The 72,089-nt window shown below is 40.1% G+C and overlaps 1 protein-coding gene across 6 annotated transcripts; it reads left to right on the top strand.

Annotated features, from left to right (window-relative positions):
• The first annotated feature begins 18,555 nt into the window (after window positions 1-18,555).
• Window positions 18,556-55,217, top strand: fam120b (family with sequence similarity 120 member B). Of its 6 annotated transcripts, none has more exons than XR_010004503.1 (11): window positions 18,648-19,020; window positions 26,467-27,523; window positions 28,805-28,985; window positions 31,804-31,899; window positions 36,755-36,927; window positions 38,293-38,385; window positions 47,801-48,007; window positions 49,248-49,356; window positions 49,860-52,435; window positions 53,149-53,209; window positions 54,162-55,217. XR_010004503.1 is itself a non-coding variant. In XM_008124543.3 (11 exons), exons 2-11 carry the CDS (start codon window positions 26,504-26,506, stop codon window positions 54,172-54,174), a joined length of 2,082 nt encoding a protein of 693 aa, XP_008122750.2. In that variant the 5' UTR covers window positions 18,649-19,020; window positions 26,467-26,503; the 3' UTR covers window positions 54,175-55,217. The 6 variants fall into 6 exon arrangements, 2 of the variants coding, with proteins under 2 accessions (XP_062831936.1, XP_008122750.2); XM_008124543.3 differs by having other exon boundaries at window positions 18,649-19,020; window positions 49,860-49,988; XR_010004502.1 differs by lacking the exon at window positions 18,648-19,020 and adding an exon at window positions 18,556-18,627 and having other exon boundaries at window positions 49,860-53,209.
• The last annotated feature ends 16,872 nt before the right edge of the window (window positions 55,218-72,089 follow it).

Below are 72,089 nucleotides of genomic sequence, written 5' to 3'. Positions count from 1 at the left end.
GAACAGAACTGGGCCCAGGATGGAACCCTGCGGCACTCCACTTGTCACTTCTTTCCAGGATGAAGCGAAAGCATTGGTGAGCACTCTTTGGGTTCAATCGTTTAACCAATCAGATTCACCTAACCAGAGTTTTGCCTAGCTCACATTTGACTAGTTTGTTTGCCAGGTGGTCATGGGGGACCTTGTTGAAGGCCTTACTGAAACCAGGTATGCTACCTCCACAGCGTTCCCTGCATCAACCCAGCTTGTAACTCTATCGAAAAAAGTGATCAGATTTGTCTGGCATGATTTGTTTTTGATAAATCTATGTTGACTATTAGCAATGACCATGTTCACAAACCACTTCCTTAATGATTTTTTCCAGAATCATGCCTGGTATTGACGTAAGGTATCAGTGCACAACCTCAAATCTTCATGGGATTCTGGGAACCACAATCCCAAGCAAAGACATGTCCAAAGATCTACTGTAGTCCAGCAACCCTGGTTGCTCAAGTTGATGTTTCCTGGAGAGAGAGGCACTCACAAAAGGACAACAGGCTATGACCCTTGTCTCTCTTATCCCCTTCCCCTGACATTAAATCTTGTCATGTCTGACTCTGGGTGTTGGTGCTCATCTCAATTTCAAAGCCGAAGAGCTGGCGTTGTCTGTAGACACCTCCAAGGTCATGTGGCTAGCATGACTGCATGGAGCGCCATTACTTTCCCACCGTAGGGGTACCTGTAAATGTGATCTGCTCACAGTTGCATGTTTTCAACTGCTAGGTTGGCTTCCTCTAAATATCTGCTACAGTCAGCCAAAATACCCCTTAAGGCAGGAGACATCAACTTTTTAAAGCTGAGGGCTGGTTCACAGTCCATGAGACTCTTGGGGGCCCAGGCTATAGTTTGCAACAAAAAAGCATAAACAAATTCCTATGCACACTGCAGTTATTTTATTAGTAGTGCAAAAAAACCCCCCACAATATTTTAAATGAAAAGCAATTTTAACCAACATAAACATACCAGTATTTCAATGGGAAATGTGGGCTTGCTTTTGGCTGAGGAGATTGTCAAGTTAATTAAGTCAGTGGCAAAACTGGGTGGCATTCTATTGGGATTTCCAAACTGTTTCATTCATTGTGTTGTTGAAGTCTTTCATGGCCAGTGTCATTGGCTTTCTGTGAGTTTTCCGGGCTGTGTAGCCATGTTCCAGAAGCATTCTCTCCTGATGTTTCACCCCCATCTATGGAAGGCATCCTCAGAGGGTGTGAGGTTTGTTGGAAACTAGGCAAGGGAGGTTTATATATCTGTGGAAGGTCCAGGGTGGGAAAAGAACTCTTGCCTGTTGGGGGCAAGTGTGAATGTTGCAATTAATCACCTTGATTAGCAATGAAAAGCCTTGTAGCTTCAAAGTTTGGCTGATTCTTGCCTGGGGGAATCTTTTGATGGCAGATGTTTGTTGGCCCTGATTGTTTCATGTCTGGAATTCCCCTGTCTTCTTAGTGTTGTTCTTTATTTACTGTCCTGATTTTAGAGTTTTAAAATACTGATAGCCAGATTTTTGTTCATTTTCATGATTTCCTCCTTTCTGCTGAAATTGTCCACATGCTTGTGGATTTCAGAAGCCCACAGTGGATTAAACCACTGAGCTGCTGAACTTGCTAACTGAAAGGTTGATGGTTCGAATCTGGGGAGCACAGTGAGCTCCCGCTGTTAACCCCAGCTTCTGCTAACCTAGCAATTCGTAAACATGCAAATGTGAGTAGATCAATAGGTACTGCTCTGGCTGGAAGGTAACTATGCTTCATACAGTAATGCTGGCCACATGACCTTGGAGGTGTCTATGGACAACACCGGCTCTTTGGCTTAGAAATGGAGATGAGCACCAACCCCCAGAGTCGGACACGGCTAGACATAATGTCAGGGGAAAACCTTTACCTTTACCTTGTGGATTTCAGTGGCTTCTCTGTGTAGTCTGACATGGTGGTTGTTAGAATGGTCCAGCATTTCTGCATTCTCAAATAATATCCTGTGTCCAGGTTGGTACATCAAGTGCTCTACTATGGCTGACTTCTCTGGCTGAGTTAGTTTGCAGTGCCTTTCATGTTCCTTGATTCATGTCTGGGCAATGCTTCTGCATTTGGTGGTCCCTACGTAGACTTGTCCACAGCTGCATGGTATATGGTAGACTCCTGCAGAGGTGAGAGGATCCCTCTTGTCCTTTGCTGAACGTAGTACATATATATAAACCTCGTCTGTCTAGTTTCCAACAAACTTCACAACCTCTGAGAATGCCTGCCATAGGTGTAGGTGAAATGTCAGGAGATAATGCTTCTGGAACGTGGCCATACAGCCCGGAATGCTCACAGCAATCCAGTGATTTCAGCCATGAAAGCTTTCAATAACACAAAGAGGATATTGATGGTGATGCAGAACCTAGAGGAAAAGGACACTGAGGTGTAGAGAAGTATGGGAAGATGTCTCTGCTGTTTTGTCCATCCTTAACAAAAGCAGAACCCTGGAGGAACCTTCAAGGGTAATCTTTTTTCCCCCAGGACATTGTTTTTACCCTGCAATTATGTTTCAGTAGGTATGTATGAAAAAAATGCTGCACAGGAGATGTAGAATCTGTTTAGCATAAAACATGGGTTCCTAATCTTTGGCTCACAAACGTTGGACTTGAACCCCCAGGTGCCCCAGTGAAGTAGAGCCAAGGGTCAGGGATTCCAGGAGTTGTAGTCCATCAACAACAGAAGAGCCATGGTGGGAAACCACTGGGATGTAAATGCAAAGCCTGATAGTTGTTTCCATGAACAACATGATTTCTGCAAGAGTAACGACACAGCATGATTTACTATTCAAAAATTGAAAAACCAGGTTGAAATCCGCACCACATATATCCACTAAAAAGCAAGTTGGAATCACCAGTCCCATTCCTCCACGATTTGTCACTGTAAACCCCTAAACCCAGCTACTGGGAAAACACTGCCATTCCTAGTGGCATTTTCAGGTTAAGTGATTGTAGCTTTAGTAAACTGGATTGCAGCCTCCATAATCCGGATTGTATGAGAAGGTTTTCAGGAAATGAGGGGTAATTAATCCATATTAAGTGACTTTAAGAAGAGATTACACCATCAAAATGCATTCTGGGTGGCTCTACAACCAGCCTAGGTATTTATTTATTTTTCAATGAACAATTGCTGCTTCAACCAGGGAAGGTCATTTTGGACAAAAAAAAATGACACTTAGAAGGCATCTGCAAAGAGATCTGTTTCTGTCGTGCCCACAGTGGGTGGCATCTCTGTAAGAGCTCACTGGTCGCTCAGTTCTCCAGCTGTAAAATCAGAATTAGGATGCCCACCATCTCTGTTTGGGAAGACAAACATGAGGGACAAAAGAGCTGGCCATGCACAAGGGCAGCTCCATCCTATTCAGGTCTGGCATAACCATGTAGGTAAGTGGCTGAAATCTTATGCATATTTTTAAACACAACCAGGATAAGAATAGAAATCTGAGGTTGCAATATTAATAAGAGCCAGAATGGTGTAGTGGTTTGAGCATTAGACAACTGTTCTGAAGATCAGGGTTCATATCCCTGCTCAGCCACAGAAACCGACTGGATTACCTTGGACAAGTCTCACTCTCTCAGCCTCAGAGAAAAACAAAAGCAAACCCCCTCTGAACAAATCTTCCCAAGAAAATTCCATTGTACCCGAAGGCACAAAACAACAACAATGCATATAAGCTATGCATCAATGTTATGTCATTTGAAGCCCATAGCAGCTAATTCCTAGAACATTAGGCTGATTTAGCGTAATTGCCCAAATGTGTTTCTAGGACTGAGCCATGATTCGACATCTGGTCTGAGCCCAATCAAACTACTACATCATGCTACCTGTTTATAAGATATAGATATAGTATAACACATTGTTGTTACTGTGTACCTGTCAGTTGTTTCTGACCTATGGCAACCTAAAGGCAAGTTTACCACAGGCTTTTGTTAACAAGATGTGTTCAAAACAAGTTGGTTTTTGCCTTCCTCTGAAGCTGAGAGAATGTGATTCACTCAAGGTCATTCAGTGGGGATTCCAACCCTGGTCTCTAGAGCTGTAGTCCAACACTTGAACCACTGCCCCACGGGGAAAGGAAGGCTTTCTAATAATAATGATGATGATAGTATATACAGAATGTAAAATATTAAGATTATACATTCATAATACAGACATACAACACCTTATGTTATAGAGTAGAGCTTTCCGAACTGTGTGTCGCAACATGTTTGTGTGTCAGCTGCAGTGTGTAGGTGTGTCATGCAAACATAGGGAGAAACCTCTGAGTCTATGTGAAACAAGCAATACATCATATATATTCTATCTATCTATCTATCTATCTATCTATCTATACATACATACATATAATAAAATGAGTGTTTGTATGTGTGTATGTACGCAGCAGTGCAGCAATGTTTCTCAGCTGGATTTCAGAGAGTTGTAGTTCACCCGCATCCAAAGGAACTGGGGCCTCCCACCAACGATAGACTGGGACCAAACTTGGCACACAGACCCAACATGGCCAACTGTGCATACAGGCAGGGTTTGGGGGTGATTGACTCATGATTTTGGGAGTTGTAGTTCACCCACATCCTTATGCATTTTCTAATGGGAGCATTCATAAAAAACAAAAGCTAAGAATGAGTTTTTTTCTAAGAAACAGCGTAACGTATGACCAGACTGATATTACCTAACATCCAAAAACAAACAAGGCCCTTTTCAAATAACCGGGGTACCACCGGGTACCCAAGCTAGTAAATCATATATTTTAAAATATATATAAATGCAGGGGTTTCACCGTGACAATTTACCACTTTCACGATTACAATTTATGCATGAGCCCTTATCTCTTATCTCAACCTCCAGTTTGCTAGTAATTACTGAATTACTGTCTTGCATGTCTTAGAAGTGTGTCACCAACATGAAATATTTGGCAAGCCCTGCTATATTAGAACCGTGGGACGGATCATTCATTGCTGGCCTCCTCCTCTTCTTTTGTCCCCCTCCCAGCGTCACATGCTGGATCCATTGAAAATTAATGTGGGAAAGGAATCCTGGCCTGCTCTCCTGGGACCTGATGCCACCGCAAAGGCATGATGAGCAGGGGACGCTGCCCACAAATGAAGTGGGTGGGAAGGGGAGCAATAACAGAGGAAGGGGAAAAGGGGGAGATCCTTACCCCTAATATAATAATAATAATAATAATAATAATAATAATAATAATAATAATAATAATAATAATAATAGCCCCTCCCAAGTGGTCCTGCTTGGGAAGCGGGGTGTCCTGCCTGCCTGTGTGTTGAGGAAGGGGAAGGGGACGGTGGCGCGCCGGAGGAAAGTAGCAGCGAAGGCATGTGCGGATTAGAATAAGAAAGGGGCGGTCGCGTGGCTCAGCTGGCACGCAGGGAAGCCAGATGATAGATAGATAGATAAGCAGCGCCGCCCTCCTCCTCCTCTCCTCCTTCTCTTCCCTGTCCTTCCTCCTCCCCAATCGCAAATCATCTGCTCCGGCCCTCGCCTCGCCTCTCATTTTCATCACAAAGCGGGCGTGTTTACCTGGGATCCCGGGACCGGCGACCAGGCATGCCTTTGTCTCCCCATCAGATTGCTCCAGCCAGCTGCTCGGCTCAGCTCAGCTCTTACTACCCCCTTAACATTCTCTCCTAGGGACCCCCCCCCCCTCTCCCTTCTTTCCAGGCACAAGAGAAAGGCCCGGAGGGAAAAAAACAAGGGGGTGGGGGATTTGTTAACCAAGTGGTTAAAATCCTAGGACAGTCAGGCCTCCCTACCCGCGGACTCTGCACCCACGGATTCCACCTTCCAGGAGGGGGGAAAAAAAGATCCCAAAAACAAACCGTGGTTTTGGCCATTTGAAACAAGGACCACCATTTCACTATATATTTATTTATTTTAGTGTTTCTTTTATTTGTCATCGTTTTGTTTATTAAGTTACAGCCAGTTTGTTTTTATTGTCTAATGTGCCTTGTCTTGATGTGAATTTATTACTTATTATTTTATTGACTTCATTTCTCTTCCCCCTTTCTCTACCCCAGAGGGGACTCCAGGCAGCTTCCAAACATGGAAATGCCTCTCAACAAAACATCAACAATGTAAACATGAGCAATTAAACACATATCAAGCAATTAAAAAGATTAAAACCTACTAAAATGCAGAGTCATGATCTCATAACCAAATCGTTTTCCAAAATCCACAGTCCATTACTCAAGCTGTTAAAGTCTCATTCCGTAGTTTTCTGCAAGAAAAGGTTTTTTTCTAAAAACCAGGAGGGATGAGGCCTGCCTGATGTCACTGGGGAGGGAGTTCCACAGTGGAGGGGCCACCACTGAGAAGGCCCCGTCTCTCGTCCCCACCAGTCATGCTGCAAAGAGGTTGGGACAGAGAGCAGGGCCTTCCCAGGCAATTTTAAAGCTCTTATAGGCTCATAGAGGGAGATGCGTTCGGCCAGGAAAGTTGGACCAGAACCGTATAGTGCTTTATAGGCTAAGACCAGCACTTTGAATTGGGCTCAGTAGCAGACTGGCAGTGAAGCTGACGTAACATAAGAGTAGTATGCTTCCTGTATGCCGCTCCAGTTAGAAATCTGTCTGCCGCCTGTTGGACTAATTGAAGTTAACTATTTGTATGGTTTTCTCATGGCGTTGAATGTTTGCCATGTTGGAAACTGTCCTGAGTCCCTTTGGGGAGATAAGATGGTCCATAAATGAGGGGAGAGGAAGTCATAGGGAGGAGGGCGCAAGCTTGTTTCTGCTTCCCTGGAGACTAGGACACTGAACAATGGCTTCAAACTACAGAAAAGGAGATTCCACCTGAACATCAGGAAGGACTTCCTAACTGAGAGAGCTGTTCAACAGTGGAAATCTCTGCCCCAGAGTGTGGTGGAGACTCCTTCTTGGGGGGTTTTAAGCAGAGGCTGGATGGCCATCTGTCAGGGGTGCTTTGAATGCGATTTTCCTGCTTCTTGGCAGAGGATTGGACTGGATGGCCCACGAGGTCTCTTCAACTCTATTATTCTATGATTCTATGATTCATATTCCAGGACCAGTCCGGATTGTCATTGAATTAATGGGTTGCTGTGCAGCTTTCTCTCCTGACATTTCACCCACATCTGTGTCAGGCATCCTCAGAGGTTGTGAGGTATGTTGGACACTAGGCAAGTGGGATTTATATATCTGTGTAAGGTCTAGGGTGGGAGAAAGAACTCTCATCTGTTTCTGTTGAAATTGTTGAAAGGAAGAAACCATGAAAATGAACAATATCTAGATACCAGTAATACAAAATTCTAAAATCAGAACAGTAAATAAAGAACACTCTGAAAACAGAGAAATTCCAGAAATGAATCAATCAGGGGCAGCCTACACCTCTCAGCAAAGGACTCCCTCAGGCAGGAATGAAACTGGCAAGGTCATTAATGCTAATCATGGTGATTAATTACAACATTCACACTGGCCTCCAACAGACAAGAGTTCTTTCTACCTCCCTGGACCTTACACAGATATATAAACCTCCTTTGCCTAGTGTCCAACATACCTCACAACCTCTGAGGATGCCCACCACAGATGTGGGTGAAAGGTCAGGAAAGAAAGCTTCTGGAATATGGCCATACAGTCTGGGAAACTCACAGCAACTCAGTGATTCTGGCCATGAAAGTCTTCAACAATACAGTGAACATCTCTACGGGAGAAAGTGTTCCAAGTCATTGAATTAATTTAGAGTCTTTTATTGCACTGCTCCCATTATTGACCAAAAGCCTGATCCCAGAGCCATGTTTTTAGTTTTTTATGAAGGCCAGGAGGGAGGGGGCTGATTCATTTTCAGTGGGGAGGGAGTTCCATGGAGAGCCCATCGCCAAGAAGACCCTTCTCTCGTCCCCACCAGTTGCGCTTGCGAGGGGTGTGGAACCGAGAGCAGGGCCTCCCCTGACATTCTTAGCCTGTGAGGTGGACCATAGAGAGAGATAGGTTTGGACAGGTAAGCTGGGCAAGAACCATTGTATGTAACGGGACTTGAACAACTATGGATTTTGAGCATCCAAAAAAGTCCTGGGACAAAACCCCAGCAGATACCCAGGCCTCTGTACCCACAGATTCTCCATCCACATTGAAAATATTTTTAAAGTAATCAAATGCAAACTTTGGATCATATATATATGCCTTTTTATATCAGTGGCATCATTTTACTACACATTTTTAATAATAATAATAATAATAATAATAATAATAATAATAATAACTTTACAAAACTGAGTTCAGTGTGCTCTTGATCTCCACTGGGATGTGATTTCAGAACTCCCATGGAAATCAAAATATATGGATGCCCAGATCCCATTATATACAACATGAGAGTTATATATAAAAATGGCAAAAATCAAGATTTACCTTTGGGATTATTTTATTTCTACATTTTCATGCTGTGACTAATGGAATTAATGGAGTTAGAGAATGTAAATAAAAACAACCCCGAATGGTGAATATTTGATTATGGCTGGCTCCTCAGTCGGGCATTTAGGAGGGAAGGAATGCAACCTTTATTACTCATGAGAAGACTCAACAATACTTACTTTAATAGGTGTGTGTGTAAACACACAAATGGCCTGTGTGCTTGATCATTTAGCACACTTCTGAATGATCATTCCTGATGTGACTAAACTACATAGTACTCATGGTGGTTCAGTTTTGCCTGATCATTAGATGGGGGCTGGGGGGGGGGGGGAGCTCAGCCACTCTTGGCCTCATCTTGAGGGAGCCATTCCTTTCCTCCTCATTCCCTTTCTCCATTTCTTCCTCTCTTCTTCTCCTTCCTCCTTGAAAGGATTATGGATTGAATATTCTTAGGAGGTGGTGAGGCCAGTCGCGTGCTCATCTCTGCCCAGAAACATCTGCCTGGGGCCTCTAAGCAAATGAATCAACAGCAGCCAAGGCGATACCCCTCCAGGCTGTACAAAACCAAACAGACAAGAGTTTTGGTCCCCTTCCTGCCACCAGGGCTGAATTAACCATTAAGAAAAATAAGTACTTGCTTCAGGCACCATGGGAATAGGGGCACCACAGAAATCTCCCATTGCCAGATTTTCCATGGTGGAAAACTGCAAACAATGCAGCTGAACCAGGTTCCACAAAAAAGGCTCATTACAATTAAAGGCTTTACAATTAGAAAAAAAAACAGTAGAAAACGTTTCAGATACAAACAATGTGGAAGCATAAAAAAGAAATATTATTTTCCATTTTACTCTTAAGTTTTGTTTCATCTTGAAAAAAATTTTTTACAGTTCATTATTATTTATGTTTTGAATTGGATATACATACAAGGGGGCATCAGCATCTTTTCAGTGCTTAAGGTTTCTAAAGATCTCATTCCAACCCTGAACATCACTAATAGACTGTCTTTAAGGCTGCCAGATGAAGGCGGTTGCTACTTGCCAGGGCAATGGGTAATTCAGCATTGGTTCTTCATCCTCCCATTTATACTAGCCAAGATTTAGGACAGATTCTCACCCATTCCTTGAGACTCCAGCACAACCCCAGGAAGACATTATTACATCAATTGGATGTGTGAGTAAAGTCCATTGAGAAGACTTGATTCCTGAAAACGATGCAATTGCTTCGTCACTACTGCTTAGTCCTTTCTATGGGTTCAAGGGGTATTTCAAATTCTCTGCTCCAGTGCCTCACAATGAGAGCCAGCAGGGCATAGTGGTTTGCGGTTGGACTAGATCACTGGAGACCAGAGTTCAAATTGCCACTGGGTCATGAAACTTATTGTGTGACCTTACGTCAGTCACATTCTCTCAGGTCCCATCTACATATAATGCAGTTTCAGAATGCAAATTAACTGCATTGGATTATATGGCAGAGTAGACTCATGTAATCAAGTTCAATGCAGTTCAATCTGTATTATATGAATCTACACTGAGCATTATAATGCAGTTCAAACTGCATTATATGGCAGTGTAAATGGGACCTGAGTCTCAGAGGAAGGCAAGGGGAAATATCTTGTCAAAGAAACCCCATGGTAGGGTCACCATAAGCCAGAAACAACTTGAAAGCACACACAAAAAAACAACAACAAATGACCATGCTCTGTGTGTTTAGCCTGCAGAAGAGAAGGTTGAGAAGAGACATGATAGCCATATATAAATATGTAAAAGGTTGTCATTAGGAAGAGGGAGTAGCTTCTTTTCTACTGCCCTGGAAACTAGGAATGAAGATTCCACCTAAACATTGGAAAAATGTCTTGACTGTAAGAGCTGTTCAACAGTGGAACTCTCTGCCTCAAAGTGTGGTGGAAGCTTCTTCCTTGGAGGCTTTTAAACAGAGGCTGGTTGGCTATCTGTTGAGGCTGCTTTGATCGTGTTGAATGGCAGGGGGTTGAAGTTGATGTGGTATCTTTCAACTTTATTATTTTATGATTCTACATAATGCCGTGTTGGACTACAAATCCAGGATTCTGTAGGGTGCAACCCAGGACACTCAAAGTGGTATCAAAGTGTTATATTTGCATGGTATTAAAAAGATCTAGAATGCCTTTCCATACATTATAAATAATGAACTTTGGAGTTCACCATTTTAGACAATAGATATAATTGGGTTTGCTGTGAGTTTTCCGGTCTGTATGGCTATTTTCCAGAAGCATTATCTCCTGACATTTTGCCCACATCTATGGCAGGCATCCTCAGAGGTTGTGTGGTCTGCTGGAAAATACATCAGTGAGGTTTATATATCTGTGGAAGGTCCAAAGTGTGAGAAAGAACACTTGACTGTTTGAGGCAAGAGTGACTGTTGCAATTGATCACCTTGATTAGCATTTAATGGCCTTGCAGCTTCAAAGCCTGGCTGATTCCTGCTTGGTGGAATCCTTTGTTGAGCAGTGTTAGCTGGCCCTGATTGATCCATGTCTGGGATTCTCCTGTTTCCTGAGTGTTGTTCTTTATTTACTGTCCTGATTTTGAAGTGTTTCTAATCCTGGTAGTCAGATTTTGTTCATTTTCATGGTTTCCTCCTTTCTGTTGAAATTGTCCACATGGTTGTGGATTCAGTGGCTTCTCTGTGTAGTCTGACATGGTGGTTGTTAGAGTGATCCAGCATTTCTGTGTTCTCAAATAATATGCGGTGTCCGGATTGGTTCACCAAGTGCTCTACTATGGCTGATTTCTCTGGTTGAGTTAGTCTGACAGGAATCAGCCAGGCTTTGAAGCTGCAAGCCCATTAAATGCTAATCAAGGTGATTAATTGCAACATTCACACTTTCCTCCAACAGACAAGAGCTCTTTTTCCCACCCTAGACTTTCCACAGATATATAAACCTCACTGACCTAGTTTCCAATATACCTCACAACCTCTGAGGATGCCTGCCCTAGATGTGGGCAAAAGGTCAGAAGAGAATATTTCTGGAACATGGCCATACAACCCGGAAAACTCATAGCAACCTAGTGATTCCAGCCATGAAAGCCTTCTACAACAGGTAGAATGCTACTACATTTCTTTTAAGTTCATAATCTCTTCATTAGTTATTAGGATATCAGGAAACAACGTTTTAGCCTACCTCTTCTTCTGAGTGGATTTGCGTACAGGTATACTAACAAAATAGATGTTATTACTTTAGCCAAAATGTTGATCCCAGAACAGAAATAGCATGGAAAGAATTGGGATAGTTTCCTAAACTACAAAAAGAAAAGAAAAAGAAAAGCAATTTATTCAAAGCTAAGCATATGTGAATGTAAAATAAAACAACTGGCCGGGTAAGCTTTGCATAAGAGGAGGAAATCTTCTAGGAATCGTCTAGAGATCTCTTGAAGGTTTCTTCCAAAATGTATCCAGGGATGATTTTCTATTTCATCAGTCTTCATTTTTCCTATGATTTCTATTTTGATAACCAAACTTATGGATCTATGTTTTTTTAAAAAAAACAAAAAAACCTCATGCTTAGTATAATCAGTAAAGTAGGCCTATCTGTTGTTGTTCAGACATGCTCAATAAGGGATTCTGGAGGCAGTTGCTATACCTGGCTTGCTACTGCAGGATTGACTGGAGCAGACTCTCATTCTTTCCCGCTCAAACTTTATTGCACTATTTGAGGCAGACTCCCTGCTCCAGCTTGCCACTGATAATCTGGTGTTCCTCCAGGTATTCTTTAATATCTCCCCAGTGTCAATACAATTAAAAAAAAACCCTCCTAGCTAAACAAAGGACAAGGGAAAAATGCAAGATCAAATTGGACATAAAAAAACTTTGTAAAGTGAGGAATACCTATAGTATCTGAATGGAATCTGGAGGAACAGAAAAAGTGACACACACCTTACCTTATAGTTGGAAATGGTATGGGCCAGTTATATATTATTCCTGTTTAAACAGGCAGAGAACTGACACACGCTATCTTAATCTCTCCAGATAAGTTCAATGTAAATATGGTCTGCCCATGCTGTTTCCCATTTTGCTTGGTTTATTTTATTTGCACCCTATGTTTCTTATAGGATGGAATCCAAGGCATCAACAGTGATTTAAAACACTGTCTGGTAGTGATTTAAAATCAGAAGTTAAACATGGCATTATTGTTTTGGAAAAAAAAACCAGTCTGCTTTTACCCCTGCCTTTTTGTTCTTGTTTAGTGGACTTGCTGCTGGAATGCAGCCTCTCCATCCCAAACTGGAATTTGGGTCTGATTAAGAAAGCTTCTTTGCTTTGCCTTTTGTGCAGAATCATATCCACATATGTAGCCCTTTGCACAATGCTTCCAATGATGCATAAGCACGAGTGAGCACAACCTGTGTGAGATGCAACCTATTTTTCAAGTTAGGCATCAGGTTGGTCCCACATGAAAAGAAGTAAATGGGTGTATTGATTGTATGTTTTCTTCACCATCACATTATTTGAATTAATTTGCCACTGTGTGTTAAAGCACTGAACTGCTGAACTTGTAGACCAAAAGGTCCCAGGTTCAAATCCCGGGAGCGGAATGAGTGCCCGGTGTTAGCCCCTGCTCCTGCCAACCTAGCAGTTCAAAAACATGCAAATGTGAGTAGATCAATAGGTACCGCTCCATCGGGAAGGTAACGGCGCTCCATGTAGTCATGCCAGCCACATGACCTTGGAGGTGTCTATGGACAACGCCGGCTCTTCAGCTTAGAAATGGAGATGAGCACCAACCCCCAGAGTCAGTCACAACTGGACTTAACATCAGGGAAAACCTTTACCTTTACCTTTTATACCTCCTCTTGCCCCTCACCTTCAAATAAGAAGACAACATTTGTGTTTCTCCTGAGATGCCTGAACCCTAGTCTCACCCATTTCAGAAAGGACCCATTGACACCTCACTTCATTTGCTCTGGATTTCTTAACTTGTGATCTTGAATGTTCTTAAGGCACTAGATACCATCTGATCTTGGCAGCTAGGTAGGGTCAGCCTTGTTAATACATGAATGAGCGGCTGCCAATGAAAGCCAAGTGCTGTAGGCTATATTTCAGCAGAAGAAACTGGTTAAACCACCTATGACGTATTCCTTGCCTAAGAAACTCTATGAAATTCATGTGGTCACTGCATGTTTGCAGCTGGCCTGAAGGCACATACTGTAAATGTATGCTAGGGAAGAATCCTGTCTGAAACCATGGACAGCTACTGCCAGACAAAGTTGACAATACTGGGCAAGATGGACAGATGTTGTGATGTTGTATGAGACATTTACTGCTGCTCCTTTGTTGCTATCCCATAAAAAATATGATTCTCCTAATACAGAAATTGTATTAATGGATAAGTAATATGCATTCTGTCATTTTGATCACTGACCTTTTAATGTACTGGGCGTAAGAAGAAGAATTGATAGCAATTTGATAACAATTCTGTATTCAAAATCCAGCACATTAATTGAAACCTTTGGAGAGAAAAAGAGATCCAACAGAGGGAAATTTTGAAAGAAAGATTATAATTGGAGCCATATGTTTCAGGAGTGGGCAACTTCTTGGCGCTCAGGAGCTACATTAGATTCTTCCGTGACAAAATTTTGTCTAAGCAGAGGGACACCATGGCACCAGAAGATAGACCAAGCTTCTCCCCTGTTCTGACCATGTTTTGAAAGAGGAGTGACCATATGAGAAAAAAATATAGGGTCCTCTCCCCTTTAACAGTTGTGAAGAAGAACTTTCAGGAGTTTTAACATGTTATGTGCTGACCTAAATATCTTGGAGCCCGCAAAGCACAGTGGATTAAACCACTGAGCTGCTGAACTTGTTGACCGGAAGGTTGGCTGTTCGAATCCAGGGAGCGGAGTGAGCTCCTGCTGTTAGCCCCAACTTTTGCCAACCTAGCAGTTTGAAAACATGCAAATGTGAGTAGATCAATAGGTAACGCTCTGGCGGGAAGGTAACGGCGCTCCATGCAGTCATGCTAGTCACATGACCTTGGAGGTGTCTACGGATAATACCAGCTCTTTGGCTTAGAAATGGAGATGAGCACAAACCCCCGGAGTCGGATACGACTGAACTTAATGTCAGGGGAAAACCTTTACCTTTACCTAAATATCTTGAAGGCACCAGATTTTCTTTGATCTTGAAAGCTAAGCAGGGTCAGACCTGGTTAGGACTGGGACTGCAGTCCTCTGAGGACTGCCAAGTGCTATAGGCTGTCTTTCAGATGAAGGAACTGGCAAAACCATCCCTAAGTATTCCTTGCCTAAGAAAACCCTATTAAACGGATTGGGCCATCATAAGTTTATGGGTGACTGAAAGCACATTCACTCACACAGCTTGTCATGTGAGACACAGGGTTAATGGTAGAGGCTGTTTTTCTCATGTGCCCCTTGCCCCCAGTGTAGCATAACACAATGCTATAGGAAGAGCCCTCCCAGAAAGGCATTGGGTGGAAGCGAAAATGCACATCATTCTCTAAAAAGACAAGGGTTCAGGAAGACCATGAAATCTAGGAGTCAAAAAATATGTAAGCCAAACATGGATTAAAGTTAGGGGGTTCTGCAGCTCCATATTTCTCATATGCTTGTTGATTCATAATTGTGAGGTTGTTCAAGCCTCCAACAGGGCTTCCTCCTGAGGTATTGTGCACAGGAAAAACGCAGCTTCAGCTTCCAAGGAAATATGTTTAGACTCAATCAGCCGTGTGCAGGTGCAAGTACAAGGAAGTTTTGCCTTCTCTCTGATAACAAATAAAGGACTTGCTGCAGCCTAAGTCGGGAAGCACCACGGAGCGAAGGATTAACAACCTGATTGTCACTTTGATTGTATCTGAAACACTACTATATCTTGCCTCATGAATGTCATTTAGTAGCTAGACTCATCATATTTTAAGAATATATAAATAAACCAAACATAACAATGCATCTCTGTCCTATCCCTGGTAATTAGCAAGAAATGCCACTTGATTAAACGATTACTCCCAAACAAGTGTCTTCAGATCTTGGATTGCTGGGTTTTAAAAAAGTATTTATTACAATATTTACACCCTGCTCTTTGTCCAAACTATTTTCAAAGTAAACAGAGCCAACTGATGTTTTAATAAAAACATCACTTTGCTGAAGTTAGAAAACAGTTCTCTTACTACAGTCTTTCCTGTTGTTCTTTTCACTTCTACATAATATTCTTTCCCCTTTAGGCACTTTTTTCATATCTTTGCTTTGTTTCTCGTTTAAAACAAGCCCTTTGCAGAAAGTGATTTATGAAGAAGGAGTTTGGGGATGCGGCAGATTCTCTTCTTCTCAGAGCAGGTTTCCTCCCAGCTTTTTTTCCTCTTCTTTTTCCTCCTGTGAGCATCTGCCCGAGAAGAACAGATGTGGGCACCTGCAGTGACAGGCTGCATATGTTCCATCCTATTCACAGGCATTCAGACGTGGCTACAATGGTAAGCCTTTGTGTATGCAGAGTCACTAAATATATTAATCTGTGTTCCCCAGAGCACTGCTCTGTTTAATTTTTCTCCACCGGCAATAACATCTGATCTAATCCTCCAATTGGCTCCCCGTCGTGGCCCCTATTCTCCCCCTGTATTACCCAAAAATATGTGGAGTTATTCAAGCTTCCACCTGTTGCCTATTAGAATGAAGGAGGCTATGGAGTTATCAGAACTTCAGAGAGAAGCTCATCATTCATGTTATGCGAGCATTGTTTCTGTCTGGAGGAAAATACATTTTAGGGCTTGAGCGCTGCGTTTCTTTTCTTTTGTTTAAACAACCTGTCTAATATGTGACCTGCTGCAAAAGCAAAGCCATGCTTTGATATCCTTCTATGCAAGGACTTTTGCAAGTACAATAGGAAAAAGAACAAAACCCTGCTACACCTTTTCTGCCTTTTGCGACGGCCAGGAAAGTTCCCATGCCAGGCTTTGTTTATGAAACTCTAGTGGTTATTAGAAACACACTGGTCAATAGGCCAAGCAGCCAAAAGGTAACATAAATCTCCAATGTAAGGCTTCGATTTTGGGGGATAATTTTGCGGCAAGACTCTTTTTCTCTGATCATCCCTTCTTCTGTTTTGATTTTTCTTTTCCCCCTCCCCGGCCACAATACATCCTTTAGTCCCATTGTAGCCAGCACAATGCCCATGGATATCAGGGCTGTGAATGAAGACAGAAGCAGTTTAAACAAACCAGGCTCTTTCTTCCCTCTCTGCCCATTGTAATATGAATGGGCCTTCTGCATTCTGCTGCTAGGAAACCATCTTTTTAAAGCCCAGCTCTAAGAAAGGGAGGCAGAGAAAGAAACCCAGTAATAAAAAAGGGAGAGAAGCAAAACAGGGCTGTGTATTTTGATGTGGTAAAAGAAACACATTTAAACCATTGTTTTCATCTTTAATAAACATAGAACATTGAAGAACTGTATAATTGTAAGAACATTGCTCCACATCCTTTGTCTCCTGGTTTAGTAAATTTGTATATATATACCAATATATAAAAGTCACAATATGTATATATTTATCTTCCAAGATGGCTCCCATATTCAGAGAGCAGTGTGAATCCCACCAACTGTGGATCTGGAACAAACTTGGCACTTATATCCATCATGTCCAATTTAAAATAATGGCAGCATTTGGGGAGGACATCATAGGATGATGGGAGTTGTTGTCAACCCCACATCCAGATATCAGTGTCAATCCCACCGATTGTGAATTTGGATCAAATTTGGCACTTATATCCATCTTGACAACTTCAAATAACGACAGCGTTGGGGGATGATATCAGAGATGATGGGAGATGTAGTCTACCCCACATACAGAGAGCAGTGTGAACCCATCAATGGTGAACCTGAACCAAACTTGCCACTTATACCCATCATGATCCAAACTAAAATACTGGCAGGGTTTGGTGGGGACTGATAGAGAATGATGGGAGTTGAAGTTCAGCCTAATAGTGCTTGTAATAAATGTCATTAGAAAATGGATACCCAGGCAACGCTGGATACCTAAGCTAGTAACATATATATGTATAAAAGATTGCTATATTTTTAGATGAATTTTCTCTGGGCTGAAATTTAGGAGGAGTATCCTGTGCCTTGAACTTGTTGACAATTTATGTATTTAAAGTTAAAGAATCACAACGGCAAGGTTGCGGTGAGTTTTCCAGGCTGTATGTTCCAGAAGCATTATTTCCTAACGTTTCTCCCACATCTATGGCAGGCATCCTCAAAGGTTGTGACGTCTGTTGTAAAATAGGCAAGTGAAGTTTATGTATCTGTGGAAAGTCCAGGTTGGGAGAAAGAACTCTTGTCTGATGGAGGCAAGCGTGAATGGTGGAACTGGCCACCTTGATTAGCATTAAATGGCCTTGCAGCTTCAAAGGCTGACTGATTCTGCTTCCTGCCTGGGGGAATCCTTTGTTGGGAAGTGTTAGCTGGCCCTGATTGTTTCATTTTGTTTCCTTTTGGAAGGCATGATAGGGAGCCCAATGACAGAAACAATGGATAATGTATTTATTTAGGAAAAGGCCTAACTCAAGTAAGCATAACATGTATATTAAAGTATCAGATTGGTAGGTGAAATGTGAGGGCTGTATATTAACATACTCGTTAGTAGCCATATGTACAGCTTGGGCATCCTTGATGCATTATTCTGAAAAATGAAATGCACCAAAATTATTATACATTGGGTGCATCTAAACCAGGTATGGGAAAACTTTGGCCCTCCAGGTGTGTTGGACTTCAACTGCCACAATTCTGGAAGTTGAAGTCCAAACACCTGGAGGGCCCAAGTGTGCCCATGCCTCATCTACACTGCAGAATAATTGTAGTTTGACCCCACTTTAACTGCCCTGTAGCTCAATGTGATGTGAGGCACCAGCATAATACTGCCTTCAGAATATGTCCATGAAACGTAAAATCAATCCCGTGTTTAGACTGGCACCCATCGCTGGGGTCTCTCTTCTATGTGGGCGAGGACGAGAAACATGCCCCGCCACCGAATGGGAAGGTCACGTGATTGACCAAACAGTATATTCACCGAGCTGGGGAGAAACAGAGGGGTGAGAAATAAGGAAGTTTGCGCATGCGCAGTCTTACCCCTTTAGTGTGCAAAGAGGTGCTTCAAATGCAGCTCGGAGTACAAGTGTCTTCCGGTTCTAATTAGGGATAGGATACAATCCTCGTTTACTGGTAGGAGAACATGCAGGGCGCTTTGGGAAAAGCTTGAGGAAAGAGTGTTGTGGCAATAGTAATAGCCAAGGCCCCAGCTACACTGCCATTTAATGCAGATATATGAATCTACACTTACCATATACTACATTCTTTGTGTTGTATTATTTACATGGGCTATATTGCATTACTATCGATATTATTTACGCAGGGGAAGCATTGTTTTAATCTTCATTTCTCAGCACTGTCCCCAAGGGGAGCGTGACAGCTCTCCTAGGGTTTCCTTCTCAGCGCTGCCCCGCACATGGACGGCTAGGAAGGCGAAGGGGAACCGCAAGTGTGTTCTCAGACGCAGTCGGATTGGAGCCCTTGGCGTAGCAGCTCCGAAGAAAAGCGAGGCGGCCATTCTGTCGGGTCAGTGCCGCCAACGGGGAAGGAAGTGGGTAGATGGGGGTTTTTTTTGGCTTCCTGGCCTTGTTGGCCATAGCAACCTTCTCAAGCCTCCTCAATCTAATGTTTTGCCTGTTTATGTCGTCTTTGGTTTGCAGTTTTCTTAGCTCTATGTACTTGAGGCAGTGGGAGGGGCTGCAGACCATGTGATTGATTCGGGGACTGTTTAGAATACAGGATGACGGTTGAGGAATGACAGTTGAGGCCTGAGTCTGTTAGAGTACAGAAGTCAATGGTAGAACTTAGAAGTCAGTTGAGGCTCGAGTTCCTTGGAAGTAGAACAGTGGTTCTCAACCTTCCTAATGCCGCGCGACCCCCTAACACAGTTCCTCATGTTGTGGTTACCCCCAACCATAACATTATTTTTGTTGCTACTTCATAACTGTCATTTTGCTACTGTTATGAATTTTAATGTAAAGATCTGATATGCAGGATGTTTTTTCATTCACTGGACCAAATTTGGCACAAATACCCCATACGACCATATTTTAATACTGGTGGGTTTGGGGAGGGGCTTGATTTTGTCATTTGGGAGTTGTAGTTGCTGGGATTTATAGTTCATCTACAATCAAAGAGCCCCTTGAACCCCAGCAACAATCTAATTGAGCCAAACTTCCACACAGAACTCTCAGGACCAACAGAAAATACTGGTCTTTGGTGACTCCTCTGAACCCCTTTCGTGACCCCCAGGTTGAGAAATGCTGAAGTAGACTGTATAAAAGAGAGTTGTACAGAGCAATATGGTTTTAAAGAGACTGGTAAAGATTATAAGTTAAAGATAAAAACTGAAATGTTTTAAAGTTTAACCTGACAAGAAATAATAATATAATAAATTTTTATTTATACCCTGCCCCCTCTCCCCAAAGGGACTCGGGGCGGCTTACAACAAGTAATAATACAAAATTATGAGCATACATGATCAACAATAACAATAACCAAATTATCATTTAGTGCAATTTAAAATCTCATAAATATTAATAAGGAACAGTTTCAAAACTATTTCTCCTGTACAACCAATTTAGAGTTAAAATTCACAGTATCAGAGCAATTTAAACAAATAGTCTTATAAAAACAATGCAAGTATATATCACAATTTAACCATCCATTCCTGTGTCTGATAGTTTCCAGTGTAATCTAGCCATTCTCATGAAGTTGTGAGCAAAACAAACATGTTATTTTAAAGAAGCCTACTTGAATCTTTGTCTGCTGAGAGTGTGTAATAGAAACAAGATATTTATGTGCCCAGTGATTATCCATTACCCAATAAACTAAAGGAAACTGCTGAAACTGCTAGCCAATAGGTTATGATCCTAACAGATCATAATCCCCAATAGGTTGTGATCCTAACAGGTCATAATCTGTAGTGGGCCAGTAGGCCTCCTCCGTATCTCTCGTGGGTTAGGAGAGAGAAAGGGAGCAAAAACTCAGCTTCTAATAATATGATAGAACATTCTAACCACTTAAGATGCATCTACAGCAGGCATGGGCAAACGTTGGCCGTTCAGGTGTTTTGGACTCCAACTTAAGCGGCTGAGGGGGAAAAGGAAAGGGCCTGAGGCTGTTAGGAATTGTGGGAGTTGGAGTCCAAAACATCTGAAAGGCCAGCGTTTGCCCATGCCTGATCTACACTTTAGAATGAACGCAGCTTGATACCGCTTTGACTGCTATGTAATTCTGGGAGTTGTGTTTAGATAAGGCACCAGCAATTTGGGGCAGACCTTGCAAAACTACATCTCCAGTGATTCCATAGCCATGGCAATTAAAGCTGTGTCAAGCTGCATTCATCCTACAGTGTAGATGCATCTTTAATTTCAGCACAGCAGAAGGGAATTGGTTGGGTGCTGACCTCTTCCTGTTCTTTTTATACCTGGCACAAGAATTTGTGGAGTGAAAAGCAGTACTTCCCTTTTTAGCCTTTTAATGCTATGAAGTGGGTCCCCAGTATCCGCTGTGGATGACAAATCCACAGGTCCCTTTATATATACAATAGTAGAATAAAATATAAAATGGCAAAATCCAGCTTTGGATTTATTTTTTTAAAGAATATTTTCAAGCTGTGGATTGTTGAATCTGGATCCTCAGAGAGTGCATTTGCACTGTAGCATAAATGCAGCTTGACTCCGCTTGAACTGCCCTGGCTCAGTGCTGTGGGATTCTGGGGATTATAGTTTTCCAAGATCTTTAAAAGCCTTCTATGCCAAAGAGGGCTGGTGCCTCACCAAACTACAACTCCCATTTTCCCATAGCATTGAGCCACAGCAGTTCAAATGGGGTCAAACTGCATTCTGTCCTCTGATCTGTCTGAGCAGCCAATGCATCAACTGTGTCTCATTCATGTGAAATATGATGCTGCCCATTGGGACTTTGGTTTGTATGAGAAATCTGCCCAAGTGCTATCCCCCATAATTTTTCTACCAATTGCACTATGTAACACTATTTTTATTCCTGGATTATAAATCTCATTTCCTAATTGGTTCTATTATGAAAACATGGAAAAAGTTTATTAAACTGCAAAAACTTTGTTTATGCAGGACATCTTACAGCACATTTTGTGATAGTTTTTCAATGAATATCTTATCAAGTCTCATTCAATTCAACATAGTTTGTGGCAGCCACAAAAACAAAGTTTCTGGAGTATAACAACTACTTTAAAAGTAAGTACTACACAATTAAACAGAAAATAACACTTGTAAACCAGGAACAGAAAATGTTTCGAATTTTGTTACATAGTGAGTTGAGAATAATGACACCTCTGATTATGAGTTGTATTGTTATTAGACTTTGGACTCTAGTGTACGCTAGGATAAAGCAGTTCAGGCTAGAGCAATGAGTTATATGTTCATAGCTCAGCCCAGGCATGCACTTTCCCTGAACACTTTTGCAAATCACTATTTTCTATTTTTCCACCGGCTTATTAAAATGATGTGTCTAATTTTGAATTAATTTGCATGGTGATGTTCCAAAAAAAACACCGATATCCCTCAAACGTGTGGCTTTTCCATGCAGAGATGAGACAGATACTATCAAAAGTTATTTAAATTAGAGAAATCAACTTCTGCTTTCTCAGAGGACCAGAAAGCTGTGTTGCACAAACATGGGAATAATCAAGAGCTCAAAAAATTCTTAAGGAAAAAGTATTTGATACTGAACAATTTCAGATTGTTTTTTTCAGGGTGTATGGAAGTCTCATGCATAAACGTTTTGCAATGACTCCTATACATTTTATTCTGGGTCATTTATTGGCTCTTGGGATAAATAATACCATGCCATTTATAGATTCTAGGGGGGTGCACTTCCAGATTTTACATGGACACCATGGATAATAATAATGATGATGATGAAGCCTATTAAAATCAAGGACCTCTAGCCCAAGCTGGAGAATCCCGCTGTTGGACCTGGGAAATGCCTAGAATTGGTATATTTTTTCTGGCATGAATAAATGCAACCACAAATTCTGGCCTTAAAAAAAGAGTGTATCACCTCCCTTTGAAGCATTCAGGAATGGGATATACAGTAGAGTCTCACTTATCCAACATAAACGCGCCGGCAGAACATTGGATATGCGAAAACGTTGGATAATAAGGATTAAGGAAATGCCTATTAAACATCAAATTATGTTATGATTTTACAAATTAAGCACAAAAACATCATGTTTTTTAAAAAATGACATAAAAATGCAGTTCAATACATGGTAACGTTATGTAATTAACGTATTTACGAATTTAGCACACAAACATCGCAGTGTATTGAAAACATTGACTACAAAAACATTGATTACTAAAAAATTGACTACAAATAAATATAGAATTGCATAAAATAAAGTTACAGTAACAACATTGTCGCAAGTTAAATCCGTAAAAAGTTAAGTCCTTGCTGGCCAGAGAAACAGCTGTGGATCCGGGCAGGAGGCAAACTGCATTGGATAATCCAGAATGTTGGATAAGCGAAGGTTGGATAAGTGAGACTCTACTGTACTCCCAAACAGAAGGGGGCTTTTAAGCTGATTTCAAGTTTTTTTCATTTTTGAAGGGCACTCTATCTTGGCAATCCATAAGATCCCAGGAAAGCCTCAAGGGCAGAAAATGGGCCCTTGTGTCCAACACAGTTGCTTCCTCCTGCCTCAAGGTTGTGACATATTTTTATTGAAGATAAGTTGAAATGATGGGTACAGTTTTGGGAAATATTTGTCCTTGCTGCTGTTTTTAAACTCAAAATCCTTACACAAGTGGAATATCCCTTGTCCAAAATGCTTGGGACCCGAAGTATTTCAGATTTTGAAACACTTTAATTTGCATATATGTAAATAATGTGATATCTTGGAGAGGGGCCCCAAGTCTAAACATGAAATTTATTGATGTTTCATATTTACTTTATGCACATAGCCTGAAGGTAATTTTATATAAAGTATTTTAAATAATTGTGTGCACCAAATACAGTTTTGTGTGCTTGGAACCATTAAAGCCTCGTGACTTGAAGGTTGGGTTGCTGACCTGAAAGCTGCCAGGTTCGAATCCCACCCGGGGAGAGCGCGGATGAGCTCCCTCTTTCAGCTCCAGCTCCATGCGGGGACATGAGAGAAGCCTCCCACAAGGATGGTAAAACATCAAAACATCCGGGCTTCCCCTGGGCAACGTCCTTGCAGACGGCCAATTCTCTCACTCCAGAAGCAACTCCGGTTGCTCCTGACACGAAAAAAATTAGAAAGTCAGGGCGTTACTGTCTTGGCTACACAGATAATTTGGATTTTGAAGTATTTTGAAATTTTGGATAGTCTTGCAAACAGTATAGTCTTACATTGAAACTTTAGATGTTCTTCACACACATCAGTTCTGGACTTGGTTAAGTGTGCTGTTTCGAATCCTAGAAATTTAAAGGGCAAGAGGGTTGTATAACTAAAAAGACCGTTGTATCTGTGCACAAGCTTCCTGATAGTTTTGCTTTAAACTGCTTTCCTTTTGAGCATTACTGTGCGAAGGAACTTGTAAATTGCAACTTGTGAACTTGTGAAGGACAGAGATTTTTAAAGTGTCAAGCTTAGAAGCAGCTTTTGAAGTTAACTATCCTTCATCACCTCTTTGTAGTAGAACATACGAAATGCAACACTTTGGAGGGAATTTGTAATTGAAAATGTGAGAAATCAACAGTGAAAATTATAAATGGCAACCTAATTAAAATGTGCAGTGATTTTTTTTTGTTATTTATGTAAAATGAGTGGGAATTCGTTTTCACTAACATTAAACAAAGACAAGTAAGTCTTACATAATTGCAGACTGGGATTCTGATATTACCTCTTTGGGAGTTAATTTCGCGGTTTAACAAGTGGTGTGTCTTAATTTACCACTCAGTTGAGATTTCTGAACTTTGTGTTACTAGGAGGGAGAGGGAGCCAGATTTTACCGTTTGGAGCTGGCTTTCTAATTTCAACTAATGGGAAGGGGAGGAAGAAAGGGATACAGATATGACAAATAAATCCATAGGCCAAGCATCAACTAGCTGCTTCCGGGTTGTCAGACCCCAGTTGGAATTTTGACTCCACCAGCATGAACAACAGTGGTGTATTACAGACTGTTTTCCAATAGTCTGATCAGTTTTGAAGGTAGTCTTCCAAGGAGTTTTAATGTCTAATGTCCAAGGAGCCTGTGTATTCTTCCATGCTCCTCTTGAGAGCATAGAATAAGCTGTTTTTACAAATTTTACTAAAGCTATTTTTGGACGATAATTCCCAGAATCCCCCAGCCATTATTTTTTTATTTTTAAATGTATCAATTCCCTCTTTCCATCTTTTAGTCTATGTAGCCTAAACTAACTAACTAAAACGTAGGAACATAGCAGAGGGGAAAAACATAGCACCCTTAAGACTAACTGGTTTTTATTTTAATAATAACGTTACATCTGAAGAAGCTTATAGCCATGAAAAATGGTCCTAAAAGGAAAACTGTTTCAAAGGTGATGTCACATTTCTTTTCCCTCTCCACCTTTCATTATTCTTTTTATTCTGCAAGAAACTATCATGGATCTATCATTCTAAAGTAACCTAATATTTTTCCCTTCTAGTTTCATGTCCACTAAATCCTATGGAAGACATAATCCCCAATATCACAGACCAAAACTGGGGCATGTGTGGCCAATTAAGTAGCAAAAAGTTATGAATGAGGAAGCACACAAGCCAGGAGAGGCTGCAGCAGTTTGCTTGTGGTTAAGCTGACTGGGAAAGACAAGATTCTATCATGTCCTCTCATCTCTTTCTCTGCACAAGAAGAGAGGACTAAGATTGAACTCAGTTTGCAGCTTTTGAAGGAAGCTGAATACAAAAGGGAAAGGTAGGATGAGGAGGGAGAAACTGGGACAGTTCAAAGGCAGTTGAAAAAGTGGGATATCAGAAAATCAATCCAAACTATACATGCCAAATCAAAACATTTAGGATATGGGAAGGCCAACCATGTTGTGGGCCACTGGTTTTGTTTTTACTACCCCCTCTTCCTTTGTCCCATGCACTGTCTTTTCTCACAGTGGCTCCGTAAAATTAGTTTTGATCGAGCATTGAAAATGTGTTGCATTGGGGAGAATTGATAAGCTGTTTGTTGTGTTTTTCTCGCAATAACAAGAACAACTTTCCCATGTTGCATTGGATTCCATTCAGTTGACTCAAAGTCCTTCCCACACACCCTATGTAGAAAATTAATGTGTACTGCAAAGGCAAGTGCAAAGAGAGAGAGAAAAAAAGGAGAGAAGCAGGGTGGGAGAGCAGGCTGTTCTTCTGGCTTCCCTTTCCAGGATAGCGAGTCTTCAAAGATTTCAAGAGAGTTTATTTCATCTTTTTCCATTGTGATCTCTGTGGTGCAAAAACGTGATAGTGTTAGAAGACTTTTAATTATGCCAAAGTAATTTCAAATGCTCAAATAGTCAGCCCTCATACCCACTGGAGCCAGGAGTAGAAAATGGAAAAACTTCAATACCCCCCCCCCCTTTTTTTTTTTTAACCTGAAAGAACATCTCTCTGGGAATCTTTGGCTCCCTCAGTGGCTGTCTGTAGTCAATAACTAATAACTAGAAATGTTTCCACTTGGAATTTCTACATCTGCTAGCATGATTCATGGCCAGCTTCTGACAGACTAGTGAACCTAGAAATGGCTAGAGAGACTGTGGCCCCTTCCACACTGCCATATAATCTAGTTCAAACTAGATAATCTGGATTTTATACAGCAGTGTAGAAGGGGCCTAAATTAAGCAAATCTACAAATAATCAAATCTGCAAAAGTTCAATCCACAAATGTGAAGGGCTAACAACAAATGAATTACATTTAGCAGAATATTTCATGAGAACCCTAAGTCATATCTCTCCCACAATAGTGTGTCTACATTAGTGATGCTGTCCTCCAAATAAATGTTATATGTTTCTTCTTCTTTTAGATTACTGAAGAAATAGAATTGTACATATCACCCAAGCATGGGAGTTAGAGGCTTGCACTCGTTTATGACCAGTGCCTGCCCAGAGAGTTGTGCAGTAGTCAACCTGAAAGAAATGGCAGAAAATCACTGCAGGCAGAATCCTGGATCTGATCCTGTTATTGTGGTAGATGCCATGTCTTGTCTTCGGCATTGGTACACACCAGAGTCATGGGTCTGTGGTGGCCAGTGGCGTGAATATCATTCCAGTCTGGATGGTTTCATAAAAGCTTTCATGGCAGCTGGTATCAAACTGGTGTTCTACTTTGACGGAGTGGTGGAACAGAAAAAAAGAGATGAATGGGTCAAACGAAGATTGAAAAATAACAAGGAAATTGCCAGGATCTTTCAGGTTATTAAAGCCAGTAAGCAACAACCCAGGAGAAGCATGTTCTTTATTCCATCTGGGTTGGCTACTTTTACACGCTTTGCTTTGAAGACTCTTGGACAAGAGACAATATGTTCATTGCAAGAGGCAGACTATGAAGTGGCCTCTTACGGACAGCAGAACAATTGCATGGGCATTCTCGGAGAAGATACAGACTACCTGATTTATGACACCTCTCCATATTTTTCCATTAATAACCTCTGCTTGGATAAGCTGGAAACCATCATGTACTCAAGGCAGAACCTCTGCAGGAACCTAGGCCTGCAAGTAACTGAGCTTCCCCTTTTGGCCTGCCTCCTTGGCACAGATACTGTTCCAGAGTGGGCCATGGCACAGTTTCGGAATCAGTGTGTTGCATCATATGATGTAAAAAGCCAGGGCTCTGGTAAAAAGACTAGTGTAATTCCAGCAGTGGCACATTATATTTCAACTCTTCCACGTTCATATGAGAGTTTGATCGTGTTGGCAGAAAATGTGCCTTTGGGATTAGACAAGTCTATACTTTCCAAAGGAATAGAGTCTTATCTTCTACCAGGGCAGATGTCCCCATGGCTCCTTTCTGACTTTTCATATCACTCAGCAGCCTCTCTCAAACAAGATGTGCCTCTGTGCTTAGATCAGGAGATCTTTCAGGTAAGTCAGCATTACATTAAAAATAATAATAATACCACTACTGCTAATAATTTTATTCTTGTATAAAGAATCTCCCCAAAGAGACTCAGGGCAACTTACACCCGGCACAAAGTGCCTAAAAACATAAAAGAAGTACAGTAGAGTCTCACTTATCCAACATAAATGGGCCGGCAGAACGTTGGATAAGCGAATATGTTGGATAATAAGGAGGAATTAAGGAGAAGCCTATTACACATCAAATTAGGTTATGGTTTTACAAATTAAGCAGCAAAACATGTTTTCCAACAAATTTGACAGAAAAAGTAGTTCAATACGCAGTAATGCTATGTAGTAATTACTGTATTTACAAATTTAGCACCAAAATATCACGATGTATTGAAAACAGTGACTACAAAAATGTGTTGGATAATCCAGAACGTTGGATAAGCGAGTGTTGGATAAGTGAGACTCTACTGTACATCTAAAATAAAAACACAAACACAAGTTGAATAAACCAAATAAGTATATAAAACCACAACTTAAAACTCAATTTAAATGGTGGTGCAGTTGGGGCGTGAATGCTGCAGTCTGAGGGAAACCCACCCACAGAACAGTGGCTGATACAGAACTTGGTGTCAACATCATGGATATACAGTATGACCCCCGTACCTACACAAGCTATATTACCAGACTTTGTATGGATACGTGAAACTATAGATAAAACAACCCTATTGAAATGAAGGACTTTATAGAGTCATATTGGGAGAACTAGAAGATGCCTAGAGATTACATATTTTGTCAGAATTTGATCACAAATACAGGGGTCATACTTTATGAAGTTCCCTTGGGACTGATGCTGGTAATTGTAGCAAGCTTGATTTTTTTTGTATTTCTAACTGAGGTTCAGCAAACAGTTGGTTTGGTTTTTTGGTGTGACATTGAGAATGTAACTGAATACTGGGTGTGCATAAGGGGAAAATGTTAATTGTGTACTTCTGAACTCTGACAATGGACATAGCTATCTAAAGAGCCCTTTGTAAGACTGTTAACTCCAGCTTCTAAAGTTACCAGCTGCACTACCAGCTGTTGTACCTTGACTGTTTTATGTACACATACATATGATCTACACATGTTGTTTGATTATCATTCCCTTTATTACCTAAAGTACTTAGTTTTTAGATAATTTGTCCTTCCTTTCTTAAATCCCCATTGGGCTTCCAAAGCTGTAAAGTATAAAATGACAAGAGATGGCAAAATGACTACATAGCCAACAGATAAAATCTTTTGTTCACCTAAGAATAGATTGCAAAAGAACAGCACGTGAGAGCTGAAAGCTACATGATATACAATGTCCTTAGTGGCAGAGAGGTTGAATGCAGCAACACACTGGAAGATGAATATGATACAGAGCTTCCCAGTCAGGCACATGTATATTGCCTTGTGCGTCAGCATATCTATTCCATCCTGCTGGAGTCAGCAAAAGGTAAGGAGAGCACTGGCTCACATTTTTATTTCCCAGTGGTTTTTGGAAGATATTTGTGAATGGTGCAGCAATTTTTTCCTTGAATAGGCTCACATCTGTATGAAATTTAGGTATTGGTGCTGTAGGCAAGTCTTCATGGAATTAGCAGGGAGAAGCCCATTAGAATACATTAAAATCAGAACGGTGTGCTGATGCATTTTTGAACCTTTTAAGGAGATTGTTCTTTTAAGTGTCCCAATAAAATACTGATGAAAGCTGTTAACAATCAAAAAGTGAAGCAGAACAATTATATTTAGACTTGCTTTGTAGGTTTCAAACATGGAAACATTAGTGTTTCTTCTTTTTCAGTAAAGCTCTGGAGCCAACCCACACTTTGTGGCAGTGCAAAAAGCTGAACTTGGGCAGTCTAGTAACAGGTCATTGCACATCCTTTTCCCCTGTCTGACTTAGCAGTGACCACTAGACACGAAATTGGTGGTGGCCATCAGTCATTTCATTCAGTGACTCTAGTCATAGCAATGAAATGATTGGAGAAGAATGGGGGGAAAGGAGGGAGCTACCCCCCCCCCCTTCATGTTGTTTTGTCATTCTGGCTAGTGTCATTGGACGCAATGAGTAATGGCCATTGCCAGTTTCTTGTCCGATGGTCACTACTAAACACAGAACAACATGAGAAAGGTGGCTGTGGTGGTCTTGCAGTTCCAAACAGTGTTTGGTGCTATTGGGTCATACGGACGGCATCAGTCATAGGGGCAGCTTGGTGTCATGCAGTGTAGACACCTGCCAGCCACTGAGCTAGCTCAATGTGGTCACTAGTGGCATTGACCTAGAGTTTCCCACTCAAGATCATCATTACCATTTGTGGCATGTGTAGATGGCTATCAATTCTTTACAGATGTGTTGGACTGTGGTTCCCATGATGTCTAACCCAGCATGGCTATTGTGGCTAGGGATTATGGGAACTGTAATCCAAGACAGTAGGGAAAGGCAGGCTGTGGAAATCAGACATAGGAAAACCAAAATATATACAGGTTACATTACTGTGCATGGAAGTCATGAGAGTGTTTGTTTAGCTTTATTAGGAAACCACAGGAAATTCACAGTTATGAAATGTTTCCTCCTGGTGCCATCGGAATGGAATGAAATGTTTTGGCAACACTCCTAATCTTCATGATCTGGTCAGAAAGGCTCAGCATTCTTATACTTGATTTTAAAATACTTTGGGTCCCAAAATAAACAGTAAGGGGAAGATATCAAAGAGTCCATATACAGTACAAATTTAAATTGATTTGAAATGGGCTAAACTGGGAAAGACATCCAATAAACCCTGGGAACTGCAATTTTATGAGTGTGTTGAGAAAAATACCCTGGCCTGCCATTTTCATAGAACTGCATTCCCAAAGTTTTGTCCTTGAGAACGATGATTGCAAAATAGCCTTTGAAATATTGTAGCCTAGGCATGCTCCCAATAAATACAAAACCAACAGACAGCATATTGGTGCTAGTCTATAATTACAAACATTTATTGGCTGGTGCAGTGAGCATTTTATCTGTGTTTTCTTATATTTAATTGCTTGTAGACCCCTACATGCCTGCTCAACATGGTTGCTCATGTTTTTTATTTTATTTTATATATGAGAATGTGTTACCTGGTGAATTGTTGATTAAATATGTGACCTGCCTATGGAGGAGGGTAGGAAGCAATAGCTTCATTATTTTTAAAAACTTGCCATTATCCCAAATAAAGACTGATCTCATGAAAAGCTGTTGGGATCAGTAAACTGAGCAAACCTTTCTGGCAAAAGGTTATATTATTCCATTGGACACTACTATTAGTAAAGTGTCTTTGAAAGATAAAGAGCTACTGGTTTCTCTTTATCATTCAGTTTCAAGGTCTGGCTGTTTACTGCCTTGGGGAATCCTTTGTTGGGTGGTGTTAGCTGGCCCTGATTGAGTCATGTCTGGAATTCCTCTGTTTTCTGAATGGTGTTCTTTATTTACTGTTCTGATTTTAGAGTTTTTAAAATACTGGTAGCCAGATTTTGTTCATTTTCATGGTTTCCTCCTTTCTGTTGAAATTGTCCACATGCTTGTGTATTTCAGTGGCTTCTCTTTGTAGTCTGACATGGTAGTAGAGAAACCATTACAGGCTATTCAGTACTAATCAAGGTGGCTAATTGAAACATTCATACCTGCCTCAAACAGATAAGAGTTATTTCTCCCACTCTGGACCTTCCACAGATACATAAACCCTACTTACTTTGTTTCCAACATACTTCACAAACTCTGAGGATTCCTGCCATAGATGCAGGCAAAACATCAGGAAATAATACTTCTGGAACATGGTCATACAGCCCAGAAAACTCACAGCAAACCAGTGATTCCAGCCATGAAGGCCTTCGACAAAACGTAAAGATCTATGATTGAATCATTGGGAGGTACACCCACACAAGGAGTTACTCTTGCCTGAGGGCTCTTCTGCAATTGGCAACAAAACCCAGTTGATAAGGAAATAACCCCGGGAAAATTGTCTGCATTCTTGCTCTCATCTTTGCACAATATCATTGTGCTTATTTTGACTCTTGCATGATCTGTACAAATTCCCCTTTGAAAGAGCTCTGTTGGAGTGTGGATTACTGACACCAACCTGCCTAGACATGCCTTTGCCAAGATTTCTTCCTTATAGGAATGCATTCTTAAAATTTGTACATTCATACAGTCATCCTGAAATCGCACTTATTAACCGTTTCCAAATAAAACACATTTGGAAAATTTCATTTTTTACTTTAACTGATTGATCCAGTGCTCATTTCTTTAGATGTCGAGGGAATATGTCCTGTGGTAAAGGAATGGTTTGTGTATCCTGGGAATCCTTTACAGCAGCCAGATCTGGTACAACCCAAACAACTCCCAGGTAGAGTGAAATTTCATCTTGGTTTTAAACTTGCAATTACTGTGAAGTATTTAACTGTTAAAAATATGTAATGATGGTTAGATTCTTAGTTACTGAGGCGTTTTAGTCCTGGAGATCCAGACAGTTTAGAAATGTCAACTTACGTAAATACATTTATTTTTGATATGTTTAGTATGCCAGGGTGTCTTTATAACCCCCTCAGGGAGGCTTAAAACTTATAATAACTATAAACATCAACCAGTGGAATTTCACATGTTGAAAACAAAAGAACGGCAGTTCAGTAATGAAAGCTTCATGGCAGCTAGTGCAGTGTCCAAATAAAATATTGAAAAGAAACCAGATATAATTCTCATATTCAATTATTCTCACTGACTTAATGAATGATACATTGATTTTTTTTCTGGAAAGACTTTCCACGGTTAGGGTGGCACTCTCATCAAAGCCCTGCTCCTTTGCCTGCTTTTATAGGAGATCTTCATTGCTGCACAGGAGGATTTATGGGAAAAGGTGCATGAGCTTCAGCTATGAAAGCATTTATGGACCACAAATACCATGTCATCTTTTGGCCGGAAATACCATTTGAATCCAATTTTTTCAGCACTCTGGTTCTCAGAACTGTTTAGAAAGGAATAGAACAAGAATATTTTCAGTATCCTGGTGATGTCACTTCAGCAGACTATATGTTAGGCGTTAAACCAAAATTGTCCTATGGGAAAACGTTAGTATGGTTGAATAACATTGTCCCAGCATCATATACGTACTTCATTAGCGGAGGTCTGTCTGTGTAATCTGAGCAGTCCCAAGGAGAGCCAGTAGATTGCCACGATATGTAAAGTGATTGATTTTTCTTTCCATTATAAGTGGAAGGAAATAGTACTTCACAGGTCATTTGGAAAGAGCTGAGCACATGCAACTGCTCCAGGGTCACTCTGGATTTCCATGGCTGAGCAAAGATGAGAACGTTGGTCTCCCAAGTTCTCGTTCCATTCTTAAATCCAGGTTTCTCGTTCACCAGCGGTTCACCAGGTACTTTGATGGGAAGCATTTTATCTCTCCTATGAGGGGTTAGAGCAGGTATGGGCAGACTTTGGTCCACCAGATGTTTTGGATTTCAACTCCCATAACTCCTAACAGCTGTTAGGCTGTTAGGAATTGTGGGAGTTGAAGTCCAAAACACCTGGACATGCCTGGGTTAAAGGCAGCAATCCCAATTTATCACTCTTGGAACTTTCTTGTAATAAAGAATATTCTTGCACAAAATAAAAAGTGCACTTTTTAAAATAAATATGAGGAACTTCAACCAAAACCACCTTGAAAATAAAGTCTTTAATACAAATCCATTTCAACAAAACTGGGCTTTTAAAAAACATACTAGGAGAGGAGAAGAGGAATTTCAGCATTTATTTTTAGTGTTCTGTTCCAAAACAAATATTTTTCTTTAAAATCTTCAGGCCATTTTTCCCATGCCTTAAATTTTACCATGAAGCTTTTATTTTCTTCTACATTAATCCATAGCATACCAAATAAGGACCTTGACAGCAAGTCACATTTTGGAATGCTTTGGTAGGAAATTAAACCAATCAGACTCATAAAAATGAATATCATATTTTTTTTACTGGTTCAAAGACCATTTTGGAAAATGTATAAATTTCCACCCAACTTTTTCCAACAAGATATTTTCTCCACCCATTTTTAAGGGTAACTAAGATACAGATGAAATTCTGCTCCACTGAAATTAAAGATATGCTGCTCCTTAACATAGTTGTATTATACAGTTTCTAGGCCCATCTACAGGTTTTTCATATAATTTTTTTTCTCATTCATTCATTCATACATTCGTTGAATTATCTATATCTTATCTTATACCCAAAGATCAATTTAAAAAATATAAAGCAATTAAGAATGGTAAAGTGGTGAAATAATTTAGAATTTCAAAACATATTGCAATATATAAAAAGTTTAAACAGCTAATGTCATGTATATATCGAGAGATCAAATCATTAGATCTCAAAGACTTTCATAAAATGTTTTATTTTGGCATCAAAATAAAACCTGATTCAATTGTAGCCATGTTCCTAAGGAAAGGTTGTTCTGGAACAGAGCTTTCAAAACAAAGAAGGTCCTCTTTTAACCTCCCATTGCTGAATCACAAATACTTCAGTTCTTGGACAGGTATATACAGTGGACTATTGGTATCTGCAGGGGTTGCCTTTCCAGACCTCCTGTGGATACCAAAATCAGTAGATGCTCAAGTCCCATTATATACCATGGTGTCAATATTTGCTTTTTGGATTTAAAAAAAAAATATTTTCAAGCCATGGATGATTGAACCTTTGAGTACAGACTCCATGGATATGGAAAGCAACTGTACATGGAGATATGCTTCTTCAGGCATTGAGGCCCCAAGTCATTTACACCTTAAATATTATTATCAGCTCTAGAGGCATATTAGCAGCTGATGCAATTGTTGCCACTATTCCATAGTATCTATCTGCTTAGCAGTGTAGCTTGTGCATTTGCATTAGCTGGAGCCTCCAAGTTATTGTCAAGGGCTGCCCCATATAGAACACATTGCAGTAGTCTCATACGGAAATAATTAGAACTTGAAGTACTGTTGCTAAGTGATTCCTGTGAAACAGCATGATATATTGATTTAACTCTGGAGTATAGTGTTTGAATCCCCGCTCAGCATTTTGTTTATTTATTATTCAAACTTATATGCCACCACTCCCCTAGGGCTCGAGGCGGCTTACAAGAACAGGCTAAAATCTAACAATTTAAAAACATCTTAAAAGCATCTTAAAAACATATTTTAAAACATGGAAGTCTGTTTGGTGACCTTGGGCGAAACAAACTCAGCCTTAGAGGAAAACAATGGCAAACCATCCCTGAATAAATCCAACAAAATCTCAGGATAGGGTTACCGTAAATTGGAAAACGATTCGAGAGCATGTGGCAACAAAGTTATCCCTGTCCAGGAAATGGTCTAACTGCTAGACCACATCTCAAACATTGTGAGTTACAGGGTCGTCTGTGTCTTCAATGAAAGAGATGGATCTAAAAACATCTCTGCTCCTTCATGGTGTGTGCATACCCTTTACGGGTTTGTCACATATCTGGTTCCCAAGCACTGTCATCCAACAGAGTGGAGATTTACCTTCAGTTTATCAGCCTTTCCCCCAGCCCCTTACAGCATTCACACAATGATCAGGCATCTACCCAGCCTCATCTAACCTCACAAGAAAGACCTGGGCCTCTTCAGCAAATTCCTAATGAATTCATATAGTGGCATCCTATAGCTATTGAAGTATGGGGCTGAACATAAGTTCCCCAATGCTACTCTATGAAAACAATGCAGAAACATTTTAACTCATGGAACTTACTTCTGAGTAAATAAGCCAGGGAATGCTCTAAGTGTCTTCCATGCTGGTTCCACACGGAAGAAAACCCGGGTCGGGGTGGCTTTCTGTCCCCACATCAGGCCGCAAAGCCCGTGCTTTCAGTGGTAGGCATCTAGATGCCCTCCTGGAACCTTCCAGGAAAACACCCAGACACCCTAAGCCCTTCCCCAGAAACCCTTTTAAAACCTTTTAAAAATAAAATAATTTACCTAGCCACCATTAATGTCCTGCCAGAGCACTCCTGGAATGTAGGAACAATGCGACAGGAGAAGGGGGGGCAAGGAGCAATTTTCCTCCTCATCCCTCCTTCTCCTGGCACATAATTTCTACATGCCAGGAGGACTCCAGCAACACGTTAATGGCGGCCAGGTAAGTTATTCCATTTTTAAGTGTTTCTAAAGGATTTTTTTGGGCGGGGAGGTTACAGCCCTCTCTAGTTGTCAATGGGTCCATACTGGATTAGACCCAGGTCTTTCAGCAAGATCCGGGTCTAATCCGGTACCAAATTAATTTGGGACAAAGCAGGGTTTAGAGAGAGGATAGATAGATGGATGATGGATAGATAGATGGATGATGGATAGATAGATAGATAGATAGATAGATAGATAGATAGATAGATAGATGATAGGAACTTTGTTATTGAAATACCCCTAATGGATTGTTCTTCAATTTTTATCTGCAGTGATACTTTTCCTTTTCATATATATTTGCATAGGAAAGCACATATCTTCTCTGAATTTGTGGCTTTAATCTATAGAAAGTCTTACCAAAGAATTCTGACCTGAGGGTGAGAGGCAAAATGTTTATTTTCTGTTTTATCTCTGTGGGCAAAAGCACCATTTGGTTAAGAGGGTTTTGTTTGCTAAGCAAACAAATAGTTCTTACACCTACTGTTTGACACCTCAGCACCATCATCATTTATAGTAGCCAAGTGGTTCATCCAAAGGAATGCAGTCTGTATGTATAATTAGGAAATAAAGTGAAAAGTGTTACCAAATTCAGTGTAATCACTCTCATTTCAGAACTGTCACTTTTGTTTTACTGAAGCACAACATTTCTATTGTTTCTAGTGAGAGGGTTTTTTTTTTCTAAATACAGCATACCAGAGATTGTCTTTGCATTTTGCGTTTATTTTCTAGTTCATTGGAAATTAAGTATGACATAAAATATGACCATTTACTATGTGTTGTAATTGTTTCAAATCAATGTTTTTAGCACATGTACAATATATTGTCTGAACTTCTATTGAAAACTGCTTTGGATCCCTTCGGGGGGGGGGGGGGGGGGAAGGCAGATAAATAAAATAAAATGGAAATACTTAATATAAATTGGGTTGTTGTACTTGCTATTTTAAGCAGGCAAGCCATTGTTTCCTGATCCAGCTCAATGCTCAATGGACAAAGCTTGCCATGGCTTGGTTCTAAAGTAGTTCAAACAGTGGATTTCTTTTCTAGGTGGGACTCCTGGGTTGAGATCTCTATGGCTCAGCAGGGATCTAGAGGCTGAAAAGCAGCGCTATCACACGTTTCTTGCATGCTTCCAACTGGAAGATGTAGCAGAGGACCTCCGGGCCTTGGGTGCCTCCACTGAAGCTGCCTGCTCCTTGCTGATCTACCTCACTCTACAAGTAAGGAACACCTGAATTTTGTACATAAGATATTCTCTCACACAGCTAGAGCAGATTAGCTCAAAATGTGTGTCTAGTACAGCTTGAGAGTTATTTTTGAGATGAGGGGGCAACTCTCCAAGAATGTCCCAACCAACATGGGAGTCTTGTATGGCACAGAGGACCTTAAGTGACAGTGTTGTGTGGTGCTGAAATTATGAGCAATTTTGGAAAATAATCTAAAGGAGAAATAATGAAGGCTTAACTGACACAAATACTTATATTTAAGGACGATATGAATTATAGTCAATAGAGCCACATAGGATGAAAATCCTTGCAGTGCATTATAACAGAAATTGCACTGGTACATAACAACAACAAAAGCAGATTTTGGGAGAGTGCATTGAAAGTGACTTAACTCTTCCAGCTCTCTATGGGTGCTTCTGCACTGTAGTATTAATGCAGTTTGGCACCACTTTAACTGCCGTAGGTCAATGCTATGGATTCCTAGGAGTTGTACTTTGGGGCACCAGCACTCTTTGACAGAAAAAAGCTAAAGATTTTGTAAAACTTTGCACACAGTGGCAAAGTGTGCATAAACAATATCTAATACATATGTGCTAATCCTTATTTGAGGCCAATGTGACCAGTACAAAATGTGGACTAAAATGTGTGTGTTGTTTCAGAGGATGTTCTCAGGCTCTCACACTGTATGTGGCTGTAACATCTATTTGTTAACCCTGGGTACATTTTTCATTTATATTTTATGCCAAAAATACAATTTCTTTCTACATTGCATACAGTACAAACTAAATCCCACACATTGTATTTTCTCATAAACAATAGTATGTTAACATGAAACTCGGTAGGTTGTTATGTTGTTAAAGGAGAGTGCTCCATATTTACCTCCTTGTAACTGTGTGTTTATTATTGCTTTGTTTCATTATCATCAATGATTTATGGACAAGACCCAAATAAACCTTTTTAGGTAAGAGTGAATCCAAAATATAAACACATGAAAGAAGAGATTGCATTTCTTACAAAGCACAATGGGCATTGTGGTTACCTGTATATATTCAGGTGTCTATCATAAATTTCTGAATAATACATGAGTGATATTCATTAAACAGAGGTTTGAATGAGGGCTGGTGAAGGCACTGGAAGTGAGGCAAAATAATTCAAGTTGTGACCACTTCTTTTATGTAGTTGGGATTCTAAATAAATTGAGGTTTTAAGTAAATGCATATGAATGCAAAACTGTCATAAGACTGACTTTCCTGGAACAAAGAATTTAGATAATGGACAAAAGTATGACTTTCTTCCATCTCCCTAGGCTGTGCTTCTATTTTATTTTTTAAAAAATGTTCTTTCTTTCTTCTCTGCTAGGTGGACAGTCTCTCCACGGAAGACTTGCATGCATTTATGGCTCAGGCTCTGTGCCTTGAGGGGAAGCCAGCTGCTCAGCTTGCAGACTTGCAGGTACAGGCATGACTCACCTGCTCATGTAATGCCAGTGAGGGTAACCCTGAGAGGAACAAATGAATGGCTTCACATCTGACCTTTTCTCTCACTCAGGGAGGTATTCAAGGATTTAGATTGGAGGGACAGGATGCCATTTGATTATTCTGGTTTATTTGTACTCTGGAGGTGCAATAAAAAGAAGGATTCTTACTTCAGTTAGTCAAGTCCCTGCTTGTTACAGAGATTCAACATGACCTGTCAAGCCCAGGATGAAGCTGTCACTTTTTGGTTGGTGACTGCTGCCACCTTCTATGTTTTTACTTGAGACAAGACCTTGCAAGGAATTTCTAGTTTTTTCCCAGTATGACTCTGTGATCAACCTCCACTGGAAGCTAGTCATAAAATCATATTGAAGGACCTAGGGATTCCTGTAGAGGTGTTCTCTCTAGAAATTTCAATGTGCTTTCAGCATGATTGGAGAAAGTTGACCATAGAATCACACTGGATGACCTAGAGATTCCTGAAGAGTAAATCCGTCAATAATTGAATCTTCAAAAGTCAAAACCACAAATGTGGAGGTACGATAAATATCAAGTGAGATCTATTCTAGAGCCACTGGTTTCCCCTCTGCTGCCTTCTTTACAACAAGAGATGCCTTTTTCTCTCAAGGAGTTGCTTGCATTTGTTTGCAAGAAAAATAGCCAAAACCCTACACTTCATTTGTTCAGATTTGGCTCAAGCCCGTATTTTCTGTGTGGCAAGAAATGAAATAGATGAGAAATTCCTAAGAGTGAGGCTTTATGGGTGAGAACGTAGCTATGAGATCACAGAATTGTAAGCTGAAACAGACCATAAGGACCATCCAGTCAAAGGAACACACAGTCAAAGCACCCCTGACAAATGGCCATCCAACCTCTGCTTAAAATCCTCAGGGAAGGAGACTCCACCATACTCCAGGGCTGCATATTCCACTGTCAAACAGTTCTTACCATCAGGAAGTTCTTCCTAATGTTTAGGTAGAATCCTTTGGACATGGCATCATGGTGGTATCTGTACTTATCTCATCGAGGCACTTCTGAACAAGGCTTTTTGAGCTGCCACCTCTAACACAATAGCAATATAAATAATAATGCTCTTGGGGTGTGGTACTGCTCCCCATCCCATTCCACGCAGTGTATCACTTTTTACCACTTCTGGTTTAAACATTAGACTGGCACTCTTCCTGCTTCCTTTTCACAAACAAGTACAGACTTTTCTGTTTCAACAGGCATTTGATGATTGATTATAAAAAGCCTGTCTCACCTAAATAATGTTCTGGCTCTTGCTAATTGTTGTGCTGGTATTAATGTGTTTAATGGCATGTGATTCAATCTGGTTTCAGTTTTTTATTGTTTAATCTATAGTTTTATATTTTTTAAATGTTAACTATCTGTTTTTAATTTGTCATAAACTGCTTCCAATCCCAAACTGAAAAGGGAAGGGCAGAATAATAATAATAGTTGTTGTTGTTATCATCATCATCATCATCATCATCATCATCATCATTTTAATTGCAGTGATGTTTCATTGGGCTTACTCAAAAAATGGAAGTGAAAGTTTCTTCATGGCTGTGTAAGACAGGTGAAAGGGAGGGACATGGGACATGAGCCCAAGGCTAGCACGCATAAGAAGAAAGTATATCTTATCATTATATGCCAATGCAGCCATTATCTTATGTCCATATCTAATTATGTCTGAATGTACCCATTTTACCTGGAGACCGTCTCTGTCCATGGCCTTTACAACCTTTGTATGAAAAGCAAAATGTAATCACAGGTTCTGTTAAATGTTTTTGGTTTTTTCATCATTGTATTGTTGGTTAATTTAAATATATATGAAGGGCATGGTTTGCTGCCGTTGTTGAGTCTGCTTTACTTGGCAAGGTGATCCAAGAGTACATTAGCATGTATATAAAACAGTGTCTGAATGTAGGGAACATTAACATTTGTATGCAACAAACTCACACAAATTCTGTGAATGAGTAAGAACTCAGAAGCATCTAAAACTGAAATGAAATGATCAGCATTTGTTTGTGTGCATCTGGTTAGAAAAGTCTTATACCAGTGAAAGTTGACTGATCTTGGAAATGTTACATTTTTTTTACTATAACTTCCAAAATCCTTTGGGCAATATGGCTAGTGATTCAAGAATTCAGGAAACAGACATCTTAGGTACCATCTACAATGCCATATAATCCAGTTTCTTAATCCAAATTATCTGCTTTGAACTGGACTCTGTGGTAGTGTTTACTCATATAATCCAGTTCAAAGCAGATAATCTGGATTCAGAAACAGGATTATATGGTAGTGTAGATCCAGCCTTAGAAAATTAACTTTCTCAATGTCTCCTGAGATTCCATTTACATTCCATCCTTTACCACTCAGCTTTATGAAGCCTAGAGAAATCACTGTTTCTGTAAATGGATTCATTGTGTCATCTTTCACAAGAAGAAATTTAGACATACACTCATACACACCCATGCCTCAATATATTACAGAAAACAGTTCATCTTTAGTTTTTCACATGTACTTTTGCGAAAAAGCATCTTGCTGAAACAAATCTTGAAAGTGTCATAGGATTTGATACTGCACCTTTTGCCTCTGAAAAACCTATGGTTCAGGCAGATTATACTGTGTTTATTTAATTATCCTGGCTTGTGATTGTGTTTTGCGGTAAACAGGGTGTGTTTTAATCTCTTACCTATTTATCAGCTTGAGGCATAAGATACTCATAAGGGAAGGAAGTTTTCGAAGTGGTTAGAACTTCTTTACCCGACAGTGACTTTTTATGGAATGTTTGGTTGCTTTGAACAAGCACCAATGGTGTTTCGAATGCTCACTTTCTTGATAGCAAGGTAGTTAAGCTGCTTGCTTGCAAGTTGCATGTTGTTTTATTTTGCATTGTTCACTGGTGTATTTACACTGGAATTCCAGGCATTGCTGTCTTTGCTTTTAGTGTCCTGCTAGTACCTGCCTGGGTCCCTCCCCCTCCAGCTAAAAATGTAACCACATTTTTACATCTACCAAATTCATCAAAGAATTTTAATTCCAAGAAAAATTAGCATTACATCTGCATAACGCAAGAGAAAAGACAAATACAATAATTAAATCAGTATGGCTCAAAGCTAAAAAAAGTGCTTCCCTTTATGGCAACAAAGGTATGCTCTCCATATAGTATAGGATCGTGCATTTCAGAAAAGTATACTGAGCAAATAAAGAGTGAATGTGAAAAGGTAACATATTTTATAGCAATACTATGAGTACTTTTCATATACTGCCCTAAACCAACTTTTGTCTGATTGACAGCCCACTGATATTTGATTTTGTCTGCTCTTTAAAAAAAAACTGCTACTGAGAATTTTGCTTTTCTTTTTTATTATGTTTATATATGTGCCTTTCTTGAATAAAAACCCCCAGTAGCGCAGCGGATTAAATCACTGAGCTACTGAACTGCTGACCAAAAGGTTGGTGGTTCGAATCTGGGAAGCGGGGTGAGCCCTAGCTTCTGCCAACCTAGCAGTTTGAAAACATGCAAATGTGAGTAGATTATTAGGTATCGCTCCGGCAGGAAGGTAACAGCACTCCATGCAGACGTGCCAGCCACATGACCTTGGAGATGTCTACGGGCAATACTGGCTCATCAGCTTAGAAATGGAGATGAGCACCAACCCCCAGAGTTGGATACAACTAGACTTAATGTCAGGGGAAAACATTTACCTTTACTATGTACCTTCATTCTGCTTGCCCGACCTACTTGATTCTTACAACTATGTGAAAAGTACCAGGACAAATATTAATTAAAATTACCCATGTACTAGGTCTTACAATATTGCTCGACATAAGCTCCAAGCAGTCTTCACCATTAACTAGGCTCAGATTGCTGAAACTTGCTGTCCAACAAGACCTGAAAGGCTGAATGATTTCCATTCCAGGATAAGTATAAGTGTTGGCAGGCTGTGCGGGATGCCCTGATATCTGGGTATGTTCAATAACTTAGAATTAGTATGAGCATTTTTCTCCCATTTTCAATTTTAGAAATATAACATATTTTATCAAGAAAGCCCTTTTCAGTCCCATATAAAACAAATATGTGGAATTAAACTGGAAAATAACAAACGCTGGGCTTTTTAAAGCCCAACTCTTTATTTGTTGTAGCAAGCTAGAACAAGAAAGAGCATTTGGGAGGGGCAGGAACATATCTTTACATACCAGAGCTCAACCAATTTCTCTCTTCTCTAATGGGTTAAATGAGATATAGCAACACTAACCAATCAATGCAATCATCTCAAAGAGTTCTGCAAAACCTTTGAATCTACCACATTATCAATAGCAAAGTTTTAAATGGATGTTTGGAAATTCCCATCATTAGAAAGTAAATACACTGCTGTTCTCTTTCAGAAACATAGCAGTGTGAGTCTGTTTCAGCATAAAGAGATCTAAAATAATCCTGTAGCACCCTTGAGACTAAATGAGAAAAATAAATGCCTAGCATAAGCTTTTGTGTGCATCTGATGAAGTGGACTGGACTTTGTGAAAGCTTATTCTAAACCTTTCTCGGCCTCAAAGGTACAATGTCTTTGTATGCTTTTCTCATTGAGTGAGTAACTTTTTCAGACATCTAAATATGTAAAGGAATAATATAGCAGTAAGTAGCTATGGATATATTCACTAACCACAAATGGAATCCAGGGACTTATTCTTCATGGTTTTTTCCCCTTCTGCTGACATAAATTATGATGAAATGATCAATACTTTAAAACTGTGTGAATGTTGATTTGACTTGATTTTCTTATACAACGTTCTTCCTTGATTTTATTCTAAGGTGAAATATTCACAGAAGGTCACTTGATAGGTCACACACACTCTCAGGACTTCATCCTATGAATGTCAGCCTCTGTTTGCATGCACATGTGAGTCCCATGGAGGCCTTCACATGACATGAGGGCTCCGTTTCCTAAGCACGTGGTATTGGAGCCCAAAGCTCATCTTCAGGAGTTGAGTGTTACCCAACTCTAAACAGATTCCAGACAGGAGATAGTAGCGGAAAGATGCAGGAAAGACAGGTGAAGAAGTGGGATGGCTGGCCATCTCACTTCCCCCTGTTTTGCCCCTGCTTTGCCCCTGCTTTGCCCCTGCTTTGCCCCTACTTTCCCCTCACCTGTCTCATGAAGTTCTCGGACTTAGAAGGAGGCAATGGCAAACTTCTTCTGAATAAATCTTGGGGGAAAAGGGAGTCCCATAAATCAAAACCGACTTGAAGGCAGGAAACAACAACAACAACTCTAGCAGGATGTTTGATCTTACTTAGTTTCTTTTTTTCCTTTTTCCTCTCCATCCTTTCCACATTTGTATTTTATAATTTTTTTTACTGATTCTGGAGTAAATGTGAGCACTTCAGATGATTACATTATGAAACACTCTGCTAGAAGACTAGCAGTTCCAGAATAGTTAGCAGCCCCTGTTAAATCTTATCCTAACTTGTAATGTCTTTGGTGCATAATGGCCTAGGTATCCAGAGTCTGGAATTTTTCCTTCAAGCCAATCTGTAAAAGATTAGATGACAAGAGAAGATAGTACTTATCTAGTTAATTGTAGCTGTTTGAGCAGCGGCCCATGCTTTTTTGTGGCAGGTGCTGCCTAGACCAGGGTGTGGGGTGCAGGAAAGAAAAGGAGTGTGAGTCCCTACATGCTCACCTGCCTCCAACTGCTCTTGTGTATGCTCCCCATACACACCTGTCTTCCTGCCCACTATTTTGCAAGACTAGGAATGGTCGTTTTCACATCTGCCTAGGTTTGTAGGTGAAAGGCCAGTGGTGAAGCTGAGGTGAATCAAGAAAATATGGACACTCTATTTAGGCCATCCTTCCACATACTGTATAAATAAGCTTCTTCATAATCATATATATACAGGCAGTCCCTGAGTTACAAACATCCAACTTACAAATGACTCATAGTTAAGAACAGGGGTGAGACAACAGAAAGTGAGAGAAATCTATCTCTCAGAAGGGAAATTCACTCCTGTAAGGATTATCATGGGGAAAAGCTGTCTCTAATGAAGTTTTATCATCAAACCTTGTTTCTAGAACAAGCCAAATTTTTGAAAATCCAAATCTCACAGGGACAGAAAGTGAGGTGAAATTTTCTGGACAGTGGCACAGGCACCAAAACAAACACCACAGGGGTGTTAAACTTTCCCTATGCTACACAAAGCAATAAAGCTTGTTCATAACTTGGGGACTGCCTGTATGTGTGTGTATACAGCAAGCATGGGCAAATATTGTCCCTCCAGATGTTTTGGACTTCAACTCCCACAATTCCCAACAGTTTGAAGTCCAAAATACCTGGTGGGCCAAAGTTTGCCCATGCCTGGTATGCACACATACATACATGCATGTATGCATGCATGCATACACATTTCTCTCTCTCTTACACACATACACACAAATATGTTTCTATCCCCTACTTCAATATGTATGATTTTAATATGCATAACTTTGACACATATAACAAGAGAATACATTTTTTTAAAAAATTCAACTTTTAACAAGGAAACATTATTGGTCAGAAGAAAATCCAAATTAAATCCAGAGGTGAAAAGGATTGAAAAAGAAGGCCCAAAGCAAACAGAACAATATACTGTATCAAATCTTGGGCCAACTCTCATGCTCATATCTCTGGGCAGTTTCAAATAGGCATTACAATGAACTTTGAATCTGTCTTGAGTGTTCACAAGACATATACCCCCAATATGTGCTGCACCACGCATCCAGCCAGAAACAGCCTATTAAGAAAACTTACTAGAAATTCTGGAATCAGCTATAGAATCCACTACAGCTGATCACCGTATATTCTATGCATTGCTGGACTCAAGACAAAAAAATGCAGAACACCCCTCAGGACAGGTCTAGCACTGAAATATTTTTTGGAGAAGAAAGTAACATACCTTGGCGGAAAGGTACCCCCCCTCCCGGAAACCATAGCACTCCCATGTGAATATCCACTTTCCTCGCTTTGTTGCCAGGTCCTGTCTTGCTCTAGTCCCCTACCGCTGACCATCAACGCATCCCACTGGAAGAAAACATTCTGCAATCAATGGATCTTTGCAGTCACAATCCCAGCCTAGAACCAGTTCTTGGGGAGATTGTGTAGGTGATCCACAGTAAACCAGTTTTCTTTAATCATGGTTTAGATGGATGTGTAGAACCATCCTCATGGAAAGGAAGGAGTTGATTTCATTTTGCAGAGCAACTTTTCTAAGACATCATGTAGTGACTAGATTTTAGTGAATATAGGTCAAAGATCAAAGGTAATGTTTAAATCAGAGAATTTACAGACTGATTGCTAATTCTCTGTGCTTTCCTGGCTCTCTCTATGGGTAAAGGTGCATATCAAAATTTGTCTGATCCTTATAGCGCACCTACAAAGAATGTTTTCAAGTCCATAATGGCAATTAACTGGCTCATATGGCAACTGATGTCACTAGTGTTGGCTTCCTCCTTTTCCCCATCTTTTCCTGGAATAGCTCTCAGATTTCCTTCATTACATGACAAAACTGGAGTGCAGGAAACTGCTTTCTAGGTGTGCCCCCAAAACCAATTCTTTTAAACTTTGGGGATGAATTTAACTGGTTTGGGTTTGATTAATAAACATAGCCTCTATTTGTAGTGAGTTTCTTGCTCTGTTTTGATCTTTGGGTTCTTTTCAGTGGAAAACAGAAATGTAAAGTGATCTTGGGATCTTTGTTTAGGTTCAATCCAGAGCCTTGGCTTACAGTAAATATGAGTTTTGTTCAACCAAAGTATCACTTTACACAAATCTGTCCATGAAGCATGACAAATAAACCTTTCTGAGCATATAAACTGCTGATTTGTTTACTGTTAAATATTTACTATGAAGCATTAGGGCATTTAAGAACTGGTTCTTCTAGTTTTGTCCTTCCAACAGATGCTGTAGTTGGTAAGACTCCCTTCTTTTCAGACACATAGCCTTGACTAAGCAGGAAGGACTTAGCTTAAGCTTTAGTCTTTCTTTTTTTTCTTTTTTAAGAATCCATATTAAGTGTGTTTTCAAAATAAATGGTATTTTACATTCAGGCAAGCTGGAAGCATGGGAATAGCCTTAATGTTCCACAGCCTGTGGCTGGTGCTAACTCAGTGTTTAGTGATGGACACCAAATATAACCACCTTCCAGCAGCTATATTTCACCTAAAGATGCATCAGTTTTCTATTGTTTAAGGCAGTCAGTTGATTTTTAAAATACTGTATTATATTACTTTCTATTACAAGAAAACAAGAAAATACATATAGAAACAAGAAAAGAAATGGGGAAAAACTCATAGTGAGTAAGAACAAACAACAAAAAGAAAGGAATTTACATTTGACTTCTGACATTCTTAATTATGGTTATACATCTTACTATATAAAATAACCTTTCCAGCTATAAGCAGTATTCATATACTTCATTGGAATTTACAGTATTTTTCCACTGCATACAATAATCTTGCTGTTGTGGTCATATATCACACTAATCTTTCATGTTTCATCTCCATTTGATCATCTGTCAATCCAAGTAGAAACTATTCTGATTTCAATTGAATATTAACATTCAAAACCTTCTGTATCAAATTATATATTTTACTTCAAAATTTTGTATACTTCCCACAAGCCCAGAACATATGATAAACTGTCCTGGGTGTAAGAACCTAGACCCATGGATTTTATTCCTGTATTGTCTGACCAGATATCTCCAAGAACCCCACAAGCAAGATGTAAGCAATAGCACACTAACTCATTTTCTCTAGCAGCTGCTGTTCAGAACAAACCTGTTTTATTGGCTCTAACACTGCTGTTGCATTGACTGGTATAACCCAGGGTTAGGAACATAACCTTTGTTCTGTTTTTATGTCTGGGCAGAGGGTTAGCATGTGCTGTTATATTGAGTAATACACAAGTGGTCCTTCTTCTGGTCAGCAGAGAGGAAGAGAAAACATATACAAGAAAAGACAGCTACATCTGTCGGATTTGTAATTGCATTTGATTTCTGAAGAACAAACAAAACATTCCATCACCAAATGCAAAATATAAAAGTCATATAGTGTGTACTAGCTACACCCTCCTGTGGTTTCACTCCATTAGTTCATTGTAGGATTTTCTAGTCTTCAGGAATAAGAGAAAATAGTTTTGAGAAACTAATAACTGTTATTTATGTTCTATGTTATTTATTGTAATGTCGTTCACTAACATTCCTCCCAAAAATTACAATCCTGGAATAAGAGAAGAATGTCTGTAAAAATGGAAACGTTAGAAAGAAGTTCTCCATGCTGTATTGTAGCAGAAGCATGTTCAGTGCAAACAAAATGTCTAGCTTACCTTCTTTCTTACTGAACTCTCACCAGCTTGCCCAAATTGACTCAAGAGCTGTGCAGCTTGGTTCTCTCTTTGTCCGGGGCCTGTGCATACTGCTTACGGCCAACAGCGCCTGTGGTTTCCCCTTCAGAGTGGACAGTTTGATGCCCTGGCAAGTATTTGATGGGAAACTTTTTCAGCAGAAATACCAGCAGGCTCATAGAGGTTGCACTTTACATGAGCTCTTGGAGGGCAATGTAAGTATATAAGTTTATTCACAGTTGTGAGAGGAAGCATTTCATTTTTTTGCTTTAAAAAATCAAAATGCGGTATTGATTAGCTTCCTGCTAATCACTTGCACCTCTGTAGTACACTGTTTTTGGTTACAGAGGAAATGAAAATCCTCTGTTGACCATGCAGTGACCAAACTCCCCAAGAAAGTCCACATTTTAAGCTGCTGTAGACCTTAACATGAGCATTAACTGGCCAATGGAGAGCAAGGGGTAGAATGTGGCAGAGCAGAGTTCACCTGTGTACCTATCACTGAGTATATGGCAATGGCACCATCTGCTGCGACCTCCAGAGGCTCACCAGCAGATCCTGAAGGAGGCTTCTTACTGTATATCCAGCTGTAGGAACATATGGATGATGTTCTACCTATGCACATCACCCAGCAATAGCTAGTAAACGGTCCTGGGGAGGGGCTATAGTAACTTTAAAGACAGGGTAGGGAAGGGGATAGGGAGAGGTGTCATTTATATGTCTGTGCCGAACATTATAACATATCTCTTGGTCCAGGATTGTGAGATTGTGAACTATATATTTTTACTTGTCGTAGCTAGTAAAGGGAATTTATCTGACTTTCTTATCTCTCCACCACCCATAGATGAAAAACCATCTTGCCAAATAGAAAAGAGGGACAGTGCTGTGTCTTCTGTTACTGCAATAATAAATCATATTATAGACATGATCCTCTACATAATCATATGAAACATTACAAAACAATAATAATACAGTAATAAACAAACCAAGGTTTATGAAGCCATGGCAAAGCAATATGGCTGCACACCACAATTTATTCTCCACTTTCTCCACACATATATAGAGTGAGTGGGAAGCAAAAGCCAATAAATACATCTAGTCTAAACTATGTTTTGTCTGGTCTGCATATTTGGGAACTCAGACTTGGGACTGAATTCTTAATTAAGTTTGGTGTGAATTGGCTGAATTTGAAGAACCATACCTGTCTTTACGACCCTATCAAATAACTACGATAATCTGAGTAGGGCCTTCTCTCTGTTCCACCTCAAGTGCTTGTGGTAGGAACGAGGGAGAGGGCCTTTTCGATGGCTGCTCCCAAACTTTGGAACTCCCTCCCAAGAGAAACCAGGATGGCCTTTCATAATAACAATAGTAGAATGTTTCAAGGCTGTCGAGGCAGCTTGTCTCAACAAGATGAAGAATTTGCCTCTGTACCCATTATCTCCTTGTCTACAGAAATCGTGGCTCACCAAGTTCCAGAATCTGATGTCTCTTATTTGCAAAGCATGTGCAGCAAAAGGCAGAAACATCCAGAACAGACAGCGACTGACTAGCTCAATGACAGGTAGGTATCATGTGAGTTCTTTGGCAAGCCCAGTATATTGACAATATTTATTACCCCCTTTGCAGGAATCAAATGGCCTCCAATGCTTGCCAAAAGATCTAGTGATTTCTGGTTAAAAGAAATAATTTAGGGCAAAAGTTTGCCAGTTATGATGTTTAAAGGAACATGGTGCAATTATAGTTGCTGTGTAAGCTGTGTGTTGATACAGATACAACTGGGATTAAGGGGTACATGGAAGATGATGTGAATACTCTTCCATGTCATAAATAACACGCATTCTGCATAGATACATGGGAAACCTCTACTGGAACTTTATGCAGGAAAATAGACATCTGTGTTTGTGTAAAATAGAACAGTGTACATAAAATGTGTGCTTGATTTTCTCCACACAAACGTTTTATGTCTGGCTCAAAGCATGTCCCACATTTTCCTGGGAAACTGCAAAATGAGAATTTTGGTGGTTGTTTGGACTGCCATTTCAAGGGAAGGAAATTCTTTTTCAGGGAGACAAGAAGGAGCGGAAGGTTCACACTTTCCAAATCGAGGCAGAGCTCACACTTATCCTTACTCTCGTCACCACCAAAACAGGGAAAAGCAATGGAGGGGCCCTTCATCTGAATCTCATTATCCAGGTAAAAGTAACCTCTTACAAGATCGTGTTGTTTTATGGGGTGAAGTTAAGAAAAACATGAATTATACATTTATATCCAACTGAATCACTTCATGGTGCAATACTGGTTGCATGAGAATTTCAAATGTGTTTCGATTGTTGGAGCCAGTTTGGTGTAACAGTTTCACTATGACTCTGGGTTGGAATCCCTGCTTGGCCATGGAGACCCATTGGATGTCCTTAGAAACATCACATTCACTCAGCCTCTAAGGAAGACAATGGCAATCCCCCTTTAAACAAATCTTGCCAAGAAAGTTCTACAATAGGGTTATTTTCAGGTAGAAATTGATTTAAAAGTAAACACAACAACAACATAGGCAGTATCCTTCTACAAGTGGTTTCCCCATTTTCACAACGTCACAATCCAGCTGAATTATGATAGCAAGGACTTTCACTTTACTAACATTAAACTGAATTTGGGATAAGGTGAGGATCACTGTCTCCTTCAGCTACTAAAAAAAGTTAATTAAACCTATTGCTCTTTGAGAAGACATGGGTCCCTTCTATACTGCCATATAATCCAGATTATCAAAGCAGATAATCCACATTATCTGCTTTAAACTGGGTTATATGAATCTACACTGCTATATAATCCAGTTTAAAACAGATAATCTGGATTGTATATGGCAGTTTAGAAGGGGCCTTAAACTCCTTAAAGGGTTGAACCTAGATGGACTTAGGTTTAGAATAGACTCAGTGAAATCAATAAAACTTATAACTGCCTTTAATCCTAGTGTTGACAGCAAGTCTACCCTAAATATGATTAAACTTGGTTCCACTCCAACAACATTTTATAATAATGGTAGAAGTAAGCACTCACACCAATGGAAAACATTCCCTTATTTTCTACGCTTTCCTCACAAATATATGTGAACTGCCCCTGTTTGAACAGAAGCTTTCTGTGTTTGTTTTCTTTCAAATTCTTAAAGAATTTCAGTGGCCTGCTGCTGATAGCCTGTAGTTTTAGATTCTAATTTGTACCCCCAATTTAATAAAGTACGACTGAGCTTTTGTGCAGGATTTCTCTGTAATGGTTCTTGGACATACTTGAAAGTGAGCTTACAATTGCAGGAAAGGCTTTTTGTCTTTCAAGCCTGTTTCAATGAGACAATTAAAATATCACGCTTAATTGTCTGTAATTTTCCTCCATGTCTCCGCCACAGTTTGGCAACCCTATATTAATCCTCTTGTAAACACAAGGCTTAGAGCACGTGTTCATTTAGCAACTGGAAAAACAGAAGTTTAATTCTCCATTTTAAACAAATGACCTTCTAACCCAGTCTTGCACATGGCCAATTTTTACATAATATAGAAGGATTATATCAACAGACTTGGCCAAGCTTTTTCAGAGTATAGAATGAAAAGGGCAGCACAACCAATATTTTTGTGCTCCCTGAGGTTTTCTGGGAAGATGCTGAGTTTCCTTCCTGGAAAGAGGGACATCGTACCTCCTGCTTATTCACTTGGAAGAAGTGACAGAAACAACTAACTATCTGCACATTCAACTTGTTTCAGGCCCCATCTGCACTGCCATATAATGCAGTTCCATAATGCAGTTTAACTGCATTGAACTGCATTATATGGCAGTGTAGACTCATAAAATTCAGTTCAATGTAGTTAAAATGCATTATGAAACTGCATTATATAGCAGACTTCAGACTCTACTCAGCATCACAGCAGGCACTGTGAAAAGAAAACTCATCATCATTTATTTATTTATTTTCTTATTTCCATCATTTCTATGCCTCCCTTCTCACCCAAAGGGACTGAGGGCGGCTCACAGTTTGGCAAGATTCAATGCCAATATACAATACAAAAGATAAAACATAAGCAATTAAAGCAATTAAACAGTTTAGCATAATACAATAAATACATTTAAAACAATACAATATAAAACACACACAATTCACACACTCTCAAGTGCTCCACCTATGGACTTTATTTCACCTTGTAAGTGAGGCAACCCCTAAAAATGACCAGCTAAAAGCTGTACAGGCAGAGCTGAGTTGACAAAGGACTTTACTGCATCCTGTGGCATTCACACAACCACTGATTCCAGGAATGTAATGCGACAGTCATCCTTGTTATCCTACCTGTTCTTACTTCCACAACCACAATGCTTCACAGTTCCATAAATCCCATGGCTGGATTTCCTGTTGGTAAGGCAAATCCTTCCTCCCACAGTTTCATACCTTTTAATTCTTCTTAAAAGGAACTTTGCAGTTTCACAAAGTTACTTTGAAAAAAACTTCCTGTTTTCATTACAGGGTAAAGGAATGGGGGAGAGCTGGGAAATCCTGCCTCCTGATGTCATTTCTGTGCCAACTTGCTGGCATAGAAGTACCTGGAGATGATCACACAGCTGAGTCCCAAGACCATGGTGCTATTAATGCATTTTTTCTGTGAAAAGTAAGAGGCAGTTGTGTAGCATGGAAGTGTCAGATTAGTAATCTGTAGTACACCATATTTGTTTGCCCCTCCATGCAATTAAATCCAAAGTAGGTGTGTTCTTTGGAGCCCCCAGTGGCACAGCGTGTTAAAGTGCTGAGCTGCTCTGCTTGGGAACCGAAAGGTCGCAGGTTCAAATCCAGGGAGCAGAGTGAGCACCTGCTGTTAGCCCCAGCTTCTGCCAACCTAGCAGTTCAAAAACATGCAATTGTGAATAGATCAATAGATACCCCTTTGGCAGGAAGGTAATGGCGCTCCATGCAGTCATGACGGCCTCATGACCTTGGAGGTGCCTATGGACAACGCCGGCTCTTCGGCTTAGAAATGGAGATGAGCACCAACCCCCAGAGTCGAACACAACTGGACTTAATGTCAGGTTAAAAACCTTTACTTAGATGTGTTCCTGGACAGTACCTCTTCAATAGAAAATTTGTGATCAGAGGTGAAAAAACCTGGAAAAACTAGGAATCGGAACCTATGCCACAAAAGGAAGAGTAGTTAAATATATTTCAGTAAATGTTTTATTCAACACTATAAATATACACAGGAAAAATAAACCCAGGAATTATTTTAATGGAATATATGTTACTGAAATAAACTAAAATAATTTTCACATCATTAGAAAAAGGAAGATTGTCATTCTGGTATCTCAACACTTCTTTTCCACCCCTCAGGTTTAGGATACAGATCAAGACATCAGCCATCAAGGGGACAAAGATTCCAGCTTGCACCTCGGTAAATAGCTAGAATAGAAAATAACAGAAGCAGGAAGTGAATGTATTTGTTTCATTATAAGATCCAAAATGATGTTGTTTAGAATTTTAGACATATTTCTAAAAGAATGGCTTGATTCATTATTTCCTTTTCTTCATTTCTATTTGCATCTTGCTTAATCATAAACTAAGGTATGAGAATGCTGCTATATCTGCACCAAGGGTTCCCATCATCTGATGCTTCCAGCTTTGTTCTGCCACATATGACAGCAAGCATGGAGGGCCCATTCCCATGGAAAAATCAGTCTAGAGAATTGTTGCTGCAGTCACATAAGTTTGAATGCATCTACACTGTAGAATTAATGCAGATTGACAACACTAACTGCCATGGCTTAATGGTATGAAATCATGAGAGTTGTAGATTTACAAGGTCTTTAGCCTTCTCCACTAAAGAGTGTGGGCGCCTCACCAAATTACAAATCCCAAGGATTCCATAGGATTGAAACATGGCAGTTAAAGTGATGTCAAACTGCATTGATTCTACAGTGTAGCTGCAGCTCTTTTGTTGCCATCAACTGGGTTTTAGTTGCCATCATCAACTGGGTTTCAACTTATGGCAACCCTATACATGAGAGACCATTAAAACTTCCTGCTGTCAACAGCCCTGTTGAGATTCTTGCAAACTTAGGCCTGTGGTTTCCTTGGTGCTGTCTAGTTTTAATACATTAAATTGGTCTTGTCTGTATTCTTTCACTACCAAGTTATTTACAGTGGTAGGAGAGGCTCACTCTTCTAAGTTAGTTCTAAGTTATTGTACGAAACACACACAGTTACGTTCTTGTTCTGTATAGTTATGCATTATTTTCAAGACCTTTTCTTTTTTCTCTCTCTCTCTCTATATATATACATATACTGTATATATATCCATATGGTTTCTTCATTTTTGCCTTATCATAGCTTATTTCTGTTTGTAGATGGCCCAGATGACTTATCCATGGAATGGAAAGAAGATAAGGAGTTCTCATTGTGTATGAAAAAGTAATGATTAAAAGTAATAAACTAGTTTATTTTGTAGAAAGAATGGCTAGGCACAATATAATTTTTAAATATCAGTTATGCTTTGATCTTGATGTTATGTTTTGATGCTTTAAAGTGTGTGTGTGTGTGTGTGTGTGTGCGTGCGTGTGCGTGTGTGTGTGTATACGTGTATACACATAGGGAGAAAAAACTACAAAACTCACAAAAATTAAAGACATTTTATTTATTTCATGCCAAAAACATTGCATAGCATGTGTAAAGCAATGCTTTCGGGTTAGAAAGATGAGCCATTTACAAAAATCATTGCCCAGGGGACGCCCAACTGTATTTACTCAGTCTTCAAGAAGGCTCTTTCCGTGTCCCCTATTAAAAACAATAATATAATAAGAAAACAGCCCAAAATTCATAAACGTAAAAAAAACCTAATCACTATCATAAACACAGAGAAAAAACCCTAAAATCTACTAATGTTAGGTGATTTTAAAAAAGACTTCCAGCTTCCCAGTTGGTGATTATAAGTATCAAATACAAGTAGTCCTCAAATTACAAACAAAATAGGTACAGTAGGTTTTTCAATATCATACTCTTGGAAAACAAATATGTTTGTTCCACAGCTTACTCCTTAAGCTAGCTCATTGCTCTTGGCTGCTCTGGATGAGCTTGCTTTAACACGATTTTGGAAATAAGACTGAATTGAAACAAGATTGAGTTATGAAATTATAATGGTGATTACAGCAGACTCTCCACATTTGCAGATTTGACTTTTGCAGTTTGATTATTCACAGATTTGATTAAAATGTTTTGGAATACGTATTTTGATCCTCCAGTGACTGTGGTCAACTTGCAGCAAAGGCCATGCTGAAGAACCCAGAGATCCCTAGAGAGCATATTCTCTATTTGTAGGTCTTCCCGTGAGGAAGATGACTATAGTTATGCGGTAGGATCTAAAGATTCTTAAGTGTTCTCTGTATTAAAAAATGGTTTGCTTTTAATTCTTAGGGTTTTGTTTTTGGTTTTTTTTGTTGTTTTTTTACTTTCATGGGGGTCTGGGGATCCTAATCCCAGCAAATGTGAAGGGCTAACTGTGGTACGCTTTCCTTTGCCTCAGACGGTCAAATGTTTTAGGTTGTTAGGGCTATAGCTATGGGTGGGAGGAAAGCAAAAGGAAGATTCTTGAAATATTCAATTTGTCCCTGGACAGATAGAAATTCTTGTTTGGGGCGATGCTCTAATTTGATCTCTCCTGGTACCCAAGAAACAGGACCCAAGAAAGACATGTTAATATAGTATACTTAATTCTGTCGATAGTCATCATTTTGTTAAGATGGTGTTGGACATCAAGGTGTAGTAATGGCTGCATTCACTTCTGCATGTCACAATTGACATAAAGGAGTACTTAACAAGTGCAAATCCCAGCCCTGGACTTCTGTCATTGCCTTGAAGAGGCACATAATTTTGTGTCATCATACACATCCAACCCCACGGTTACCAAGGAGCGAAGACAGGTTTTGCATCTGGGAATGGCTGCTTTTGTGATTGGACCATGTCATTGAAAATGATTGGACCATGATTGCAAATTGTACCAACAAAGTGACTGTGACTGCTTAAGAACCGATCTTGGGAAAGGCTCTGCTTAGACATTTTGAATTCCTTTCTATGGTTCCTGGAAAGTGCAGCTGGCCCAGGGTCTTTATCTCGAAAAGCGAAAGGATCATTCCCCTTTTGCAGCAGCGCTTCCACTTACTGGGGCCTACCAGTAGCAATTTGCAACAATAGAGGAACAAAGCTGCCATTTGACCTAGAATACAATTTTCAACTAATTAATAAAGTGACCATTAGAGCCCAAGGGGATAATAACAGGAGTAAGAGCAAATTACTGTGCTAACTAATGCTTGTTAAGGGGGTGCAAAGGAGAAACGGTCATTGTATTGCAAATGTCTTGAGGCTCTATTCTTTTTTCCCTCTTTACCACCCTCCTCCACCTAATACTCTTAAAGTGCTCCCACTCAACACTTGCTCCTTGTAGGACCCTTGCAAACATGTAAGAATTAGCCCTTCAAAGATCAATCAGGATCTAATTGTTGCTAACAAAGTGCCACCTGGTGAGAACTGTTACAATATACCTTCATTACAAAGCATTCAGTCTCCGAGCTCCACAACTACAGTAAAGGGAAGGGGTGAAGGGAGCGACTCTATTGCCCCTGCTGTTCCTGGGCACCTGCAATGCTTGTAAAAGACTTCAAGGCAAAGGAAAGTGTGCTCTTTGCACTGCATTGAGCAGAGTTAGCTCTGTATCTAGTCCATGCTATCTAAGAATGGTTCTTTCAGGTGCCCACATCAAAAATTGTGTGTTTCTGCATAAGCAGTGCAGTCTCTCTATTGACCAGTGAAATATCACAATTATTGTTATCATTTTGTGCCTTCATGACACTTTCTACAAGGTGTTTCTATCAACAAGGTGAAAGAAGGAAGTGCAAAAGCTGGGTTGCAGTTAAACATCAAGAAAACCAAGATCATGGCAACTACATCTATTGATAACTGGCAAATAGATGGAGAAAATGTGGAGGCAGTGACAGACTTTATATTTCTAGGCACGAAGATCACTGCAGATGCAGACTGCAGCCAGGAAATCAGAAGACCTTTACTTCTTGGGAGGAGAGCAATGGCCAATCTTGACAAAATAGTGAAGAGCAGAGACATAACACTGGCAACGAAGGTCCGCATAGTTAAAGCAATGGTATTCCCCATAGTAACCTATGGTTGCGAGAGCTGGACCATAAGGAAGGCTGAGCGAAAGAAGATAGATGCTTTTGAACTCTGGTGCTGGAGGAAAATCCTGAGAGTGCCTTGGACCGCAAGAAGATCTAACCAATCCATCCTCGAGGAAATAATGCCCGGCTGCTCACTGGAGGGAAGGATATTAGAGGCAAAGTTGAAGTATTTTGGGCACATCATGAGAAGACAGGAAAGATTGGAAAAGATCATGATGCTGGGGAAAATGGAAGGAAAAAGGAAGAGAGGCCGACCAAGGGCGAGATGGATGGACGGTATCCTTGAAGTGACTGACTTGACCTTGAAGGAACTGGGGGCGGTGACGACCGACAGAGAGCTCTGGCGTGGACTGGTCCATGAGGTCATAAAGAGTCGGAAACGACTATACGACTGAGAGAGAGACACTTTCTACTTAGGGCAACCCTAGCACAGAGGTCTCTGGGGCTGAGGGTATGTAATTTACACATGCCAGGAAAGGAGTTTTCTTGGCAGAGGGGGGAATTGAGCCCTAATCTCCATAGTCATAGTCCAATGCTTGTGTTGTGACGGAGTCTTCGAGTAGAGATCCTACTAGTTGTATTAGAAGAGGCAGGAAAACTGCTCATGAGCAAGACTCTGATGAGGAGCAACAAAGGAAGAGAATCCAGGAAATACTTACCGAGTCCACTGATGATGATACCTTTGAGGGCTTTGAAGGGGATTATGGGCTGGGAGTGAGGAGGATGGGATGTCAGACTCTGGGAGTGAAGTGATGGAGTGGACTAAGGTTCAGGAGATCTGGGAGATTCTTGAGGAACCCACAAGCAGTGGTACATTTGAGGGATGGCACAGAGAAAATACAGATGGATTCTGGGGAGTTATGGGTTTGGATAGAAGGTGGACTGGCTGGAGTGATTGTAGAGGGCCAGCAGCTGGAGATGGGGCATTGGGCGGCTCCAGCTCTGATGAGGATTTGCAGCACCAAGGTTCAGCTGTGGATGGTGCGTTAGCTGGCTCAAGCTCTGAGGAGGACTTGTAAATAAAAGTAAGTTTGTTGCTAAAGTGGCCTTGCAATTAGCAAGGTGTTTGTTGGGCACTTTCGGGATCTCTGTTTCAGAAGATGTGTTTGGAAGACTGCTTTGGGATGTAAGTGTCAATCTGGGTTTTTAGTGGCAATTGGGGCTGGCATTGTGTGGGTTTGCGCTGGATTGTCCTGTGTTGATTTTATGCATTAGCTGCCGGCTTGCCTCTGTCGCTCTGGCTCTTTGTGTTTACCTTGGACTGGAATTCGGTGACTGTGACTTCTCCCTAACGACTTGGACTGGAACTTGATGACCATGACTTCTCCCTGACGACTTGGACTGGAACTCGATGACCATGACTTCTCCCTGACGACTTGGACTGGAACCCGATGCCTGTGACTTCTTCCTAACAACGCGGACCGGATGTGGCGGCTGTGACTTCTCCTTTACAACGCGGTTTAGCTTTAACTACGTTTTGGGGCATTGTGTGGCCATTGGTCACTGTGGGTAATTGCTGGTAGCTTTCCTGTGTTTGTTTAGCTCCAACCAGCAGGTGGAGCGAGTTCCCAGCCTTTTCAACTAAGTTTGTTTTAATCTGGATTATTTCCCAGGATAATCCAGATTATATCCTGAGTTTGGGTTTTTCGAGTTCTTTTTGGACATTGTTACTTCACACTGAAGAGAAAGTGTTTTGAGCCCTTTTTTGGTTGCTTCTTAGGCTCTTTTGTGTTGTTTTTTGCAATAAACTGAGTTATTTATATTGGCTGGCATCTGACTCGTAACAGCTTGAACCACTGCATCTCACTGATGCCTCATAATGGAGCCTTTTAATTCAAGAATATAACTTAGATCTGCCCAAATATAACACAAACAGTTTGCAGTATTTCTGTGTCCTTCCTTAGAAACAAATCAATCAAAGGAAAACATTTTAAACATGCTGCCTTCAGGCGTGGTGGTGGACAATGCTGTTTCATCTCAAATTTTGGAGAGAAAAAAAGACGCAGATGCTACTTCAATTGGCTTCTGCCTGAAGTGGAAAAAGCCCACTGACAACCATGATCACCTAACCCTGCCTTAGGACACAGACTTACATCCTGCTGATAGAACAATACCAGTTTTAGAACTTTATCATTCAAACCTGTTGTTCCATTACCTATCACTATCACTGAAAGCAGGTTCATGCTGGAATGAGCACCTTCAAGACTGCATCTTTCTTCAATCACACAGTTGTGTTGATTCAGCCATTTTTGATCCACTGGTTGTACTCCTGCACCTCCTCATAACCTGGTCTTCCTATATTACTACTGTTCCTTATTTTTTAAAAAAATTTAGAGCAATTGCACAATTCCAGTTTTTAAACTAAACAAAAAAGCAAATGTAACTATAAAATAGTAAGGGGGAGTGGAGAGAGGATGAAAATCCTACCCCCTGGTATTACTTTACTGCCAGCATGCTGACACAGAAATAGGACCCATGACACTAAGATAGGTGGCAGAAATATTGCTGTATTGTGAGTTATTGACTTGTTTTACATATTAATAGATAAGAATGGGTAACTCATGAGAGGGGGAAGGACACAAGTGATGGTCCAGCTGCACTGTCAGAAGGAATGGCCAACATTTTCTATTTCTGCCTTGTAACATCTATGTCAGTGGCAAAAGAAGAGGGCACACGCAGGACTAGAACTCCGCAGCAGCAAAGATCAAGAGGACTGACTGAGCATGGGCCTCAGGCAACGACCCCTGACAGATCCAGCCTTTACAAGCCAAAATCAAAAGAGAGTTCTATCCCTGGGTTTCACCAGCTGAAAGTCCCAGGTTCAACGTTGAGATAAATCCACACACAGATTCTACTACCAGGTTAGCAAAACGTTTCCCTAATTATGTCCTGTTTCAGGTCCAACTGGCTTACTTTAGACCACAACTTGGCAACGTCATTTTTAAAAAATGAAAAATCCCTGGATCCCATGCTGCATAAATAACTGATAGGTTATTTTACATGAACTACAGCTAAGATTAACCCTCAGTTTGTTTAGATTCCATCTAGAAGGCAAGCTACAATTAATAATGCATGAATGCCAATGCTGCTAAATTCTTCTCTGCACTGATGGAGGAAAGACAGCTGTGGGGGTGTATAGTTCATTCTTATCATGATAAATGATCATTTTTCATGAACTCTGAATGTGACCCTTGACTTGAGTTTTCAATGAACACTGCCTGTGGTTCATATTGTCAAAACTAGAGGAAAGAATCATTGTAGAAATCTTGATATTTTGGTACCTCTGCATATATAATGGGAAGTACATCTCTTTAGGAGTCTCCATCGAATTGGAAGAGTTATTATCAGGTTGGCACAGTTGTGCTCTCCATAGTGATTCAGCTTTAGAGTCTCGAGGAAAAAAACTTTGAGCTGGTGTTAACAATTTAATTGATCAGTTTCAGCAAACTGTTCTTCTTTTAGACTCTGACATTTACAGGTTTCTTTCATTGTCCATATCTGAGGCAAATAATGATAAATATAGTACAAACATAGTTAAACCTGGCATTATATGGAAAGAAGTAATGTATGTAATATTCTCCTGTGTGTGAATTTCTCTCTCCAATCCTGCAAAACCCATTCTGACAGTGGAGATCTTCCACACATGCCCTTACCATCCTTCTCTTTTTGGGTTATTGACTTTATGAATAGAAATGATGGTTGTTTTAGTAAAATATTTTACTTGTCTCCTTGGTTGCTTGGGTGTGGTACTGTTCTATGCCTATAGAAGGCCAAGTTTTCATTTCCCATTAACACACATACACCTTGCCTTGAAATCCCATTTGAGTTGCACACGTCAGCACAACACTGTCAACTCTATTTAGCTTTGATTTACTTACAGTACAATGAGATGACAATTCCGTGCCAGACTCAGACATTGCTGACTTTTGTCGAATGCACGCTCCTGTCTGTAAGTGTCTTGCTATGTTAAGTCATCAATTAATTCATCCCATGGCGGCCCCACATTTGCTCATTACAAAACTGTGTGAAAGTGGCTTAGGTTTGTTCTTCTACTGACACACAGAAGACCGATGGGAGATCTATTAGCATTAGAGAGAAGCGCTTGTGGAAATCTTCCATGTATCACTAGGAGAAGAGCACAGCATACCTATTATAGCTTACCAAAGACAAACAATGTTTGAAAATTATACAGTAGTTATATTGTACATCCGAGCATATTATACAATAGTTATACATCCAGGCATCCCCTGGGCAACGTCCATGCAGACAGCCAATTCTCTCTCACACCAGAAGCAACTTGCAGTTTCTCAAGTCTCTCTTGACACAAAAAAGTAGTTATATTTTTCTTCACAATTTTTATCACTCCTTTCCAGCAAATTTAGAATGGAGATAAATTCTTTTAACATCTTTTGACATGGTGTTTTACAGAAGAACCAAACAATTAATGTGACCTGTGCATCCATAGATAATACAATCCTCAACCTATTATGGATAATAGTAAATCTCATTAAATGAACAACTTCCATTGGAAGTTATCATACAGTTGTGCTGGAAGACCTAGACATTTTTAGAGAGGTATTCTTCCTAGGAATTTGCTAGTTCAACTGTACAGTAACTTAGAGCAAAAGCATGTGATAGAATTGCCTAGAGCGCTGTTTCTTAAACTGTGGGTCCCACCCCCAAATAGGGTCCCTTTAGCTAAAAATTGGGGTCCCCAAAAAAATGACAACAGTAAAAATTTTCTGAATGTCATCTAGTGACTGTTTTGGACATTTACACGAATCTAATTTGCAGTGTTTACAGAGGACTCTGCAAAAGATGCTTCAACTGTATACCATAGAATGGAAAATCAACCTATTTAGCAAGACTTGCAAATGCTGGTTTGTTATCACTAAATGTTTGATTTTTACACCTATTTTATATACCTATATACCCAGGGTCATGTAAAAAAATCTCAGGTGAAAAGGGGTCATCAGTGGAAAGATTTAAGAAATCCTGGCCTAGAATACTTCGTTGGATGTGGGAACTCGTTCTATGGGTACAGGGCTCATACTGTATGTTTGATCCATTTCCAGAGCCTTTCATCCTGCTTGAAATCTGCTTTTCCTGATCCTTTTTATCAAGGGATACTTGCATGTATCTTTGTGTTTGGTCTCATGTAGTTTTGAGTGTGATTTATTTGGAATTTGTTTGTTCACGTCTTCTCCTCTAAGTAAGTCTCCTCTTTAAAAAGTTACAGAACCCCTGAAACCAGAATTATAATGCTGATCTCAGAATTTTCTCTGGGTTTCATTAAATCACAAACAAGTTTCATTCATCTCCAAATATTGCTAAATAAACAATTGAATCATGAAGAAAGAATAGCCCTTACTTCTTCTGCATCCTAATTTTTCTCATAGTGATTTTTTTTAAAAAATATTTATCCATGAAAAAGAAATATTTACATAAACAACCTTTAAAAGAGAGAAACCAATAAAAACTGGTGTGATTTGGACACCTAGGCTTTGGCAATCCCTGTTAATTAGTGTTCTTGGGAAAACCTGCCTGTGATTTAAAAAAAAATTAAGCCCCTGTAGTTAAAATCCACTGCATTTCCTTTTGTGCAGATGAATGTTGTTAACAATGTTGCATTCGGGCGAAGTAAAAAATCTAAAACTGCACTGAAGTGTTAGTAATTGGTTCTTGAGCAGATTCCCCCTAATGCTATTCACTTTTCCCTGCTAATCTTCCTGGGCGAGCACTAACAATGCAGCACCAAGTGAGAAGGAAATGTCAGGTTATGTTTCAGGGCCTGGCTCCTGCCCACCCTCCATCTGTGCTGATGTCCGCGCTTAGAAGAACATATGCTGCCTGTTGCTCACTAGCCATCTGTTAGCTGAGCTGATGAAGTGTCCCAGTCCCCCTGGCAACGCAGCCCGCGATGGGCGAGTGGCACCGCAAACATCTTCTGCTCGGGTTTCACTTTTATCCCTGCAAAGGAATGGCAAGGAAAGGAAGGGGGTGGAATTTATCAGTTATGTGGATCACATACTTCTAGCCCTCTCAATCCTAAAAAGAGCCATATTTCAGTATTTGGGATCTGGTATTTTTAACCAAATTTTCACCATGACCCTCTTATTGTTATACTAAGAACCTCAGCAGCCATACAGCTCATGTTAAGCTATGCAGCTAGTTCATTCACTAAAGTTGTTGAAATATTACTTAATATATCAGTATTTTAATAATATTCAAAATCATCAGATTTCACAAGTTTGTCTCCAAAGCAACTAAAGAGAGAGTATTATCCACAGATCTTTCCACTTAACCAAAAGGCTTATCTGTGCCTTCTTATAAGTTACAATTGTTAGAACATATAAAAAATATTTTCCAAATCAGTAGAGCCTGGCAGTTCTCATGTGAAAGGAGTGCTAAATTTTAGCCCACACTGTAAATAAACTATCCAAGGTGCTGAATCCTATCCCCTTTTAGAAGCAGCATGAAATGAGCTGGCCTGAAGCATTTTGGTATCTGAAACAAATAACAAGAGAGCACCTGTTCCCATTCTGTATACCAAGAAAGGAGCTGAAATTTAACTTTTCAGTGTGGCTTCCCCAGATGGCCAGGTCCTCTTTCCCATGACACCGTGATGCAATGCTTTTACAGGTTTTGTACTGTTTTATTCCAAATTGCCCTTTTAAAGGTTTTGTTGCTAGCTGCAAGGACACTAAGGTAAAATATGCTGGTGTTTTTGATCCCATCCTTTTCAGTCAGTCAGTCAGTAGCCTTTATTTTGGTCAATAAACCTTTGGCTGAAGTCAAGTGTGAATAAATAAGTCATTCCAACATCTAAATTAATATTTAACCCTGGTGGCGCAACGGATTAAACTACTGAGCTGTTGAACTTGCTGACCGAAAGGTCAGTGGTTCGAATCTGGGGAGCAGGGTGAGCTCCTGCTGTTAGCCCTAGCTTCTGCCAACCTAGCAGTTCGAAAACATGCAAATATGAGTAGATTAATAGGTACCATTCTGGTGGGAAGGTAACAGCACTCCATGCAGTCATGCTGGCCACATGACCTTGGAGGTGTCTACGGACAATGCCGGCTCTTTGGCTTAGAAATGGAGATGAGCATCAACCCCCAGAGTCAGACATGACTAGACTTAATGTCAGGGGGAAACATTTATCTTTACCTTTACTTAAAATATTTGAATAATAAACAACATCAAAATCTGACTTATGGAGGAAGTCACTAAAATCTGTGGTGTTATATAGCACTCAAGTCAATTTGCACAAGCTGAGAATTTGACTTCTAATGTGTAAAGCCTTATTTTGCTATTGGATTATACATGCTTGTGAAATAATAAAAAGAACAATTAAAAACCCAACTGCTATATCCATGCTTTATTGATCATCTCCATTGTGGCTTTGATCCTCTTTTCACACCAAAGCCTTTAGTGGAAGTATTTGCAAGGCAGATTGGGGACTTTTTTAATTGCAGAAGTCTGCTGGACAACAAATAAATGAGGCAAAAAGAATTTCTGATAACACATTCTGGGCTGAGGAGGAGAGTTAGCCTTAGATTTTACAGCTTTTTTCTGTTAAAAGCAATCAAACTTGATTAGGGGTGAGAACAGGAGTAGATGGAACCTCTGAGGGAATTTATTTAAAAAAAAACAAATGACTATCTGCCATTCAATGCCATCTGGTCAATTCCAAAGAGCAGGGGGGACGGGGGTAGGGACTCTATTCATAACTCATCTCCTGCACAGATGCTTTGCCATTATCCTGATGTGAACTCCATCAGCACTAAATTATTCCAGACTTACCTGGAACAATGCACACAAATTGTTTAGCTGCATGACAGAAAGCTCTCAGCTGCACATTTATCTGGCCATGTGCTTAGTGCCACACATCCCTAACACTGGTGTTCACAATTTATAGTCATTTCTACCCTGAAAAAATAGGCTTCTACCAGAAATCTAATTAATGTCTCCCTTAGTGGTCCTGACTCTGTTTAAGCTGCAGCATCTTTGTTATTCTTTAGCCCAGTTGTGCCTGAAAAGCATTCCCAGAAAGCAACGTGTGAAGCAAAATTCAAGGCCATTTGTTGTGAAAGAACTTTATGGCACTTTTCACAGCAGTGAAAGTGTTATGTGCATTCTCAGTGTGTATTTTGCCTTGTTCATTCCTATGCTGTTTGAATTCCTTTACTTCTTGTATCACATCCACCTATTTCATATTATCACTCTTTTTTTCACAGTTTCTGGGGATAGGATGGGCTGAAATCGCTCTGTTCATATGTCGCATCAAAAATAACTATGAATTTGTGAAGCAGGGTGGGCAACTTTGATTGATTGATTGATTGATTTGATTTGATTTGATTTGATTTATAGGGTCCAAAGCACTTAAAATAAATTTAGAACATGGTAGAATTAAAAACCCTGTGACAGAGGAAGTTAGAGTTGGCATGGTGTAATAGTTTGAGCACTGGACTATGATTCTGGAGACCAAGAGACCAAAATTCAAATCTCCTCTCAGCTGTGGAAACCCATTGGGTTCTTTTGGACAAGTTGCATTCTCACAGCCTCTGAGGAAATCAAAGGCAAACCCTCTCTGAACAAATCTTGCCAAGGAAGCCCAACTAAGTTAAAATTCAATTAAACAAACAATGGGTTTTCCAGGCTGTATAATCATGTTCCAGAGCATTCTCTCCTGATGATTCACCACTAAAAAAATCCAACAAATGCTACATTCAGCGAAGGATAAGAGGGATCCTCTCACCTCTGCAGGAGTCTACCATATACCATGCAGCTGTGGACAAGTCTACATAGGGACCATCAAACGCAGCACTTGCCCATACACAAATCAAGGAACATGAAAGGCACTGCAGACTATATCAGCCAGAAAAGTCACTTATAGCAGAGCACTTGATGAACCAACCTGGACACAGTATATTATTTGAGAACACAGAAATGCTGGACCACTCTAACAACCACCATGTCAGACTATGCAGAAAAGCCATTGAAATCCACAAGCATATGGACAATTTCAACAGAAAGGAGTAAACCAAGAAAATGAACAAAAGTATTTAAACTCTAAAATCAGAACAGTAAATAAGGAACACCACTCTGAAAACAAAGGAATTTCAGACATGAATCAATCAGGGGCAGCTAACACCTCTGAACAACGGATTTCCCAAGGCAGGAACGAAGCTGGCAAGGCCATTAATGCTAATCAAGGTGATTAATGACAACATTCACACTATCCTCCAACAGACAAGAGGTCTTTCTCCCACCCTGGACCTTCCACAGATATATAAACCTCCCTTGCTTAGTTTCCCAATATACCTCACAACCTCTGAGGATGCCTGCCATAGATGTGGGCGAAATGTCAGGAGAGAATGCTTCTGGAACATGGTCATACAGCCCGGAAAACGAACAACAACCCAGTGATTCCAGCCATGAAAGCCTTCAAAAACACATTAAACAAATGATCTTATTGAGTTGCCATTAGAAAATTTTAAACATGGCAACAAAGATAAACATTCAGCACATTTCAAAAGTTTTTCTTGCAACCTATTAAGTATCAAATGCCAATTAAAATAAAGAAAATGTTTTCACTAGCTGACAAAAGAAAGAGTATAGAGAGAGCAGCCTAGCATTCCACGAAAGAGAAATCCCACAGCCTGGGAACATCCACCAAAGGACCCTCAACTACATCCCTGCCAGATGGACCAACCTAGCCATGTTGAACTCCGCTGGTATGTTCTCCTGTGTGTGCCCCCTTCAAATGAATGGGAGTGGCACACAGGCACTATTAACTCTTCAATAGTTCCTATTAATTGCAGTGGTCTTTACAAAGGATAAAGACACTGAAGATTCTGCTCAAATGCTCCATTTGTTTATGAGCTGTTCACACAGTAAATTTTACACGCTAGACAAATAACCCTGGCTTTCCTCAAAGATGGACAAATGTAAGAGTGAGTGAAGTAAACAATCACAGATGTGGACTGGGAACTATTTCTCGTGATCCTCTCAGCCTTTCTCTGCTATCTCAGTTAATTGCCATTAACAGCATCAACTGCTGTCAGTATATAGAATTGCAAAAACTTTTGCGGGCACAAAAACGTTTTGTTTGAGAATACTTTTAATTAAAAACAAAACAAGAACAATTCAGGTATTTTAATAAATCTTGAATCATAAAATCATAGTCATTTCTGTGGTTCCTTGAAAACATATCAGAATATCTTAGTGAAAAGACCAATAGTGAGAAAACTTATGGTATTTTAACATTAAAGTGGCTGCTGCCTCCTTTGGCGGTGAATCTAAGTTTTATCACATCCCCAACATTTCACAGATAAATACCAGGATATGTGGGACCTACCAATATCAACATCCAAGTATGGGTATTAATGAGGAAGAACACACGATAAGAGAAGCTACAGCAATTCTGCTTTGATCTGATCCCACCTGGAATGCTGTATCCAGTTCTGGGTAATATATATTTCAGGAAAGATATTGACAAGTTTGGATGTGTTCAGAGAATGGCAACAAAAATGATCAAAGGTCCATATGAGGAATTGCTTAGGGAGCTGGGTACGTTTAGCTGGAGAAAAGAAGATTAAGATGGCCATGTTTAAATATTTGAAAGGAGGTCACTTTGAAGATGGAGCAGGATTGTTTTCTGCTGCTCTGAAGTAGTACATGGAGCAATAGATTCAAATGCAGGAAAAGAGATTCCACTGGAATATAAGGGTACACACTCCTGACAGAGCTGTTCGATAGTGGACCTTGTATTGTGGTGGAGTCTCCGTCTCTAGAGGTTTTTAAAGGAAGGTTGGATGGACATCTGTTTGAAGTGATTTGATTGTTTGGTTGCTGTGAGTTTTCCGTGTTGAGAGATCACAACCTCTGAGAATGCCTGCCATAGATGTGGGTGAAAAGTCAGGAGAAAATGCTTCTGAAACATGGTCATACAGCCCAGAAAGCTCACAGCAATCCAGTGGTTCCAGCCATGAAAGCCTTCAACAACACATTGATTTGATTGTGTTTTCTTTTCTGTCATTCCCCCACTTGAATAACTGATCCTCCAAATTTTGAATGTGAATCAAAGTCCCCAGAAAAAATGGCTAGATAAAAAGGAAGCATCTTTTTTTAAAACCCATACAAAAAAATCTCTCAACCAAACAAAAACCATGTAAGCTAGAGCTGTTTTCTCCTAGAGATGTTCAGAATTTCCTAAAAAGCAGTAGACCTATGGGTTGTTCTCAGAGCCGGTCCAACAATGAGGCGAATTAAGTGGTCGCTTGGGGCGCAAAACATACGGGGGCACAGTCGAGACTGCTTTTTCTGTTGAATTGTTGTAAAACATGATGTTTTGGTGCTTAATTTGTAAAATCTTAATGTAATTTGATGTTTAATAGGCTTTTCCTTAATCCCTCCTTATTATCCAACATTTTCACTTATCCGACGCTTTTATTTTTCAGTTATTGGTTTGGGGGGGGGGGCGCCAAAATTCTGTTCGCCTACACTTGAAAAATACCTAGGGCCGGCTCTGGTTGTTCTTTCTACACATAACTTACCTTTGCTGGAGGGGTTTGGTTTCAAATTGCCCCACAAACGGGCACCAAGCTGCCCCTTACTTTTTCTGCAGCTAAAACCTTTTCACAATTATGCAAGATATCTATCCTTTGGGCTGCTGGCTCACATTGCACTGAGCCAATCTTTTAATAAAAGACTGTAGACTGGAGAACATGGGCTGCACTGTCACTGAGATGCTTTTCAAAGAGGCATCTGTGCTTAGCATATGGCAACTATTTATTATAGCTGTTGCATTGAGAAACAACAATTCCCATGACAATTGTTTCTCCTATATCAAGATGCTTTCATCTCTGTTTCCCACAACATTCTGCTTGTCTGGGATGCCTGTGCCAACGTTCCCTTGGCCTGAGCAGACAGTTGTCTACATTTTGTCATTACTGAGGGTAAACAGACAGGACTGGAGTGGGGAGGTGACCTGCTAATTTAGTCTGGCTTTAATCACAAACTGTGAATGGGGTGTTTGAATAATTGGTCTGCTATATTTACCAACCTCCCTTTTTGCTGCCACCACCCTTTTCTCCAAAGCTCGCATTGTTTCTGAATCTTCATGCTTATTATTTGGCTAAAATGTGATGCAAAGGCACAATACCAGAGGGAACTTTGCATGTATTAAGGGGTGTTGGGGTACTTTTTTTTTTTGGCAATCTTTGTAGGGAATCTCTTACCCACCCACCTTTCCATTACAGAATGAATAGGTGCCATTGTGCCCAGGGTACACTGATATATTCAGAATATGAACGGTCCAGCAGTGGAGTTTGGGATTTGCAGAAATAGAGAATGTTCACCTATTTCCCAACTAGTCTTTGTGGTCAAGTGATGCACATCTTTATATAGAACCACATGTTGTCTGTGCTAACACTCATCTAGAGCTGGCCAAATATCCTCCACTGAATTTGAATTGGTATAGCCAAGACTAAATGCATTTATACATTTAAAAGCTATTTATTAATAAAATGTGAACAAAGGGAATTGAAAAGAAAAGAATCCAGTTAGTATTTTCTGTTAACAGTGAGCAGTATGTCATTAATTTTATGTTATGTTACAGGATAAAATTTCGTTGATGACAGGTATAAGGCCAACTAAGCCTGCATATGCCTCTTTGTCAGTTGAAGAAGTTGGAATTCTCCTTTTGCCTTAAGAGTCCTCAAGGTATTATCATTATGCATTGGCTACAGTCACATAGCCAGATTTTTCTCAGTTATCCGTCCACTTTCACCAGGCTGTGGCAAGGCCATGAGGAAATGGGTGGCACTGTAGTGAGGCCTCATCACACTTGAGCATTTATCCACTCAATCCGGTTTTTGCCTCCTGCAGAATTCTGGGGTTTGTAGTTTGATGAGGCTCAAGATCTGCCTGGCTGAACTGTTTAAAGGCCCCTCCCTAAAGGGGATTTAAAGTGGTTCCAAACTTTAGTACAGTAGTTCTCAACCTGTGGGTCCCCAGGTGTTTTGGCCTTCCAGAAATCCCAGCCAGATTACCAGCTGTTAGGATTTCTGGGAGCTGAAGGCCAATATATCTGGAGACCCACAGGTTGAGAACCACTGCTCTAGTGTGATGAGGTTACAGCAGTGAGCCTTACAGAAGTGGAAGGGGAAAGACATTCCATAATTCTGCTTTGATGGAAGTTTACAATACCTTTCCTTGTACAGGATTAAGGTCATAATCTCTTCAAAATCTTTAAAAAAAAATCTCCTTCACTATCCAAAACACTGATGTCGAGGTTTTAGTAAAATGGATCTCTATCTAAAGATAGTTGAGTAACTTGTAGCCATAAGAAAGTGCCTTATATTCAGAGCTTGGACAAATTGCTTTTCCAACCTCTGCTTATATTTAATCAGACAATTGGTCTGTCTTACTCTGTACTATCTACACTTACTGGTAGTTAGTTCACCAGGACATACTGCTAGAAAAATAGGATTGTAGCCTATGCAATTTGAAAGATCTGTTGTATTCTATGGTGCATACAAGGGGAGCTGGCAATGCAATATCGCAATGAAGTAGCATGCTGTTCAGTGTTTCAATATGTCAGCTATACTCTCCTTCAAGATGTTATGTTCCATTCCTTCACCCACTTGTTTTCCATGCATTCCTAGCAAATCAGTAGCTTATTCTTTCTTGAGATTTCAGACCCAAAATCAGAGACCAGAGAGTGAGCCTCTGTGAATTCACAGTGATAGGACCTTGTGATGTTATACCCAGTAGGCCTTTGTGTGACATTAGCAAATTGTGTTTGTGTGTAAAAGACTTACAGTGCAGAAAGTTTTATTCCTGCCTCCTTATCAAATATGTTTAATGTATAGATATCCAAAACAATGTGCAGATATCCAAAGCAAGCAGAACACCCATACAAACACCTCTAGATTCTTGCTAGAAAAGAATGGATATGTATATCTAGGTTTTAGAGCCAATTTTCACAAAACAAAACAAAACCAAAAACTTTTCTCTATCACTTTCTCTTTTTGTTTGTGTAGGGTATGACATTTTGTGAGATAGAAATATCCACCATAGAGAAAGACATACCAGTACCACAAATTCATTTTTGGCAGTGAAAGACATAATCGCCCATTGTCCCACCATACCCCATTTTTGAAGAAATGTGCATGTTTTATATTCAGTTAATATACGGTTTGGAAATGTTACTTTTTTGGACTACAACTCCCAGAATCACTCCAGCCAACATGGTCAAAATACACAATAATTCTGAGTTGATTTCGGCACATGGCCTTTGTTAAACCCATTCAACTCCAATGGAGTTCAGGGCTGGAAGAGTCTGTTCCTGCTTTATTCTTTGTCTCAGTATGGTCCTACATTCATGCTTAAATACCGAGTTTTGACGAGAGCAGAATAGCCATTTCACTTGGCACAGTGCAAATAGTTTTCACTGAAACTGGCGGCAAAGCCATTCCATGAGGCAAGATGAATAAGTAATCAGTAGGAAGAATGAAGCAAATAGTCCATCAGCTGCAACTGCAGCTTGGTTTCAATATGCACATGGTATTTTGTTTAGTTGGCACATTGCTCGTCTATTAAGTTAAATTATGAGAAGTGTTCGGAGGCCTTTCAAGCAAAATGGTGAAGCTTTTGATTCCTTATTTACATGGAAGATGTTCAAACCATGAATTAGCTTCAGAGGAAAACAAACCCACAAAATAGATCCCTGAAAAAGAAGAGGTGGGGGTTGTTTTGCTTTGTTTTGGTTTCCCCTTTTTTTTCTAATCCCAAAGCAAAGAAACATCCTCATAGAATTTTGTGATTAATTTATTCAAAGAGCTTAATTGATGTATCGCAACACGATGGCCCAATTTACATGGCATTATAAAATGTAATTGCAGAGTTCTTCACATTGACAAGCAGCCAGCTGAGCGCACCATCTACTAGGTTGGCTTTGGAGGGTCATTTCTGTGAAACCATCACAGGGGCCATTCTTTCAACTTCACCCCATACTGTTAATTTTAATAGCAACTGGGAAGCCCTGTTTTAAATGGAAATCTCGTGGCTGTTCATGAATAGGTAATG

The sequence above is a fragment of the Anolis carolinensis genome, chromosome 1 (genome assembly GCF_035594765.1).
Source record: "Anolis carolinensis isolate JA03-04 chromosome 1, rAnoCar3.1.pri, whole genome shotgun sequence".
Taxonomy (NCBI): Eukaryota; Metazoa; Chordata; class Lepidosauria; order Squamata; family Dactyloidae; genus Anolis; species Anolis carolinensis.
Note: the sequence above shows the minus strand (reverse complement) of the source record. Positions and strands in the feature narration are given on the sequence as shown.

Excerpts from the sequence above, each read along its gene's own strand:
- fam120b (XM_008124543.3), top strand. The coding sequence starts at position 26,504 with ATGGGAGTTAGAGGCTTGCACTCGTTTATGACCAGTGCCTGCCCAGAG. Across the intron at positions 27,524-28,804 it reads TAGATCAGGAGATCTTTCAG|ATTGCAAAAGAACAGCACGT; the intron begins GTAAGTCAGCAT and ends ACCTAAGAATAG. Across the intron at positions 31,900-36,754 it reads ACAACCCAAACAACTCCCAG|GTGGGACTCCTGGGTTGAGA; the intron begins GTAGAGTGAAAT and ends TTTCTTTTCTAG.